We start from the raw sequence: 70754 nt of genomic DNA on the forward strand, positions 1-70754 counted from the left end.
AAGGGATAAAGATGGAAGTTATGCCGTTGATCCCAGAGGAAGCAGAGGTGGGAGAAAGGTGACATAAAGGGACAGCTCATGGAGATGCGAGGCTTCCAGCACCATCCGGTCACCACCACTGCGATCATCATCGCCAGCGTCATTATCAGCATCACCACCACCACCCTCATCTCCACCACCATCACCACCACAACCGCAATATAACGGCCACCTCCCTGCATTTGGAGCCCACGCCTCAGTTCCCACGCAGCTTTCCAAGCTTCAAAACTGAGTTATCTTGGGATGTCCCCGCTGGCTCAGTCAGGAGAGAACCCACCCGATATGTAGGAGACCGCCTGCGATGCAGGAGACCCGGGTTCAAGCCCTGGGTCGGGAAGATCCCCTGGAGAAGATAACAACCCACTCCACTATTCTTGCCTGGAGAATCCCAGGGACAGAGGAGCCTGGTGGGCTACAGTCCACGGGGTCACAACAGCTGGACATGACTTAATGACTAAACCAGCAACCATGACCCTGCCAAGAAGCCCTGTGGTTCTAGAGACCTCACGCCCAGACACTCTGATGCCCCCACCCAATTTGTGGCACTAGTCATCATTCAGAACTGCCTCTGGGTGTCAACGTCTGAGCCTGGGAGTCCTGGCTCAGTGTCTCGGGCTCCACGATGGTAGCAATTTAATAGGCTTTGCTTATTTTTTTAAAATCATTTTTAAAGACAGCATCTCAGAACTTTGGGAAGTTGATGACCTGGCAGCTTCTGAACCTTGGGGAACGCAGCAATGCCTTCACTCTTTTCATTTCAATAGAGAGAGTGTGGGTTTTGTCCTTGAGCTCAGAGCCAGGTTCCCAGGCCCTGGAAGCGGTTGCCTACGCAGGCTGGGTCAGCTTCTGCAGGACGGTCAGGAAACCGGGATGCGCGTTCGTCGCATGCCCTCTGCTGGGGAAATCCGAAGCTTCCCTCTGTTGATTTCAGCTTCCCTGAGGCTGTTGGAGGGGAGATGGCTGTAAAGATCAGGCTGCGTTCTTAAGACAGACTGGAGGAGGAAAAACCCAGGTGTGCACTGATCCTGCACCACCACCCACGGTTGGGACGCGCTGAGAAGGCAAAGAGAAAGTGTGAGGGCTGCTGGGGGCGATACTGTGACGTTACTTATCCTAAAGACCACCGAGAGAGAAGGAGTCCATTCAGGGAGAGCCTGCGGAGCTCACAGCCAACTCCGACAGACCCAGTATCCCCCAGCCCCTGGAAAGAAGTGGATGGTCATTACGTTGCTTCCAAGGGCTGCTGCAGAAACAGCTATGGGCTCCACAGGTGTCTCAGTGGTAAAGAAGGCACCTTCCTATGTGGGAGACACAGGTTCGATCCCTGGTCTGGGACGATCCCCTGGAGAAGGAAAAGGCAACCCACTCCAGTATCCTTTCCTGGAAAATCGTTGGACAGAGGAGCCTGGTGGGCTACAGTCCATGGGGTCAGAGTCAGACACGTCTGACTGACTAACAGAACACGACCTTTGGGAAGGAACCCTCCTGCCAACGCAGGAGACCTGGGTTTGAACCTTGGGTGGGGAAAATCCCCTGGAGGAGGAAATGGCTGCTCACTCCAGTATTCTTGTCTGGAGAATCCCATGGACAGGGGAGCCTGGAGGGGTACAGTCCATTGACTCACAAAGCGTAGGACATGACGTAGCAACTGAAAAACACAGCAAACAGCTGCAGACACAGTGGCTTAAACAGCACACGCATTTCTATTGCCTAAGAGATCGAGGGGTGAGAGGCGGCAAAGGGCGAAAGGCAAGGCGTGGGCAGGGCTGGTCCCTTCGGGAGTTGGACCTGTGTCCTTCCCTTCTCATCTCTTGGAGGTTTCCAGCATGCCCTGGCTTGTGGCCCGTTCCTGCATCTTCAAAGGGCATCGCTGCAGCTTGGGGCATGTCTTCACGTGGCCTGACTCTGACCCTCCGACATCCCTCATATGAGGGCTGAAATTCATGCACCCAGGATTGTCTTTTCATCTCAAGAGGTTTAATTTAATGACCTCTGCAGAGCTGCACTTCTCAGATAAGGTAACATTCACAAATTTTAGAGGTCAGGACGTGGTCACCCCTGAGGACACGACTCTATCCACACACGGGGGTCAGGACAGGGTCACCCCTGAGGAATGACTCTCCACACGGGGGTCACGACATGATCACCCCTGAGGACTTGACTCTATCCACACACAGGGGTCAGGACGGGGTCACCCCCAAGGTCATAACTCTGTCCCCACATGGGGGTCAGGACATGGTTACCCCTGAGGAATGACTCTCCACACGGGGATCAGGACGTGATCACCCCTGAGGACATGACTCTCCACACGGGGGTCAGGACAGGGTCACCCCTGAGGACAGGACTCTGTCCCCACACGGGGGTCAGGACAGGGTCACCCCTGAGGACTTGACTCTATCCACCCACGGGGGTCAGGACGTGATCACCCCTGAGGACTTGACTCTGTCCCCTGACAAGGGGTCAGGACGTGCCCGTCCCTGATGGCGTCAATTCCCTCCACCACAAACACCTCTGAACTGAACGCAGCACCTGGCCATCAAGTTAACCCGAGGAGACCTTTCCGATAACGAGGGCTCATCCTCAGGGGCCTTCAAGGTACCGCATGGTGAAGGCCAATCCACCCAAGAAAGGGCTGAACCCGAGGGTCGGTGTGCCACGAGCGGGGGTGGGAAGGGGGCTGGCATGCCCACCGGTCAGCGCCTAGGTCTCAGGTCCCACGGTAACCACAGCCAGAATCCAGAAGTTTCCAAGCTCCAATACCCTTCCGTCATCCGCTTCCATCCCCAGCTCCTCCAGTACCTATACATACAGCTATAGGGAAGTGTTACTCACTCAGTCGTGTCTGACTCTTTCTGACCCCATGGACTGCAGCCTGCCAGGTTCCTCCTTCCATGGGATTCTGCAGGCAAGAATCCCACTGAGAGGGTTGCCAAGCCCTCCTCCAGGGGATCTTCCAGACCCAGGGATAGAACCCTATCTCCTGCTTTGGCAGATGGAATCTTCACCACTGAGCCACGTGGGAAGGCCGCTGAAACAACAGGACAGCTAAATGCCTCGGAAATGCCCCCAAATTCCATCCCAAATAATCAGCAGAGGTTGTTTCCACTCTGAGCAGAAGAGCCTACTCTTGGTAGGGAGGGTTAACCCTGGAAGACCCGAGATGCCCAGGGGAAAGAAACACCCTTGTTTCCGGTTTGTATCTTGTTTATGAGTTCCAGTGGAGTGTGCTCCAGGCCGCAGGGGTGGGGCGAGAGTTACTGCTTAATTTCCTTTTTCTCTCGTGCATTTGTAATTAAAACCTCATACACCACCCCCTCCCCGTTCTCGAAGGCTCTGAGGAAGGGCGTTTTTCCCTCTTCTACGATGGATCAGGGTTAAGTGATGCCCACTTGGAACCCACGGCCTAAGGGGAGCCCGTCATCCCTGCAAGTGGAGCAGGACTTCCCAGCCTCTGACGCACACGGCGTGCACACGGGAGGCCAGCTGACACGGAGCATCTGCCTTCTGGGACCCCGTTCCCCTCTGTGGAACCACGACCATCTCCTTTGTGAGTTTGACCAATGAAAATAGAAAGAGAAAAAAAAAAAAACCGTTCTGACTTGTATTATACATCACGTAGTCTTTGTTCAGTCCCTCAGTCGTGTCCGACTCTTTGCGACCCCACGGACTGCAGCACGCCAGGCCTCCCTGTCCATCACCAGCTCCCGGAGTCCACCCAAACCCACATCCATTGAGTGGGTGATGCCATCCAACCATCTCGTACTCTGCCGTCCCCTTCTCCTCCCGCCTTCAATCCTTCCCAGCATCGGGGTCTTTTCCAACGAGTCGGTTCATCCCATCAGGTGGCCAAAGTTTCGGAGCTTCGGCTTCAGTCCTTCCAATGAATCTTCAGGGTTGACCACTGTTTGCTGCTGCTGAGTCGCTTCAGTCGTGCCTGACTCTATGGGACCCCACAGATGGCAGCCCACCAGGCTCCTCCGTCCCTGGGATTCTTCAGGCAAGAATACTGGAGTGGGTTGCCATTTCCTTCTCCAGTGCATGGAAGGGAAAAGTGAAAGGGAAGTCGCTCAGTAAGTGTCTGACTCTTCGTGACCCCATGGACTACAGCCCACTAGGCTCCTCCATCCATGGGATTTTCGAGGCAAGAGTACTGGAGTGGGGTGCCATCGCCTTCTCTGAGTCCACTGTTTAGTTTATTGCAATTTATTTTGCACAGTTCCATGAATTTGGTCTGTGGACGCACACACACACAGACACACTTTGCCCTGAGCCTTGAAGATAGTCAGCACGCTGCAGCGGAGTGGTGTTTTTACCTGGAAGTACTCAACGCTTCCACTAACCCTCGCAATCTCGGACTGCCTTTGAAGGTAATGGCAACAATTACCTGGGCTTCATAAATACGGAATTACCCTGTAATACCCCTAGTTATTAACCAGGGTATGGCTTTTAAAAAGAGACACGTGCGTCATGGAGAGCCTTCACCGGAGGAATGAAATCAGTTCCTAGAAGGTGGGAACGCAGCTTTGATGTCTCGGCTGTAGAGAACCACACGGCGGGAGAGCCGGGCCCGCCTGTTTGCGGCTGGGAAAGGTCCGGGGAGAGGCTGAGGCCCTGGGGTTCCCTGCCTGTCCTCTGCAAAGCTCCATGTCTGATGGTCGGTGGGGAAGTAAAATCTCCCCTGATGAGCTGGGAGGGGAACACAGGAATAGGGAGGGGTGTATAGATTCTTTTCCTTCGGAGGATGGGAAAAACCTGGGGACATCATGACTCAGAGACGGAATAATGTCCCCAAGGATGTCCACACCCTGGTCCCCGAGGGGTGGACAGAACAGTGTCCCCAAGGCTGTCTGTCCCCACCCCCATTTCTGGAGGCTAGAATCTGAGCTCAAGGAGTCAGCAAGGCTGGTTCCTCCCGAAACCTCTGTCTTTGGCACGTGGACGGCCGTCTCCTCCCCGAGGCCTCAGCTGGCCGTCCCTCTGTGTCTGCCTATGTCCTGACTTCTCATGAGGACCCCAGTCCTGTGGGATCAGGACCCACCGTAGTGATCTCATTCCACCTGCATCCCCTCTTTAGAGACACCCATCTCCAAATAGAGTCTGGGGTCCTGGGGGTTAGAAGTTCAACACAGCAGTTCGGGGAGGGCTCGAGTCACCCGCTAACCGTCAGCATGCGCTGCTTCTCCGTAGTTTTAACCCCGTGAATCCCTTCTTTCATCAGCACCTCTGAGCTTCCCAGGGTGCCAGCAAGCAGGCACGGCCGTCACGCCCTCGGGCACTGCAGCCGTCCCCAGCGGCCCACGCTGAGGGGACTCAGGATGGAGGGAAACAGGACACGCGCCGCAGGTAGCTGGGAACACGTCAAACGATTTCCATGAGCCCAGGCTCTTGCGGCCATCCCTGGTGGCTCAGCTGGTAAAGAATCCGCCTGCAAGGCAGGAGACCTGGGTTTGATCCGTGGGTCGGGAAGATCCCCTGAAGAAGGGAATAGCCAACCCACTCCAGTATTCTTGCCTGGAGAATCCCATGGACAGAGGAGCCTGGTGGCACATAGTCCATGGGGTCGAAAAGAGTTGGGCACGACTTAGCAACTAACACAGCTGCTTTACAAAGCTGTGTCCGTATCTGCTGTACAAGAAAGTGAGTCAGCTGTGAAGTGAAACTGTTAGCCTCTCAATCATGTGCGATCCCATGGACTGTAGCCCGCCAGGCTCCTCTGTCCATGGGGTTCTCCAGGCAAGAATCCTGGAGTGGGTTGCCGTGCCCTCCTCCAGGGGATCTTCTCAACTCGGACACCAAGCCCATTTCTCCTGCATTGGGAGACGGGTTCTTCACCACTGAGCCGCTTGGGAAGCCTTTAACACACCATATGGAAAGTGACTTCATTATTATTCCTGCTCTTCAGTCCCTAGGTCATGTCCCACCCTTGGCGACCCCGTGGACCGCAGCACGCCAGGCCTTCCTGTCCATCCCCAACCCCCGGAGCTTGCTCAAACTCATGTCCATCGAGTCGGTGCTGCCATCCAGCCATCTCATCCTCTGTCGTCGCCTTCTCCTCCTGCCCTCAGTCTTTCCCAGCATCAGGGTCTTCTCCAAGGAGTCAGCTCTTCCCATGAGGTGGACACAGCATTGGAGCTCCGGCTTCAGCGTCAGTCCTTCCAGTGAATATTCAGGGTTGATTTCCTTTAGGAGGGACGGGTTGGACTCTTGCAGACCAAGCGAGTTGCAAGAGTCTTCTCCAACACCGCAGTTCAAAAGCATCAAACGTGGAGGCTGCTAACCACCCCCTAGGGTGGAATCACTTTCATGGACAGAGGGTCCCCACGGACTACAGTCCATAGGGTCACAAAGAGTCGGGCCCGACTGAGCAACGAATGCTTTCACAAAGTGCGTCTGTTGTGCGGACTCTGACCCGCCCAATCTGTGATGAGGACACAACACGCGTGCGGAGAACGGATGGAGTGGAGTGGGGCTTTCAACGCCGCGGGGCGCCCCGTTTGGAGGCGCCCACCTCGTCTGCATCCGCTGGGGGCGAGGCCAGCCTCCCGCGCAAACGCAGCTCTCCCCGCCTGCCTTTGTGTCCCGCGGAGGTGATCTATTAGCCGGGTCCCACGCTTCCCTCTTTCAACCTCTCAAATTGGCGTTTGCTCCTAATGGGAGACAGAGGGGCCCGGCGCGTCCCCGGCGCGCGCTCGTTAGCATCTGCGGGCAGGACCGGGCATGATGAGGTGCTAATCGGATACAGCGCAGGCAGAAGAGGCCCCGACGTCTCTGCCTCACGTCTGGGTAAAATACGGCCCTGATCTGTGCAGCTTTCATGTGGCTGCAGGAATGCGGGTCTCCCCACCCCCGCCCAGACCCACTCACCCACCCCCGCCGGCCTCTCCTCCCCGCCTCCACCCCCGGCCTCACCCAACCCCTGCCGGAGCCTTTGAAAGCCTGAGCCGGGTTTCCTGAACCCGGAGCTTCTCCGGGTTGCCCGGCTCCCACGCCGGGGAAGGGATAGGCCGCCCAGGCCATGCGTGTGTGTGTGTGTGTGTGTGTGTGTGTGTGTGTGTGTGTGTGTGTGTGTGTGTGTGTGTGTGTGTGTGTGTGTGTGTGTGTGTGTGTGTGTGTGTGTGTGTGTGTGTGTGTGTGTGTGTGTGTGTGTGTGTGTGTGTGTGTGTGTGTGTGTGTGTGGTGTTTGGAGTTGTGTATCATTGGCTGGGTTATTGACAGGCTTGCATCTAAAGGGAACCTGCAGAGCTTTCTTCCCCGAGGAGCTCGGGTGTCTGGCATCCACCACCTGCCAATGTAGGAGACACGGGTTTGATCCCTGGGTCGGGAAGGTGCCCTGGAGGAGGGCATGGCGACCCACTCCAGGACTCGTGCCTGAAGAATCCCATGGACAGAGGAGTCTGGCGGGGCCGCAGAGTCAGACACGGCTGAGCGCAAGCAGAGAAGAGATAGGAGATGGATGGATAGCTAGCTAGGTAGACAGACAGACAAATGGATGGCTGATAGATGGTTCCTAGACACACAGGCACATACGTCGCTCCCAGACAGATAACGGATGAGAGATGATGTAGATAGATTCACAGACAGGCAGATAGAGAGTGGATTCACAATATCAGATAGACAGACAGCCTCCTGTGGCTTGACCAGCGGTTCTCCAGGCCAGCATCTCAATACCCGGGGCAGGACGACCCCTCTGGTCTCAGGAGTATCAGTCCTGGTCTCCCCCAACCATGGGCCAGGAGCCCCCCCTCCCCCACCACCCCTGACAATGGGAAATGTCGCCACAGGTCCCAGGCAGGGGAGTGTCGCCCTGTTTGAAAACCCCTGTTGTGGAGGCTTTTCTGCTGCGAATCTGGAAGGCCCTCCCGCACCCTCTGTGCCTCTCTGGGGCTGCAAAAATGCTTCTGAAGGAGGAAACAGACAGAACAGGCTCCGTCTTGAGAGCAGGACTCCATCTCCGGCTGGACTGTGGACTTTGAGCTCTATGCCCAATATCTATGGAAACAACACACCAACTGGAAAACCAGTTCCCCCGGAAGCAAGAGCCACAGGGTTCTCCGTCGCCTAAAAGAATACCCTAATGATCTGTGTAACCGAATGGAACCATACATTCTATTCTGCTTGTTGGGGAATGACCCCAGGCCTATTGATAACTGTCCACTGTTAACCACCTAGGCTTAAAGCATATGAATCACGGGTGAGCTTGGCTTGTATCTTTCATTTTCCTTTCTTCTGACTAGTTTCAGGCGATTTTGGGAGGTGGGTTTGGGCATGTACGCTTAGGGTATATAAGGTCTTCACAAAAAGTGGTCGGGGTCCTTGGCTAAGAGGAGACTCTGCCTTGGGCTTGCCGGTGGAGTCCGCTATCTGCATTGTCCTTCTGAGTGAGCTTCTTTCCCGGAACGCGTGGCTGCAACACTTTCCCAGGCAGGGTCAGGCTTTGCTGCCCTGAATCCCTTGCAGAATTTACAGCCCAGGAAAGGGAAAGCCTCGAGTCTCTTCCTTGCATCTGGGTCCAGAATGGAGTTTCTGCACCAAGAAAGCACGGCACTGCGGTTTGGAGTCTTAATCCCAGGGAGGCTCAGGGCACATCTGTCTCCCTAAGTCCATCTGGGAAATGATTCTCCTCGCCCCAAGGTGACCCAACATGCCCAGGGCCCATTTCCCACTTAACAGATCACCTTCAACCAGGCTTTGCAGAAAACTCTAGTCTGTCCGAAACCTTGTGAAAGAAAGCTTCCCTTTCAGTAATAGCCTCCAACTTTGTCTTTTTTTTTTTCCAAGGGGTGGGGGGGGGGGGATACAAACCATAGAACACTTCGTTTATTTATTTTCTCCACCACCCTCGCCCCCAAACAATAAACTATTTAGGCGATGCCGTCCTTGGCTTCTCACCTTGGTGGTCAAGTCATTAATTACGAAGCCTGGCCGGCTGCTAAAGGGCTCTGCTGGCCGGCTCCTGCGTGGGGTGCAGAGACAGCTAACAGTGGGGAGCTTGTCCAGCCCTGGGAGAGGGCGGGGGGCCCCCCTAAAAGGGCTACTGTGGCTGCCAGCCCGGGAGGACTGAGTTCTCTTTCTGCACCTCTGGAGGAGGGAGCCCGCGGGGCTGGCGGACAATCGGGATTTTATGCAGACTCACGTTGAACCTGATGCTGGGAAAGCTTGAGGGCGGGAGAAGGGGGTGATGGAGGATGAGATGGTGGGACGGCATCACCGACTCGATGGACGTGACTTTGAGTAAGCTCTGGGAGTTGGTGATGGACAGGGAGGCCTGGGGTGCTGCAGTCCATGGGGTCACAGAGAGTCAGACACGACTGGGCGGCTGAACTGAACTGAATGTGGAACTGGGGCTTCCCGGGTGGTGCTATTGGTGAAGAACCCGCCTCCCAGCACAGAATATATAAGAGACCTGGGTTCGTCCCTGGGTCGGAAAGATCCCCTGGAGGAGGAAATGGCAACCCACTCCACTATTCTTGCCTGGAGAATCCCACGGACAGAGGAGCCTGGCGGGCTACAGTCCACGGGGTCGCAGAGTCGGACACGACTGGGCGCCTGATCGGGCAGGCATAAGGGCTTCTTCCCTGCAGCCTGGATGCCGCCGCTGGCCAAGCTCAGGTGTCAAGGTCGCATCTTTCTCCCTCTCTTCCATCGCTGCTTCCCACCCAGGAACTCGACAACCTGCAAAACAGGACCGATGGCTGCAGACACCCCACCCCCAGGGGTGGGCCCCCGTGAGCACCCCACACGCCTCTCTCCGTGCCCTGCACCGCTCGCCACGAAGCCCTCTCAAGAAGGTGGGGGTCGCTGTATTTCTTAGGGGGCTGGTTAGCTCAGACTCGGTGGCTCAGCGGTGCCTTCGACCCTAAGGGAGGAAGTGAATCAAAAGTATTAGTCACTCTGTTGTGTCCGACTCTTTGTGACCCCCTGGACTGTAGCCCACCAGGCTCCTCTGTTCATGGGATTCTCCAGGCAAGGACACTGGAGTAGGCTGGCATTTCCTCCTCCAGAGGATCTTCCCAACCCAGGGATTGAACCCACGTCTCCTGCATTGTAGGCAGATTCCTTACCAGCTGAACCACCAGGGAAGCCCAACAAAAATAAACCAGATAATAGTCGATTATAATTATTAATCAAAAATAATCAAATTATACTATCAGATAATATCAGAGGGAATAAAATGGGAGTTTTTTTTTCCTAAGACATTCAGTGAATTCTATTGACACGAGTTTCTTCTTCATAGGGACGTTTTTAGGGCACTGAAAGCTCTCATCTTACCCTGTATGCTTCTTACTTACCCATGAAGGCCGCATTCCTCCAAGAAGCTTTCATGGACTCGGCTGTGGGTCCAGCAGATAAGAATCCATCTGCCAAGGCAAGGGACACAGTCGATCCCCAGTCCAGGAAGACCCCACAGGCCATGGCGTAACAGCCTGTGCACCCCCAACAAGAGCAGCTATGGCAATGAGAAACCCACACACACCTGGAGAGGAGCCCTGTTCGCCGAAACGAGAGAAAGCCAGTGAGCAGCAGCGACGACGCAGCGTAAGCAAAACCAAATAAGCAAATAAATCTTCTAAAAGAGAATCGTTCACGCCTATACATCGCTGTTCCTGCACTTCAGTCGCTCAGTCGTGTCCAGCTCCTTGCGACCCCACGGACTGCAGCACGCCAGGCGTCCCTGTCCATCGCCAGCTCCCGGAGTTCACCCAAACTCATGTCCGTCGAGTCGGTGATGCCATCTGAGGGTCTCATCCTCTGTCGCCCCCTTCTCCTCCCGCCCTCAGTCTTTCCCAGCATGAGGGTCTTTCCCAGTGTATACGTGGCACGTATTTTCAGCCCCACCAGAGGCTGAGATGCCATGGATGTTTTTCCTTCCTAGTTCTTCATGATTAAAAATAAAAAGAATGTGACATTTAATGGGGACAGACTCTTGGTTTCGGGTGACAAAAACGCTCTGGAGATGAATGTTTGGAATGGATGCACAGTGAAGTCAAAGTCTGTCACGGGTCACAGAACTGTGCCCTTAAGAGTGATTAAGGTGGCAGACGGTATGCCGCCCATCTCGCACCACAGCAAACGCTACACGCAGAGATCATTCTCCTGTTTCTCGTCGACCTTTCCTCGTACGTCCCGGCTGTAACGTGAATGGACGCTTCCATACGTGCTGCCCTCAGGATGTCATAGAAGTCCTACCGAAGGATAATATAAACCATCCTTTTTCCTGTGAGAATGCGGCCTCCTGAGGAACTGAGGCCGGCGTCTTCAACTCCAGTGTCGTTTAGACGGAACACCTTGACGTCTGTAAGCGAACCGTCAGGAATTCGGCGTGTTCTGGTTTGAGTTTTCACAAAGCGCTATTATGCAGTGGGGCCAGGGGGCAAAAAAAAAGCGGCCCCCACTTCCGCCGTGGGTCACCCCAACCCAAGCATGCACGGCAGGTGGCGTACCTGGTCCACACAGCCCTTTCTTCCTCCGCCAAGAAAAGAGGAGATTTTCAGAAACCAAAAAAAAAAAAAAAGTGCTGAAAGGGAAACGGGCAGAGATTAAAAATTCACTCACATCATTTTCGCCAGACCCATCCATCCCAAAAATACCAGGGGAAAATCTGTAGCATTTTAACTGGAAATAGTTTGGGCGTTAAGAAATCATATAATCATAAATCCCACCTATAGAGTTCTACCTTTAATGAGTTTCACCTGTTTGGGGAGGTGTAAGTCACGCCAGACCCCGAATTTCAGAACTTCAGGCCATGAAACCTAACACTTCACTCTGGACTGCTGGGATAAGCAGCAGAGTCACCCTTCCTCCTGTTTCTTGTTTTCAAATGGAAACAAAGAAAACCGAGGAGACTTTGAATTAGTTAAGCATGCAGAGAAGGTGATGTTTCATTTTACGTGCTTTTTAATAATATTTTTTAAATGAGGCTTAATCCAATTGCAAATTCTTCGCAAGGACCATATGCTTGGATTTTTTGAAAGCACAGAGCTGAAAGTGCAGAGTCAGGAGAGGAACAGACCCTGCTTGTGTGGCTCACGTGTGGGCTCCTACTGGCACCCGGTTCCACGTGATTCTTCCTCAGCCTCGTCCGACTCTCTGCGACCCCACGGACTGCAGCATGCCAGGCCTCCCTGTCCCTCACCACCTCCCGGAGCTTCCTCAAACTCAGGTGCATGGTGTCGGTGATGCCATCCAGCCATCTCATCCTCTGTCATCCCCTTCTCCTCCTGCCTTCAATCTTTCCTAGCATCAGGTTCTTTTCCAATGAGTCAACTCTTTGAATCAGGTGGCCAAAGGATTGGAGTTTCAGCCTCAGCATCAGTCCTTCCAATGAACATTCAGGACTCATCTCCTTTAGGATGGACTGGTTGGATCTCCTTGCAGTCCAAGGGGCTCTCAAGAGTCTTCTCCAACACCACACTTAGAAAGCATCAATTCTTCGGCGCTCAACCTTCTTTATGGTCCAACTCTCACATCCTTACATGACTGCTAGAAAAACCATAGCTTCGCCTAGATGGACCTTTGTCGGCAAAGTGATGTCTCTGCTTTAAAATAAAAAATTAAATGTCAGGGGGAAAGCAAAAGCACCTTCATCGTCCTGAAAGCAAGCTGACTCCAAGGCTGTACCACTGGTACGTACCACCCAACCAGACCCAGGTGGGTAAACTGGGAAGAGTCTGGAGCTCCTAGTAGCTGCGAAGCGTCCCCCAGCCTCATGGATTTTCCCTCTCCAGGTGCGGCCCCTCCCCGTCCCCAGCACGATTTCTCAGCTACTCATTTATTCAGTAACAGGAAGCTCCCTGGCTCTCTGCTTCTCTTCACGTTCATTCTCAGCGTGACCCGGCCCCGTTCGCCGTAGTCCAAGACATCTGAGCAAATCGCCAAATTCCAGCCGCCCGGGACCCACGGACCAACCACCGTGTTCCCCTCGGACGACGTTGAGCTGAAGCGGGATAGTCCGATGTGGACCTCCTGGCTTCCCAGGTGGCTCGGATGGTAAAGAATCCACCTGCCAATGCAGGAAACTCAGGTTCGACCCCTGGGTCGGGAAGAGCCCCAGGAGCGGGGCACGGCAACTCACTCCGGTACTCTTGCCTGGAGAACCCCATGGACACAGGAGCCTGGCGGGCTGCCGTCTATGGGGTCGGAGAGTCAGGACACGACTGAAGCGAGTGGCCGCGCAGGCGTGCACACCCGGATTCCATGTCCCTGGGCGACCCGTCCCCGGGCGCGTCACTCTCCACGTAACAAGACCGACCTTGCGGGGAAGAGCGGGCTTCTTGGGCACGACTTGCTTACTCCTGGGGTGGGGAGGTCTGTCTTTCACACCCGCTCTGGAGTTTGAGGGAACGCAGGGTGCACAGGGGGTTCTTAACAGCCCTTACGTTTAGGTTTTTTTGGGTTTGTTTTTTTTTTTTTGCTTTTTTTTAAAAAAACCAAATAAGGTCTTGTAGAGAAGCTGCAGGTATCTGCTGCCCCCTAGTGGCAGCTGCGGAGTATGGCCTATCCTCCAGCCCGTCTCCTAGGAAGGGTTCTCAGGCGGCTCAATAGCCAAGAATCCGCCTGCAGTGCAGGTTCGATCCCCGGGGCGGGAAGATCCCTTGCAGGCGGGAATGGCAACCCACTCCAGTATTCTTGCCTGGAGAAACCCATGGACAGAGGAGCCTGGGGGGGGGGGGGGGGGCTACAGTTCATGTAGAATCAAAGAGCCAGACACAGCTTAGGGGCTAAACAACAGCAAAATAGCAGAATAAAAATATCTAATTTTACGGATTGAGGCAGACGTAGATGGCAAAATGAACTGTATCTAATCTTATGCTTTTGGCTAGAAATAACTAGAATAAAGTATACGGAACCTTGCGCATTTAGGCAGAAATAAGTAGCAGAATAAACATATCTAATTTTATACATGTAGGCAGAAATAGAATAAAAGCATCCAATCGTATGCATTTATGCAGAAATTTTAGAATAAGCTATATCCGATCTTATGCATTTAGGCAGAAATAAACAGAATAACCTATATCAAAACTAATGTTTTAGGCAGAAGTAAATAGCGGAATAAACTATATATGACCTCATGCATTCATGCAGAAATAGACAGCAGAACAAACTATATCTAACGTTATACACTTAGGCAAGAATAAATAGAATAAACTACATTGAAACATCTGCATTAAGGCAGAAATAAACCGTAGAATAAACCACATGTAAACTTATGCGTTTAGGTAGAAATAACTAGTAAAATAAATTACATGTAACCTGGGCTTCCCTTGTGGCTCAGCTGCAATGAGAATCCGCCTGCAATGCGGGAGACCTCAGTTCGAACCCTGGATTGGGAAGATCCCCTGGAGAAGGGAAAGGCCAACCACTCCAGTATTCTGGCCTGGAGAATTCCATGGACTATACAGTCCATGGGGTTGCAAAGAGTCGGACACGACTGAGCGACTTTCACTCTCACTTTTATGCATTTAAGAAACAATAAAGCATAGAATAAACTATATGCGTTTAGGCAGAAATAACTAGCACAAACTACATCCAATCCTATGCATTTAGATAAAAACGTAGAGTGGACGAAATATACCTAAGCTTATGCACTGTTTTGCCTAAAGAAGAAGCTTTTTGTATACAGGAATGATAAGCAATCAGAAAGACAAACAAACAAAAAAAAAGCAAGGCTTTTACATCATATTGGACAGCTTCATTCTCATTCGAGAATCAGGCTTCCTAAGAAACGAAACTTTTGGCTCCTTATAAATAAACGGGCATCTCAAACCTCAGCTGACAGCTGTGGGTGTCCTGTGCACGAGTCCCTTCTGGGGAATGCTGCGAAATTCAGCATTTGAGATGCTGTGCTGGGTACCAGGATACGAGTGGGAGTCTTGCGCGCATTTGGATCACAGGACATCACTCTTGCAAATTCCCTTGGGTCATTTTTTTCTTCACTTTTTTTTTTCTCCTATTGGAGAGTAATTGCTTTATAATATTGTGTTGACCTCTGTCCTTGTATCGTTTTTTTAAAGTGGACAGAAAGATGAAAGAGGGGGGTGACGCCTGCTGCCGCCGTCAACAGCGTATTTTCCATCATGAAGACGTGTGATTCTCTTCCAGCAGCTCAGAGGAGGAGACTGGTCAGTGGGGGGACTTGGGCGAGTGTTCTTTCTGGTGAAGGCAGTTGCGTGCCAGGGCGTGAAAATAAAGGTGCATTGGGCCGGGAATCTTCCTTCTTTTCAGGAAAGGAAGTAACTTTTCTCTACCTTCAGGAAAGGTATTTATGCACACAATTTACAGAGCCCAGATAACACAAAGCAGAAGATTGAATTTAGGGAAATTCACCTTCTCTCCGGGAAGGAAATTTGAAAGCTGACCAGCAAGCAGGGACTGAATCAGCAGCAATACCGAAACGCCAGCTCGGCAGGGAAGAACCGGGCAGAAGGGCAATGATTGGGGGCAGGAAAGAAGTGCTTTGGGGCTGGATGCTCGGCGGGGCTGTGGGGAGGAGACGCAGGAGACAGGGGATATATGTGTAGGAATAGCGGGTTCACGTTGTTATACAGCAAATACCAATACAACACTGTAAACCTACTATGCGTGCTCGGCCACTTCCGGCGCGTCCTCGGCCACTTCCGGCGCGTCCTCGACCACTTCCGGCGCGTCCTCGGCCACTTCCGGCGCGTCCTCGACCACTTCCGGCGCGTCCGACTATGAGAAGCTATGGATGGCAGCCGTGGCCTCCTCCGAAGGCAATTAGGCGCCAGTTAAAAATAAATTTAACAAAACAGCAAATAGAGTCGATGAATTGCTAAGGCGGCTAAATTTGATAGTAAATTTGGTAAAATTGATTGCAAGTTGATTAACTACTAAGGCTGAGCACAGAGTGAGGAAAAAAAGTGAAAACATTGGTCTCTCAGCCGTGTCTGACTCTTTGCAACCGCGCGGACCGCAGCCCGCCAGGCTCCTCTGTCCGTGGGATTCTCCAGGCAAGAATACCGGAGTGGGCTGCCATTCCCTTCTCTGGGAGATCTTCCCGAATCTGGGATCCAACCCGGGTCTCCTGTATTGCAGGCAGATTTCTTTTCCGTCAGAGCCACAAGGAAGACCCAAGGGAAGGACAGAAGTAGCTTAGCAAAGTATCTTCTGTATTTCTAGCCACTGCTAATGAAAACTTAGGAAGTAAACATTTTAATTAATGTATGAAGAAGTGTAAAAAACAATTTACACGTATACCAAAAACTCCTAATATAAACAATTAAATCTAGCAAACTAAGTCCAACACTTCTTTCAGAAAGCATTCATAAAACTTAAACAGATATGATGATCGTCAGTTTTGTTTGGTGGTTAAAAACTCAATATGGTAAACACTTCGATTTCCCTGTACTGCTTGTGGATTTAAGGGAATTCTAAAAAAAAAAAATCTTTGCTGATTTTATTTTTAAAGTAGCATTAACACACATGCATTACCGTATGTAAATTAGAGAGCCAGTGGGAATTGGTTGTAAGAGCTCAAACCAGGGCCTCTGTGACAACCTAGAGGTGGGAAGGGGCGGGAGGGTCAAGAAGGAAGGGACACTCCTGTGGCTGTTTCATGGCGGTGTTAGGCGAAAACCAACACAATATTGTAAAGCTATTATCCTCCAATTAAAGACAAAGCAATTTTTTAAAAAAGAGAGAAAGAATCGCTTTGCACATATGGCGACCCGCCCAGGGGTCAGAGGGCTAAGGAAACAACGACTGTGGTCCCAGGCGCCTGCAGGTTCAGGGGTCACCGAGGAGAACTGGTACCCACAGCCACATGTGGAGGGCGGATGGAGCAACAGCGCCTCTCCTCCGAGAGGTGAGGGCTGCAGGTGGGCAGGGGGCGGGCATCTCATCTGGAAGCAGGGAAAGCGTGTCCCCCCCCCACCCCCCCGCCCCGGGGGAGAATAAATCAGAAGAGGTTAGGGGGCACGGGGCAGGTTTGAAGAACAGGCAGTCAGGATTCCACCTGCTGGACTATCACTGACTGGCTGGGCCCCCAGACCTTGGAATCTCAACACAGGGGTGACCTCGTGGGCACATTGTGTGTGGCATTGGCGAGCATGTGCTTTAAGACCAAACTCTACCTTTTCCCCTTCACCCCCAGAAGACGCGGTGTCCCAGGTGTGACCATACTCGCTAGTTCAGTTTTGTGTGGGACCATCACTTCCTGGGAAGGTGTTTCTGTGTTGACGGGAAAGGGGTGTGGTATTTGACACTGTGGCATAATTTTTTTTTTTTTTTTTAGCTAAACGCCCTTGAGTTTCTGAAATTCTGCATCAGCCTGAACGTAGAGTCTCCCCCACAACACGAGTTGCCCAAACACCCACTTCCTGGATGCAACTCTAATCTTGTTTTCTGGGCAGTGAGGATGGGACCACACCCCACACAGACGTTAATACACAAATATCGTATCTCCCATCTCTTCTACGAAGGGCACGTTTACCTTCTGTTCTCTGAAGGGCACATTTATCTTTCCAGTCATTTGCTTTTATTTCAGGGCCCTTTGTCTCCCCATTTCCAGGAAGCTGTTTCTTCTCCCAGAAATGTCCTCTTCCCCTCCTCATTCCCTGTGAACATGAAATAGAAAGCCCCCAATGATTCAGAGTTCTCTGTGAATTCCTGTGCATATATATATATATGCACCATTCAATGTTTTATTCCCTTGTTAACCCAGCTTTTATCAGTTTAATTTGCACCCCCCAAAGAAGGCACCTAAGAGGGTAGAGGAAAACTTGTTACTCCTTGACAGTATCGATGGAGGGAAAGATGATACAGAGCGGCTGGATCCAATGTTCCCCCACTTCCTCTGCTGCCCCAGAGTAACATTTCCTCTTTTTTCTTCCTTTTCCCCTCTTCAACTATCTGCCTCCCCAGATACCAATGCAAGAGACCCAGGTTTGATCCCAGGGTTGGGGACATCCCCTGGGGTAGGAAATCATAGCCCACTCCAGTATTCTTGCCTGGAGAATCCCATGGACAGAGGAGCCAGGTGAGCTACAGTTCAAGGGGTTGCAAAGAGTTGGGCACAACTGAGTGACTAACACTTTCACTTTTCAGATACCAACAAAAGGCAAGCTTTGAGCTTCCTTGAAATCATTTCTCCTGTGGCATTGAGGCTGGACCAGAGCGACAGGTTTCCCCTTTGCAATTATCTAGGAAACAGTCCCTGGGACATTGGTGATGGGCAGGACTGCAGGAAAGGATTCTCAAGGGGCCCTAACAGGAAACTTGGGGAGCCAGAGCCAGACCCTTGACCAAGGTTCTCTCAGGTCCTTCAGTGTTAGGGCCAAAGTTCTCAGGAGGCTTGGGTTATTGTACGGGCTTCTCTGCTGCCCACTGTGTGCAGGGAGAAGACTTTTCCATGCTAGGGGGCTGAGCTACTGTCTCTGTACACCAGTGGATGACCACCAGGGCATATACATCAAGCCTGTGTGAGTTGAGTTACTGTGAGTTGGGCTGTAAATTTGAAGGGGCAGTTTCACTCCTGGGGGAAGTCAAACTAAGCAGGACTAACATCCAGCGGACTTTAGTTAAAAGCGCTGTTCACTCAGTCATGTCTGAGTCTCTGCAACCCCATGGACTGTAGTCTCCCAGGCTCCTCTGTCCATGGGATTCTCCAGGGAAGAATACTGGAGCGGGTTGCCACTCCCTTCTCCAGGGGGGTTTCCGCTCCAAGGAACTGAGCCTGGGTTTCCTGCACTGCAGGCAGATCCTTTACCGTCTGAGCCACCAGAGAAGCCCATTTAGTTATAAAGAGCTGAGACAAAAGCTGTGAAATATCGTTGATAGGATAAAAAATTCAAAATGTTACTGAACATGGAATCAAGTGATGATACACCATATTTCCACATAGTACATTCTGTATTTCAAAGAGACCGCTGGTCTGCAAATTCACCTGGTGATCCCGCACAAATGCAGTCAGAATTTCTAGGGGGTTTTTTCCCCATTGTTATTTACAAGCTATTTATAAAGGGTGTGTGGAAATTTAAAGGGCTTAGAATCGCCCAACAGAAGAGGTGGAGGAGAGAGGGAGGCAGGCAGAGAGAAGAAACGAGAATCACGTTCTAGCAGACAGTCAGATGCCGCGTTTATTTGTTGCCGATGTTCAGTTGCTCAGTCGTGTTCAGCTCTTTGTGACCCCGCGGACTGCAGCACGCCAGGCTTCTCTGTCTTCACTGTCTCCTGGAATTCGCTCAAACTCCTGTCCATCGAGTCGGTGACGCCATCCAACCATCTCATCCTCTGCCGTCCCCTTCTCCTCCCGCCTTCAATCTTTCCCAGCATCAGGGTGTTTTCCAATGAGTCAGCTCTTCACATCAGGTGGCCAAAGGATTTTTGGAGTTTCAGCTTCACCATCAGTCCTTCCAGTGAACATTTAGGACTGATTTCCTTAGGATGGACTGGTTGGATCGCCTTGCAGTCCAAGGGACTCTCAAGAGTCTTCTCCAACACCACAGGTCAAAAGCATCTATTCTTTGGCACTGGCACCCCCACTCCAGTACTCTTGCCTGGAAAATCCCATGGACGGAGGAGCCTGGTGGGCTGCAGTCCATGGGGTCGATAAGAGTCAGGCACGACTGAGCGTCTTCACTTTCACTTTTCACTTTCATGCATTGGAGAAGGAAATGGCAACCCACTCCAGTGTTCTTGCCTGGAGAATCCCAGGGACGGGGGAGCCTGGTGGGCTACCATCTATGGGGCCCGCACAGAGTCGGACATGACTGAAGCAACTTAGCAGCAGCAGCAGCAGCAGCAGCCTTCTTTATGGTCCAACTCTCACATCCATCCATGACTGCTGGAAAAACCATAGCTTTGTTTATACGGACCTTTGTCAGCAAAGTAATGTCTCTGCTTTTTGATGTTAAACTGTGGGAGCACTCAGAAACTCAGACAGGAGGAGTGATGTACCATCTGGGGAAGGGGTACTTCTTTATACAAAAATGCAAAAGAACAAGATAATCGGGAAAAGACTGATCCATCCAGGCGTCTCCTCATTTCCTGCTAGAGACTTTTTCCCAAATCCCGTCCAAACACTTCTACTGCCTTTCCAACGTATTTCTTGCTTACACCGGGAACTGCACCCTCTTAGAACTCTCTGATCCCCTGGAGGCGGGCATGCCAACCCGCTCCAGTGTCCTTGCCTGGAGAATCCCATGGACAGAGGAGCCTGGCGGGCTGCAGTCCATGGGGTCGCAGAGAGTCAGACACGACTGAGCGAGTAACAACACTCGACCAGAAACCTCCAGAAGCGTGTGTGTGTTCCTTCCTCTTTCTTAGGAGCATTGTTTTATTTACTTTTTACTGCTGCCCTGTCACCGTGTTATTGGCAGATTTCTGTTTATTTGGGGAGGGCGTGGCTTTAGCACACACACACGCACACACACACACAGCCCGCCCCGTGAGCTCGTTGTCACAGAAAAGTGCTGCTTCAGACCAGAATCCTGGCTTTCCTCGGCTTCCGTCTGGCTCCGCGCTGACCCCCGGAGGCAGGAAGTCGCCACCCCGGCCCTCCCCAGGCAGCAGCTGTCAGTCTTGTGGCCTAGAAACAGGGTCGCGCAGAAAGGCTGATTTCACGCGCAAAGAGACCCCGAATCCGGGGGCATGCTGGCTGAGCCGCTCGGTGGTGTCTGACTCTGTGCCACCCCGTGGACCGTAGCCCGCCAGGCTCCTCTGTCCATGGGCTTCTCCAGGCAAGGATACTAGAGAGGGTTGCTATTTCCTCCTCCAGACCCAGGAATCGAACCCAGCAAACCACCAGGAAAGCTTGGGGAATAAGGCTGCACAAATGCCTCCTCAAGGTGGAGTTACTTCCCAAGCTCAGAATATCAGAAAATCACCTCCCTTTAAAAAAAAAAAAAAGATTAAAGAAAAAGACCCCCCGCCGCCCCCGCAATCCCTTCTCCGGCAGAACTGATATAATTGAAAGAGTCAGAAAAATTATCATACTCCTACAGACTCACGTCATGACAAAATTTCTTATCACAGTTTGTGCTCGGAAAACCCCCTCCTTTCTCCAGAAAATAACTTGTTTTCCTCGTGGTGCCTTTTGATCCAGCCAGCCTTCCACCCTCTCACCTCGTAAGATGTTACAGAAGCCCGCGAAATCCTAGCCGACCTCACGGGTGACTCAAAACACATCACGACCATCAATGCCACTTCAGCCTGTGGGATGGTTTGCACTTAAAAGTCACAGAGAGCCAGTGGACTCTGAGGAAGCTCTCCGTGTTCTGTTAAAGCACATTTCCACGTGTGATGGAAATGCTCCTTGGTAAAGCTGAATCTCTGCTTTTTAATATGCTGTCTAGGTTTGTCACGGCTTTTCTTCCAAGGAGCACGCGTCTTTTTTAAAAGCACACACATCACTTTGCCGAGAAAGATGCGTCCAGTCCAAGTTATGGTTTCTCCAGTAGTCATGTAAGGATGTGATGTTGGACCATAAAGAAGGCTGAGTGTTGAAGAATTGATGCTTTTAAGCTGTCGTGTTGGAGAAGACTCTTGAGAGTCCCTTGGACTGCAAGGAGATCCAACTGGTCCATCCTAAAGGAAATCAATCCTGAATATTCACTGGAAGGACTGGTGCTGAAGCTACAATCATTTGGCCACCTGATGCAAAAAGCTGACTCCTTGGAAAAGACCCTGATGCTGGGAAAGATTGAGGGCACGAGGAGAAGAGGGTGACAGAGGATGAGATGGTTGGATGGCATCACAGATTCGATGGACATGAGTTTGAGCAAGCTCCAGGAGATGGTGAAGGGCAGGGAAGCCTGGCGGGCGGCAGCCCATGGGGTCACAAAGAGTCGGACACGGCTGAGCGGCTGAACAAATGATGAATCTGTCTCCCATACTGGGAAAAAGAGGTCTCTCAAGAACTGTCATCAGGAAACTATTAGAAGATGGCAGAGGAATAGGATGGGGAGACCACTTTCTCCCCCCACAAATTCATCAAAAGAACATTTGAACGCCGAGTAAATTCCACGAAACAACTTCTGAATGCCGGCAGTGGACATCAGGCACCGAGAAAAGCAGCCCATTGTCTTCGAAAGGAGGACAAGACCCTTTAAAAAAAAAGTACAGCTGGGTTTGAAGCCAGTTGAGAAACCTATAATGTATATTATTGATTATTTTCATCTCTGCAAAAGCAAAGATACTAAAAATAGTGGAGTCACTTATCACAGCCTCCTCCAAGGCCCTGCGCTGAATTTCACATGTGTGCTTTCCTATTCTCGAAGAGGACTTCCCCACTGCCTCATATGCAGGCACCACAAAACTTGGATTCATTCTTGAACCTGCGAAAATCAGGCCACACCAGCCTGGGATGCAGGCATCACAAAACCTGGATTCATTCTTGAACCTGCGAAAATCAGGCCACACCAGCCTGGGAATACAGTCAGAGACAGAAAAAATGTTTTTCTAATTCTACAGCATCTTGTTACGTTTAAAATAAATTAACAGGATTTGGGGGGGGTGGGGAGAACTTTTCTCAATAGACAAAGAGGCCACTTAGGATTAGTCGTGTCCGACTCTTTGCGACCCCATGGACTGTAGTCTGTCTGTGGAATTCTCCAGGCAACAATTTGGGAGTGGGTTGCCATTTCCTTCTCCAAGGATAAACCTAGAGTCTGTCATACACTGTGAAGTAAGTCAGAAAGAGAAAAACAAATACCACATATTAATGCATATATATGGAATCCTGGAAAATGGTGCAGGTGAGCCTCTGCACAGAGAGGAAGCGGAGACGCAGACGCAGGGACCAGTCATGTGGACACAGCCCAGGAAGGAGAGGCTGGAAGGAACGGAGAGACTAGCGCTGACATACCTACACGTACTTCTAAAGGAATAATTTTTAACTTAAAAAATAATATTTTTAACATTAAAAACTAGAGAATGCAGCCACTTAAATCTGCATAAGAAATGTTAATAAATACCCTATTTCACCAGACTTTCCTAGTCAGCTCCCCATAATTTGCCTTCTCCCCAAATCTGTTTCCCTTTGATTCGCTTAAAAAGGTATGTAAGGACCCCTTTGAGTGATTGGCCTCTGGGGACTGCCAAGTGTGACTGAGATGCTGTGTTAATAAGCTTGAGTTTCTCTTCCTCTTGTTAATCTGTCTGTGGCCAACCTCAGTCATAGGGTTCCACGCAGAGAACTTAAGATGAACAGAGAGAAAATTTGTCTTTTTTTCCATATGCTCAGCACTGAATTCTGCTGGAATTATGCATATTGCATGCACAAATCAGCTCTGGCATGGTTCCCCCCCCCCCTTCTTATTAATCTTTTGTTAGTTTAATTCACAGGCCCCAGGCACAGAGCCTAAGAGGGTAGAGGGAAAATGTTTTTTCCCCTACAGTTCAAACCTCACTATGGAACTGTCCTCACAGATCAGTTCCTCTTGAGAACCACTTGCAAGCAGAGAATTCTGTAGCCATCTAGGTCTTGGGCCAAATTCTTGGGTCTTGTCCCAAATGCTTAATCTCCACCATGCACCCAGTGGGCCTGGGGTGTGATGGACATGCTAAGAATGTCCCCGATGCAGCAGGAAGGTCCATAATGGGGAAAAAACACAGGTTATCAGAGCCTATAAACATTCGGAGAAAGGGGCCTGGATTCCAGGAGGTCCTGACGTGGCCATACCTTTGTGACTTGCTCCTTTACCAGGAACCAGTGGCTGACATGGCTGGGTGGGCCTCGTGCAATCAGTTGAAAGTCTGAATAGAACAAAAGCCTGACCTCTTTTTTAATAAAACGAAAGCCTGACACCTTGCTGATTGCTTGATTTCAGTTATGGAAACAGATTCTAAGTAGAAAACCCAGCTCAGAAATGTGTATGACATACACACTATATGTTGTCAATATGGCCAAATGTGTTTGTAATAATGTGCTATGCAGCATAGCTAAATAAAACAATTTCTAACTCAGAATTTATATGCAAACCCACCTAGATGCAATACACTCAGACTTACAATTAGGGAGCTATTTTAACTTCTCAGAAAGAATAGGAAGCTTTATTTATGGCATTGGGATAGGAAATTATGTGTTTAAGCAAGACAGCAGACACCCACCCTAGACACCAAAAGTATTCTATGCATCCGAGAGGGTGAGTCCATAAAAAGATTCTGATCCATGTGAACAAGCAAAGGGTCCTCAACACAGGTCATCAGTCATCACCCTTCAGATTTTATGTTTGAGGGAATCCAGAGGAGTCTGTCTCTGGCCAGAATTCCTAAATGTGGGTGAGCCAAAGATATGTAATGACTTTCATCATATGAGAAACACCATCTTCCTAGGAGACATTTACGACTCTTTTCCTCCAAGGGGATTCAGATGCAGGAGGCAAATGACGCAGGCCTTAAACGCGTCCTTGCTTCTGCTGAAATGAGCTTCCGGAATCCCATATTTCCAGCAGAATAGGTGGGGACCACCCAGATGTGAGAGGCGGGAGGTGGGAGAGTGGAGGAAAATTGAAATATTCAGTCTTTACCAAGTTCTGGGTCTCACAGCCCAGGGAAGGTAAATAGAGAACCTGAGAAAGTAGGGTCAGCAGGCGACACGTGGAAATCACTCACTCCCTTGTTATAAAATTCAACTGCTTGCAAAATGCCCTCCACAAAAATCTGGGGGTATTAGAGTGTGAATATGTGAGTGTGTCTGTCCTAGCTTGATTTTGCATCCAGAAACTCGGTTTAAAAAAATGTGATTTTTGACTTAAGACTGGGAGCCTCTGAATTTATACAGCTCAGCAGCTCTTAAATTCATGAGGTTTTTTTGGCAGGCACACAGAGGCACGATGTGGAGGCTTCAAATATGCCTCTTAGGGGATTTTTTTTTTTAATTGAAGAAAATGTGAAAATAGAGTCAGCAGTGATGTTAACAAAACATAGACATTTTTACTACTTTTCCAGGCCTGGAAAAGGTCTGGAATTTTTTTTTTTTTTTTCCTATTAAAATCCTGTTTGCCCTGTGTGACAGAAACAAGCCCAGAGGGCATTCAGCACTTCTCACCTGGTGGGTGATATGGTACAAAACATTCTTCTGACAAACATAGGCAGAACATATTATTAAAAGGAGCACCCATTTATTTTGTGGAATTTTTTGAGCATATATTTTTTCTAGAATCCATTGTTGCGTCAGATTTCCATCAGAAAACTCCTTCTTTCTATCAGGATTCCCTCATAAATTTTATTATTTCTCTCAGAAATCACATTATTTCACCGAGGTTTCCAAGAGATTTATCCATTTATCTGTTAGGATTTCTCTCAGAAATCTACTTTCTGTCAGATATGGAGAAGTCTCCTACTTACTCTCAGGTTTCCCTCAGAAATCTTTCTTCTTCTCAGGTTTTCAGAGAAAACTTGTTTCTCTCAGGTTTTAGATTCAAACCTATCTCTTTTAGCAGAATTTCACCAAAAAAAAAAAAATTCTTCCTCAAGATTCTACCTCAAACCTCTTTCTTTTCATCAGATTATCCTTCAAATCAACATATCATCAGATTTTATTTCAAAAGTACCTTACTTATGTTAGGTATTACCTCAGAATGGTTTAGTTTCAATCAGATTTGCCTCACAACACCTAGTTCAGGTCAGATTTTAACTCAGAACCTCCTAGATTCTATCAGATTTGAACTAAGATCACCCTAGTTTCTGTCAGATTTTGCCTCAGAAGACCCTACTTTCTCAGAAACACCCTACTTTCTCAGAAGACCCTAGTTTCTATGAGATAGTAAATGAAAAACACCGGTTTCTGTAAGATTTGATCTCAGAGTTCCCTAGCTTCTGTCAGATTTTATCTCAGAACCCCTCAGTTTCTGTCACATTTTGCCTCAGAAGACCCTACTTTCTCTCAGATTTTGCTGCAGAAGATGCTTTCTTCTGTTGTGTTTGCAAAAGAAGCCCCCAAGTTCTGTCACATTTTGGCTCAGAACACCCTAAACTCTGTCAGACATGCCTCACAAGGTGCTCCTTTTGGACAGACTTTGCCTCAGAGGTACTTCTTTCTGCCAGATTTTTACTCCAGAAGGTCCTTCCTTCTGTCAGATTTTGCTTCAGAAAGACTGTCTTCTTATCAGATTCTACCTCAGAAGGTCCTTCTCTCAGATTTTACCTCAGAAGGTCTTTCTCTTAGATTTTACCTCAGAAGGTCTTTCTCTCTGTCAGATTTTACCCCAGAAGGTCCTTCTGTCTAATTTTACCTCAGAAGGTCCTTCTGTCAGACTTTACCTAATAGATTCTGTCAGATTTTAAACCTCAGAAGGTCCTTCTTCATGTCAGTTTTTACCTCAGAACCTCCTAATTTCTGTCAGATTTTACCTCAGAACTCCCTGGTTTCTGTCAGTTTTCCTCAGAACCCCCTAATTCAAGTCAAATTACACCTTAGAACTCCCTCCAGTCCGTTCAGTCGCTCAGTCATGTCCGATTCTTTGTGATCCCACAGACTGCAGCACACCAGGCCTCTCTGTCCATCACCAACTCCTGGAGTTTGCTCAAACTCATGTCCATCGAGTCGGTGATGCCATCCAACTATCTCAACCTCTGTGTCCCCTTCTCCTCCCGCCTTCACTCTTTCCCAGCACCAGGGTCTTTTCCAAGGAGTCAGCTCTTCCCATCAGGTGGCCAAAGGATTGGAGTTTCAGCTTCAGCATCAATCCTTCCAATGAATATTCAGGACTGATTTCCTTTAGGATGGACTGGTTGGATCTCCTTGCAGTCCAAGGGACTCTCAAGAGTCTTCTCCGCAACCAGGGGTCAAGCCCAGACCCCCCTGCATTGGGAATATGGCGTCCTAGCCCCTGGACCACCACAGAAGTCGCTCAGCTACTCGTGAGTAGCAGAAAACCTTTAGTAAAAGAATCGTTTGGTTGCAGGAACTTCCCCTCCACCAGAATCACATATACACGGACCCTCCCCCGACCTCTTTGGAGCAGTCTCCCAGACCTTTCTGAGGTGCTGTCTTCCGGGCTGCAGATCTCGTTCTGCCCCAGAAAGATCTTGCCTCCCGTCTCTTTCATGCTGTGCATTTTTTTTAAGGTGACTGTGGACACCTTTCCTTCATTTTTCTAGACACCGCAAGACCCCAGCCGAGGGACCCTCGTCCATCCAGGGCCTGATGCGGGGTGGGGGGGGGCGGGGGTTGGCAATACCACCAGATATGCTGGATGGCCCCAGACAAGACCACCCCGTGTCCACAGCCTAGCGCGTCCCCGAGGAAGGGCGATCACAGCCAGAACCAGGTGCAGCCTTGGACACGCGGGCGGATGACAGTGGAGACAGACACAGAGGAGCCAGGCTCCTCTCTGCCAGACAAAGGAGCCCCGAAATCCCGGGCAGGGAAGCTTGTCTCACCTGCCCTGTGCGTAAAAGCAAGAAAAGAAGCTCATGGGATCTCTCCACAGAAAGCCCCAAATTCCCACCCAGTCAGAAGTGAACACTCCTTTTTCTTTCTTGAAGCAGAGTTGATTTGCAAAGCTGTGTTAGTTTTCAGCGTGCAGCATAGCGATTCAGTAACATCTTTCAGATTCTTCTCCATCACAGTTTATGATAATGTACTGAGTAGAATCCTCTGTGCTATACAGCAGTCCTGGTGCTGAAGCTGAAACTCCAATCCTTTGGCCACCTGATGCGAAGAGCTGACTCACTGGAAAAGACCCTGATGCTGGGAAAGATGGAAAGCGGGGGAAGGGGATGAGATGGCTGGCTGCCGTCACCGACTCGATGGACACGAGTCTGCGTAAACTCCGAGAGTTAGTGATGGACAGGGAGGCCTGGCGTGTTGCAGTCCAGGGGGTCGCAAAGAGTCGGACACGACTGAGCGACTGGACTGAACTGAACTGTGGAATATCTCTTTTATACACAGCAGTGTGTATCTGGTAACCCCAAACTCCTAATATATCCCTTCACCACTTTTCCCCGTTGGTAATCCTAAATTTGTTTTCTGTGTCTGCGTGATGTGAACTGAAAGTGATGCTCACCTCTCTAACTCTCTGCGACCGCATGGAGTGTAGCCCACCAGCCTCCTCTGTCCATGGAACTCTCCAGGCAAGAATACTGGAGCGGGCTGCATTGCCAGGTGATTTTCCCGACCCAGGAACTGAACCCGGGTCTCCTGCACTGCAGGCGGATTCTTTACCGTCTGAGCCACCAGGGAAGCCCCGAGGTTCTGAGCCTCCTCCGGAGAAAATGCTCACAATGCTTCTGACACGAGCAGGCTGTTCGTGCGTGTGGTTTCCACGTGGAGAGAGTCTGCATCCTACCTGAACAGCAGGAAAAGCGTATCACCGTCCCGGGGGACCTTGGGCTCCCGAGGTCACCGCAGATCCCGCAGGGCAGAGCGTCAGCCGCACGGGGCGGCCCGGCCTCAGCCCGACGGCAGGGACTCCCAGCGGGAGGCGCGGGGCGAGGGCCCCCCCTGCTGGTCACTGCAGCACCTGCCGGAGGGCGCCGGCCGCAAGCTCTCCAAACCCCCGAGGTTCGGGTTCACGGAGGATCCCGGGGGCCTTAAGTCTCTGGGCAGGGCCCTCCTCTCCCCTCCCTGGAGGGCACGGGGTGGGGCTGAAAATTCCAAGCCTCGGAACACCGGATTGGTTTCCCTGGCAACCAGCCTCCATCCCGAAGGCTTCCAGGGGCCCCTGGAGGGTTGAAAGGGGCTTTCTATGAATAACAAAAGATGTCCTTCCCCCTACGATCCTCAGGACACGCTGGGGGTTTTTAGGAGTTCTGTGCCTGGAACCTGGACTGAGAATTATGTTAATAATGGTTAAGTCAGTCCGAAAAGATCTGTCTAGTCAAAGCAACAGTTTTCCCAGGAGTCATGTATAGGTGTGAAAGCTGGACCATAAAGAAAGCTGAGCGCTGAAGAATGGATGCTTTTGACCTGTGGTGTTGGAAAAAACTCTTGAGAGTCCCTTGGACTGCAAGGAGATCCAACCAGTCCATCCTAAAGGAAATCAGTCCTGAATATTCACTGGAAGGACTGAAGCTGAAACTCCAATCCTTTGGCCACCTGATGCAAAGAGCTGACTCCTTGGAAAAGACCCTGATGCTGGGAAAGACTGAAGGTGGGAGGAGAAGGGGACGACAGAGGAGGAGGTGGTTGGATGGCATCACCGACTCCAAGGACATGAATCTGAGCAAACTCTGGGAGACTGTGAAGGACAGAGAAGCCTGGCATGCTGCAGTCCACGGGGTTGCAAAGAGTCAGACGCGACTTAGCGATTGAAGAACAAAAGCAGGAGATATCCATCTGCAGCACAAGTCGGCAAAAATAGGTCTTGTTTGGCATGACGTTCAGTACCTGCAAACTCTCAGCTGCAACAGAACGTTTCCTTTTCTAAAAAAAAAAAAAATTGTTGTGATTGGTGTATGGTTACTTCACAATGTTGTGCTTTTCTGCTGCACAGCAGAATGAATCAATTCTATGCTTACATGTGAAAGGGAAGTAACAGTGTTGGTCATCCAGTCATATCCGACTCTCTGCGGCCCCGTGGACTGCAGCCCGCCAGGCTCCTCTGTCCATGGGACGCTCCAGGCAAGGACACTGGAGTGGGTAGCCACGCCCTCCTCCAGGGGATCTTCCCGACACAGGGATCGATCCCAGGTCTCCTGCATTGGCAGGTGAGTTCATGACCGTCTGAGCCACCAGGGAACCCCATATGTTCATAGGCATCCCCTCTATTTCAGATTTCCTTCCCGTTTAGGTCACTACAGAGCATTTTCTAAAAGACACATTGCAATATTCATAACAGCCCTACCTCTTTACAGCAGCCGAGACATCCAAGCAACCGAAGTGTCCATCAGCAGAGAAATGGGTGAGTGAGAAGTGGTACATATATCCATCCTAAAGGAAGTCAGTCCTGAGTGTTCACTGGAAGGACTGGTGCTGAAGCTGAAGCTCCAATACTCTGGCCACCTGATGCGAAGAGCCGACTCATTGGAAAAGACCCTGACGCTGGGAAAGATCGAGGGCAGGAGGAGAAGGGGGCGACAGAGGATGACATGGCTGGATGGCATCACTGACTCGATGGACCTGAGTTTGAGCAAGCTCCGTGAGTTGGTGATGGACAGGGAGGCCTGGCGTGCTGCAGTCCATGGGGCTGCAAAGAGTCGGACATGACTGAGCGACTGAACTGAACGGAACTGAACATATGTACAATGGAATATTACACAGCCATAAAAAGGAGTGAACCTGAGTCATTTGCTGGTTTTTATTTGCATTAGTAACAAATTCCAGAGGGCCAGAATATCATGCGTAAGATACATGATAGCTAGTATGCCTAACAATATGGATAACGGTATAATACATGCTCTGTTGAGTAAATCCCATGCAACAGATTCCTCTTTCATAACGTCCGCGAACCAAGCTTATTATTAACTCTATGACCTTCTGGGCGTCCCCGGCGGTTCAGCAGTAAGGAACCCACCTGCCATTGCAAGAGTGTTCGATCCCTGGGTCAGGAAGATTCCCTGGAGACGGAGATGGCAACCCACTTCAGCATTGTTGCCTGGAGAACCCCAAGGACAGAGGAGCCTGGCGGGCTACGGTCCACAGGGCCATAAAGAGTCAGAGGCAACTGAACACACACACACACACACACACACACACACACACACACACCCTGCAAACTCCTTGGGAGGAAGAGAAATACTCTCTTTTATAAAGAAGCGTGCAATCTGTTCATCTGAAAACAGATTTCTCTCTGGTAAATGGTGCAGATAAATGTTCCCCCAGGGAGAGTCTCCCACCCCCAGGAATGGAAGTGGAAGGTATGGAAATCCAAGCGGAAGAGGAGTCTAACTCCACCTCGTGAGTTTCAGAAGCTTTGCAGACCCCTGCTGCCATCTGGCCCACGGTCCACACCCCTCTGCCGGGGGACCTCTCCGCTTGGTCCATTCCTCCAGCTGCCCTGGGTGGGACTGCAGGCTTTCAGAACAGACAGGCTCAGAGAGGTCCCTACCCTGCCTGAGGTCACACGGCACAGCACCATCTGACTCCAAGCCGCTGAGTCCCCCTCTCCGAAGCTCCGGCCCCACGCAGGGCTGCGGTCCCGAGCCCTTCGGAGAGTGGACGTGTGCCCTTTGCGCAACGACGTTCCGTCCGCCTTTTCCCATCGCCTGGGACCGCCAGGCACACATGGGTGCCCGGCTGGGGTTTCCAGGGGCGTGCAGCTAAAGGCCTTGAGAGTCATTTCTGAGGTTGATCACGGTGATAACCGTGCCTCCGGGGGGCGCAGGGGAAGCACGGCGGAGCGAGAAGGGCCGGGAGAGAGGGCAGATAGCATCTCTGACTCACGGCCGTCCCCGCACAACAGCCGATGTCTCGGGGTGTGATAGGAGCTTAGCGTCAAGGACATCCCCCGTCTCAAAGTAGCAGAAACGTGAGAAGCATCGCTCAGGGCTGGGTCGGAGTGCGGGGGAACTCGGAGTAGAGGCCCTTGTCCTGACTTACGTCTTTGGAATCGATTGTCACGGAGCTCCGGCGTGGGGTGTGGTGGAGGTTCATCAGAGTTGTGTTTTTATAGCCGGTATGTATGTGCTGAATGAGGAAGAGAGACCACCCCCTCCAGAAGAGACCAGCCTTTGTTCCAGCAGAGCCTTTTGGTGACAGATGGGCAGGGCCATCTGCTGGGACCCCCAAGCCTCAGAGCCTCCCTACCCAGCCAGGGAGGGTGCTGGTGTCTTTAAGGAGCAGGAATTCTAAACCTCAGTGAGGTCCCCAACACCCCACGGCTGACCTTCTGCATGAAGACGGACACTGGAGCTCCCTGGAAAGGGGCCCGGGTCCCCTCACTGCACAGCCCACCAAGGGCAGGACCCCCAGTCCACTTCTCCAGGGTGTGAGCCACAGGCTTGGTCGTGTAAGACTGTTTCTGACCCTGTGGACTGCAGCCCGCAAGGCTCCTCTGTCCATGGGATGCTCCAGGCCAGGATACTGGAGTGGGTTGCCACGCCCTCCTCCAGGAGATTTTCCCCACCCAGGGATCGAACCTGGGTCTCCCACATTGTGGGCAAATTCTTTACCCACCGAGCCATCAGGGCCTAAACCTTAGTCCTGTAAGTTTAAGTAAGGCTTTATCTCACACCCTAAATGATAAGGTTTCTAACACAGCAGACGTCAGCCTTGAGCGTCAATCAGATCTGGTACCCCAAGTTCCCTTATGCTTCCTGGGGGGAAGGATGGGGAGTCTGGGACAGACATGTCCACACTGCCGTATTTAACATGCAGAACCAACAGGGCCCTGCTGGACAGCACAGGGACCCCCGTGTCACGGGGCAGCCCGGATGGGCGGGGAGTCTGGGGGAGCACGGGTGCACGTGTGCGCGGCTGCGGCCCTCGGCCGCCCGCCTACAACATCACAGCGCTGTTAATCGGCGGTAACTCAATACAGGAGAAAACGTTCAAACTTTGCTGTTTGACCCAGGGAACTCAAACCAGAGCTCTGTGACACCCTAGACGGGTGGGGTGGGGCGGGCGTGAGGGTGAGGCAAGAGGAAGGGGTCATACATACACCTGTAGCTAATCCCCTTAAAGAACCCGCCTGCCAAAGCAGGAGACGCGGGTTCGATCCCTGGGTGGGGAAGATCCCCTGGAGGAGGGCATGGCAACCCGCCCTAGTATCCTTGCCTGGAGCATCCCATGAACAGGGGGTCCTGGAGGGGCTGCAGTCCACGGGGTCGCAAAGAGTCGGACGCGACTGAAGCCACTTAGCCCAGCACATGGCTGATCCATGTTGAAGCAGGCCAGAGACCAACAGTGTTGTCATTATCCTTCAGTGAAACATAAACCAATTAAGAAAATAAAATAAAAAGAAGTGGTGGCGTGTTGAAACCCATCCCACGTAAGGATGGGGAGTGGGGTCCTGCCTCCCTCACTTCGCGGATGCCTGTCTGGAGACGAGGCACTGGAGACAGGGTCAAACCCAGGGCGCCGGTGAGAGCTCCGAGCAGGACTGCTAACACGCATTCACACCCTCCTTTCTCTGAACTGTTCAGGGGCCGTGGGATGCCGTGGTTTCAGAACAAAGCAGTTTTTTCTGAAACAGGATGTTCTAAACTTTCTCCCTGCTCAAAAGTCCCCCGCCCGACGCAACCGCCCAGCTTGGGATCTGTGAGCAGTGATTTCTGGGGTCCCCGCTCCCCGACTGGCCACCCTGCACAGCACCTCTGACCCGGACATGAGCCTTCCACACCAGGAGCGACCTGGTGAACGCCCGGCCTCCGGGGCAGGAGCTGGGGGCCCCTGACTGCAGCTGGAAACCTGGCCCGGAGTTGCAAAACCCACATCCCACAGATACAAGACACGTAGCCGTGTTTTCTGCAAGAGGCCCAGGGAACGGGTTGCTGAGCTGGAAAAAAAATGGGATGAGGGTCTTTCTCCGTTTGCAATACCCTGTCAAGCTGGCTTCCTGCGGTGGGTGTTGCATTCTGGTGTCAACTGAAAACTAGTGAGCAGCTGAAAGCAGAGGGTTATTTTATTCAGCGGGAGTGTGTGTAGGACTCCGAGCCAGCATCTCCGTAGCTCTGAGAACACAGCTCTGAGGAGGCCAGAGCGGGAGTCAGGCTGTATACAAGTTTGCAACAAACGGAACCGGCAGATCTGAACTCAAAGATCAGATATCAAGGGAAGGAATTTAGCATTCTATGTAAGGAAGGATGCAAGCTTGTGGGCTCACTGAATCCACTCCTTTCAAAGGCACCTCGGCTGTCTGGGGCCAAGCCTGTTTCCTCGGTCACGGATGGCTGATTCTTGCACTTTCCTCAGCCCCTCAGCCCCTTAGCTATCACCATGGGTATGGAGTGGCGGGGTCGGGGCGGGGGGCGGAGTGGATGGTGCAGTCTGAATCACAGTTTTAGGAGCTCACATTAATATTTGTCCCTTGGACTGCAAGGAGATCCAACCAATCCATCTTAAAGGAAACCAGTCCAGAATATTCACTGGAAGGACTGATGCTAAAGCTGAAACTCCAATCCTTTGGCCACCTGATGCGAGGAGCTGACTCACTGGAAAAGACCCAGATGCTGGGAAAGATTGAGGGTGGGAGAAGAGGGTGACAGAGGATGAGATGGCTGGATGGCATCACCGACTCAAATCGACATGAGTTTGAGTAAACTCCAGGAGTTGGTGACGGACAGGAGGCCTGGCGTGCTGCAGTCCATGGGGTCACAGACAGTCAGACATGATTTGGCCACTGACCAACATTCGAACTCAGAGGGGAGAAATCGCTGATGGCTGTGACACATCTCCTTTATTTGACACGGCAGGAGGTATTTTTCACTTCACACTGGCTTGCTGTTTGTTCACTGATAAAGGTGATTTCTTTCATTTGTACCTTTGTGGAGCAGTTTTCCAGAATGGGGAGACATTCTGCTAAATTAGACATCCTCGACACCAAACAGACACACACACACACACACACACACACAGACTCCAGGTATATCTGATCAAGCTTGTTTCCTGCATCCTGAAGACACAGACAAGATAAATTCAGTGCCAGCCTGAAAATTAAAAAAAAAAAACAAAACACCAGAGAAATCAATACTCTCGAAGTCTAGAAAGCTCCTGGACCTGAAGTCTAAGGGAATCCAGCTGGCATCTTCCGGTCTCCATGAACAGCAGCAAGCACTTACATTCCACCATAGTTATCCTGCTCACACTTTAAAAGAAATTTCAGTATCGAAAAAGAAACAATAACGTCTATTCAACCTGGGACGCTTTGTTCCCGCAGAGCGTCGTCACATTCAAGTATCTCTCAGGAGCAAGGTCCTGAGTCGCTGGTTAAACGGAACCCTGGTTTGCAAAAAGGCCTTGGTGATTGCCGGAAGGGGCTCTCCTGCCTGTCTGGGGCGGGAGGCGGGCGGCTGGTGCCCGTAAAGCAGGCGTTCTGCACCTCGCCTGCCGGGCACGTGTGGTGACTGGCAAATGATGCAGGAACCGGTTGCGAGTGGAAATATGGGAAGGACGGGGCGGGCGGGCATGCGCAACGCAGGCTGGTCTTGGTCGTCTATCCTTATGATTCATGTGAGCCAGGAGACAGCAAGAACCAGCCCGACCAAGCGTCTGCCACCTACAGGCAGTCCACCTTCAAGCCCTTGAACGTCGGCATGAATGGGATGCATTGGTTGGGGGTGTAGGGGTGCTGGGTGACCTCAGATGTGGGTTGGGGCTTTGGAGCACTCGGTGACCTTAGACGTCAGCATCCTTGGTTCTGGGGAGTCCCCTTTGTGGAGGTTTTTTTGGCTCCCAAGATGTTCTCCCAGGTCGTCAAGCATCAAGGTAGACTGGGATGTTGGCTTGTGAGTTTGCACCCCCTCATAACATCATGTAAGAGTTGTCATTCATCACAAACGTGAAATCCCCAAGAGAGACCACCCCGTGGCCCTGGGGCGGCTGGCAAGGGAGCTGGCCAGAGTCCCCGGTGGCCTCTTCCTCCCCCATCTGTGGGTACAGGGGGCTCGTCATCACCACGGTCTTGGGCGTCTCAGCCTCGGCCGGCTGGACCACCACGGCGTCTTCAGGGGCACACTCCAGCTCCCCGTCTTCCATTTTGTTCAAGGGCGCCACGTTCTGCGTGTCCTTGATCCACTCCTGCAAAGAGGAAACGTCTGTGATAACCTTATGGTCACCAGGGGGAAGGATGGGGGAGGGACAGTCAGGGAGTCTGGGATGGACATGGACACCCTGCTGGATTTAACATGGAGAACCAGCAAGGACCTGCTGGACAGCACAGGGAACTCTGCTCAATACTCTGTAATAACCTTATGGTTCCCGGGGAAAGGATGGGGGAAGGGATAGTTAGGGAGTCTGGGATGGACATGGACACGCTGCTGCATTTAACATGGAGAACCAGCAAGGACCTCCTGGACAGCACAGGGGACTCTGCTCAATACTCTGTAATAACCTTATGGTTGCCGGGGGAAGGATGGGAAAGGGATAGTCAGGGAGTCTGGGATGGACATGGACACACTGCTGCATTTAACATGGGGAACCAGCAAGGACCTGCTGGACAGCACAGGGAACTCTGCTCCATGTCAGGTGGCAGCCTGGATGTGAGGGGAGGTTGGAGGAGAGTGGGTACATGTATATGGATGGCTGAGTCCCCACTTGCTGTTCACACTGTTAATCATCTGTACCCCAATACAAAACGTTTTTGGTGTTAAAAAAATTAAAATTAAAAAAGTTACTGTGGCTCAGACTCTGTGTCGGAAAGCCCTGCCTTCGGACCTGGTGCGTCTTCACACATGTGCTTGGCGCGGACACTTTCCCCGGCTGGGACAAAAAAGGCTCTCCTGTCTAGCACCCTGGTCCGGAATCCTGTGGTTTTCACACCTGCCTTCTGTCATCAGCCTCAAAGCGCCGGCCTGTGGTCGCTCCAGACACACAAGGGCGCCTGAACATCTTTTCAGAAACCCAGATCCGTTGTTCACTCCCATGTATGCTGTTTGAGATGGGAGTGATGAGGTGTCAGAAGGAGGACCTTCCGTCAGCAGTCAGCAGGTCTGATGGGGTGGACGCTGAATTTCTAACAGGTGACCCAAGATTTCCTGAGGTTGGGAGCTCCATGGGACTGCCCTCCTCAAGGGGACTCCTCTCTCCCTTCTAACATCCCTCCCCGGCTCCTTCTTCTAGCCCCAGTTTTGGGGGAAAAAATTGAGGTTCCCTGTCCTAAATTCTGTCGTAATCCCCTTTCCTCTCCCTTGAGAGGGACCGGGACACAACTCCCCAGTATGCCCCTTTGACGTGCGGAGGATGCTGACCCGCAGGCGGCTAAGTATCAAGAGTTGCAGAGCCTGTTCTCTGCTCTCCACGTATCTGCCCTAAAATCGATGTCAATATTAATTAATGACCCTTTGGGAAAGTACATGTACACTTGGAAGAGTCCCCCAGTCCCTTCCAACTCCAGAGACAATGCTTGTCACCTGAGAGAGCTTGAGTCTGCACAAAATCTCACTAAACGACCTTCATTTCTGAAGCGATTCCTAGTCACCTCGTCTCATCGCGCCTGCCACTCACAGATCCCCAAGCCCTTTCCCTTTACCTAGTCTCTTCCGAACAGTCCATCATCCTTTGTTAAAACGGCAAATCAGGGCCACGGTTTACCTACCTCCCGGGCGTGTTCACGTCTCTCTCTTTAATCTTTCTGGTCTGTTTAATTTGCAGGGCCTCAGGGACCGCACTTAAGAGGTTAGAAGAAAAAAAATTTTTTTTTTTTCTTTTCATCTCCTACAACTAATTAGTTTTCAATTCAGTTAAGCTTAATGGACTTCCCAGGTGGTACTAGTAGTGAAAAAAAAAAAGCAAAAATGAAACAACAACAAAAAACCGCCTGCCAACGCAAAGGACCTAAGAGATAGCAGTTTGATCCCTGAATCAGGAAGATCCCCGGGAGAAGGAAATGGCAAGCCACTTCAGGATTCTTGCCTGGAGAATTCCACGGACAGAGGAGCCTTGGGGGCTGCAGTCCATGGGGTCACAAAGAGTTGGCTACAACTGAAGCAATTGAGAAAAAAAAAAAAAAGAAGGAACTGAACACTAAACTCTCTTCCTAAAATAACGATATACCCACGCGCTACCCCTCAGAACGTGGGAACAGGACTTAATTTGGAAACAAGGTCTTTTCTTTGCAGAGGTGATGGAGTGAAGGGTCTGAGATGAGGTTCCTCCTGGCTGGGGGTGGGCCTAAACCCCATGGCAGGGTCCTTATAAGACACAGAAGAGGGGAGACAGGGATGCAGAGGAGAAGCCACGTGGAGACGTGGAGACGGGGGCAGAGACTGGAGGGAGGCGGCCACCAGCCCAGGGACGGCCGCCCGGAGCCCCCGGAAGCTGGAAGAGGCGGGGAGGACCCTCCCCTGGAGCCTCTGCAGGGAGCCCAGCCCTGGGACATCCTGACCTCAGACGTGTGGTCCCCAGGACCGGGCAGAGGATGAGTGTGTGATGCTTTGCACCCCCAGGTCTGTGGCAGCCCCAGGGAATGCACGGTGCTCTGATCCCGGCGTGCTATCAAATCCACACCGGGTGATGCGAGGAGCCGGACCCCCCGCCTCGCTCCGTCTGCCCCAGTTCCTCCTCGGCCCCCTCCCTGTAAGCGCTTATCAGGGGAACGAAGTTTAACGACCATCAACGTTGAAAAGCGGAAATGCAGGTTTCGCTGTCGGCCCCCGCGCAAGTGGGAACAGAGTAAGAACGGAACCTCCTGATAAGATCAGGAGGCGTGGAGGCTGGAAAATCCCATGGGCCTGCGGCGGCGGGATGTCAAGAGGTTTATTTCAAGAGAAGCCGCCCTCGGAGACCCTTGGATCCACTTTCTCTGACCAAAAGAGAAAAACAGGAAACCGCTGCTTTCGGATTCGAAGAGGCTTGCAGGCGTTTGAAGAGTAATAAAAGCCTTTTGTTGTTGTTGTTGTTGTTTTCTTTTTCTTTTTCATTAATGATGAATCAGCCCCACTGTTCATTGCAACTCTTTACAATGGCCCAGACCCAGATGCGGCCTTAGTGTCCATCCACACAGTAATTAATGAGCAGACATTTCCTCCTCCAGGGGGATCTTCCCCATCCAGGCATCGAACCCACGCCTCCTGCTTTGCAGGCGTATTCGTTACCATCTGAGCCACCGGGAAAACCCCCGATAAAGGACATGTGACGTATATATACACACCCTGGAATGTTGCTTACTCATAACAAGGATGAAATAAATGCCATCTGCAGCGACAGAGATGGACCTAGAGATTGTCACACCAAGTCAAGTAAGTCACACAGAGAAGGAGAAATATCCTATGTCAGCCCTTTCATGCAGACACTAAAGAGAAACGTTACAAGTGAACTTAGGTACAAGACAGGAACAGGCTCACAGGCTCCGAGAATGAACTTATGGTTCCCGGGGGAAGGGTGGGGGAAGGGACAGTCAGGGAGTCTGGGATGGACATGGACACACTGCTGTGTTTCACATGGAGAACCAGCAAGGGCCTGCTGGACACCACAGGGAAGTCTGCTCAATACTCTGTAATAACCTTATATTCCCAGGGGGAAGGATGGGGGAAGGGATAGTCAGGGAGTGTGGGATGGACATGGACAAACTGGTGTATTTAACATGGAGAACCAGCAAGGAGCTGCTGTCCAGCACAGGGAAGTCTGCTCAATACTCTGTAATAACCTTATGGTCACCAGGGGGAAGGATGGGGGAAGGGACAGTCAGGGAGTCTGGGATGGACATGGACACACTGCTGTGTTTAACATGGAGAACCAGCAAGGGCCTGCTGGACAGCACAGGGAACTCTGCTCAGTGTCACATGGCAGCCTGGATGGGAGGGGAGTTTGGGGGAGAATGGATACGTGTACATGGATGGCTGAGTCTCTTTGCTGTCCAGCTGAAACTGTCATTAATTGGCTGTACCCCAATGCAAAATAAAAAGTTGATTTTAAAAAATGCCTCTAGGCAGAAACAAATAAAACATGGAAGAGGGGTGATATGAGGCCTTCCCCAGAGCAAGCCTGTACAAGGAGATGCTGCTTACCTGGAAGTTGCCTTGGTGGGACTCAAAGAGCCCCAAGAAGGAGAACCTGGGATCAGGAACGCTGGGCATGAGAACCTTCTTGATCCTGAAACGGACATGGACGGTCTGGTCAGATGGGCTGGCAGCCCTGAGCGGGGCATCCACGGGGAAAGACCCCCACCAGGGGCCTAGGACAGCAGCATGTGGATGTCGGAGACACAGGACCTTGGCGGAGCTGCGTCCGCTTGAGAAAAAGCAGAGCCAGGGGATGCCCTCTGCCTGAAACGAGAGCATCCCAGTGTGGGCAGGGCTGATTAAAAAATCTGCCTAAAAGGAGAGCATCAATTTCCCTCCTGATTAAAAAAAAAAAAAAAGCAATAATCCCATTCATAAAAGCATGCCCTCCTGTAGCAGGAAATGGAGAATGAGGCATTATCAGCAAGATGGTGTCAGGATGATTCCATTCAGACAACCTTCATCTGCCTACAGTTTGGATCACACATCTCTTAATCACCTCCCCACAATTTACACCCATCCAGACTCCCTCTTCCCTTGTCTGGTGACTTCTCCACAGATTACTGCCCTTTGTTAAAATGCTATAAAAGTCCCCAGATGAACTGCCTGGTTAGCTGTTCACTTGCTTCCTGTGAATGACTTGGGCACTTAAAAATATTACATCCAAAAAGAAATATAGGCATACTCTTCTGTTACTGTCTTTGGTTGGCCAATTTAATTTGCAGGCCCCTAGGGACAGAACATAAGAGAGGTTCCCATCTGATAGGATGCTAATCCTACGGGAGTGGGACCCTTATAATAAGAGGTGGTCAGCACACAGACACACACAGAGAGAGGGAGGACCATGTGAGGACCCGGAGGAGACGGCCGTCTGCACGCCCAGCAGAGGGGTCTCAGGAGGAGCCAGCCCTGCCCGCGCCGGGACCTCAGGCTCCAGCCTCCAGGACTGGGAGAAATCAATGTTGTTTGAACCCCCAGTCTCTGGCGCTCTGTTACGGCAGCTCTGGGAAAATAATACAGTTGATTAGACCACTCATTGTAACAGAAGCTTTCTTAAAGACAGGAGGAGTGTTTCCACCCCCCGCCCCCTCAAGAAGTGTATCCTTCAGACTCCCTTAGGAGTGGTTTCAGTTTTGAATTAAAAAACACCGCAGCAAAACAAAACAAGAGCAAAAAAAAAAAAAATCAGACCTGTCACTCGTCAACACCCCTATCTGACAGCGGCATCTCCTCCCCGCTCCCTACTTCCTCTGTTCCCAAGCAGAGAATGACGAAGGTGGCATCTGTCTGAGCTGGGGAGAGCGGGAAATCTCGACTGGAGAATTAATAGGCAATGTGCAAGAATTCGGAGAATTACCCCCATGCTGTCTGCAACCATGAAGGAAGGGCCTTGAAACTGTCTGACTCAGCCTGGCTCAGACCCAGCGTGAGTGGTCCAGAATGCGCCCCATCTGTCTCTATACATCACTCCCGTTGTTGCTATGGAAATGGCAACCTGAGAAATAAAGATGGCGCCCACAGTCCTGGGCATCAGTCCCTTGAAACATCACCAACAGTCAAATGCCTGGGCACAACTAAGCTCGAATAAGGCTGGAAATGGCAGCAGTTAAATTATTGCCTGGAAGGATAACAGAGAGAAGTATTTAACGTCACATTTTTTAAAAGTTTTCTATGGTTTCAGAGAATCATGTTTGGCTATATCTGTAACTGGATTCACAAGCTTTTCTTGTCCAATTCTCCTCACATCACTCACCACGTTGCCCAGTTTAATAAATATGAATAAAAATTAAAACATGTTGTACACGCTTGCCATTCTAACATGATAGGAGGACAGAGCTCAGTGCGGTGTGCGTTTGAAGAACGTTCACTACAATAAACTTAGAACAATTATTAAAAAGCTGAGACATCACTTTGCTGACAAAGGTTGGTACAGTCACGGCTATGTTTTTTTTCCAGTAAGTCATGTACAGATGTGAGAGCTGGACAGGAAAGAAGGCTGAGCGCCGAAGAACTGATGCTTTCACACTGTGGTGCTGGAGAAGACTTTTGAGAATCCTTGGACAGAAAGGAGATCAAACGAATGCTAAAGGAAATGAGTCCTGAATATTCATTGGAAGGACTGATGCTGAAGCTGAAACTCCAATACTTTGACCACCCGATGTGAAGAACTGACTCACTGGAAAAGACCCTGATGCTGGGAAATATGGAGGGCAGGAGGACAAGGGGACGACAGAGGGTGAGATGGTTGGATGGCATCAGTGACTCGATGGACATGAGTTTGAGCAAACTCCGGGAGTTGGTGATGGACAGGGAGGCCTGGCGTGCTGCGGTCCACGGAGTCAGACACAACTTAGTGACTAAACAGCAGTACCGCTCATACGTATGAACATTGCTGCCTCTTATGGTCTTCATGAGAATACTTCTCAAATTCTGCAGGGATCTCCACACCTTTGCACTATTCACCTCTGTTTTCTTGTCATGTACCATGTGCATTAGAGAGAAAGTGAAATTCAGCTAAATAACCACATCACACAATTATTCCCCCCCCCCCCAACTCACTACATATGGGAACCAAAGCCCATGTGTGTGAGGAGTCTGGCGGGGGTGGCCTTACCTGTGTAGTTTCCACAGAGACAGAAGCAGAAGGAAGACTGTCAGGAAGGAGACCATGCCAGCAATTAAAATAAACTTGGGGAAAAGGTTGTTTTCCCAGCACGAATCTAAAGGGAAATGGAACGAGGCCTGTGAAGTTTTCATCATGATACGGTCACACTCTAATCACCCCCCACCCCAGCCACGGCCGTTTTTCCTTCCCTCGAGAATTGTCAGCGTCAGCAGATGTTGCTTTTGGTGTGAAATATCCTGGTAAGGAGAGGTGGGTACTCTGGAGAGGGAGATGCTGGGCAGAAGGAAGCACAGACTCACCTTATTCCTAGGGGTGTTTGAGGGTATCAGGGCTTGATTTGGTGTGTCTATCTGTCCAGCTGTCTATCTGTGTCTCTATCCATCTGTCTGTCTGTCTATCTGTCCAGCTGTCTATCTATCTGTGCGTCTATCCATCTGTCTGTCTCTCCATCTATCTATCTTCCCCGCTGGGTCAGCAGTAGAGAATCTGCCTGCAATGCAGGAGACCCGGGTTCGATCCCTGGGTCGGGAAGATCGCCTGGAGGAGGAAATGGCAATGCACTCCAGTATTCTTTCCTGGAGACTCCCACGGATGGAGGAGCCTGGTGGGCTGCAGTCTATGGGGTCACAGAGCCGAGCGAATGAGCAGGCATCCGCGCAGCTGTCTGCCATCTACCCGTCTATTATCCACCTACTTGTCTACCTCCGGTCACGCCTCTCTGTCGAGCTATACGTCGCATCTATCTGTCTCTGCCGTGTACCCATCATCAACTTACCTACACCCGCTCCCTAGGTCACTTCAGTCGTGTCTGACTCTCTGCGACCCCGTGGACTGTAGCCCATCAGGCGCCTCTGTCCGTGGGCTTCTCCAGGCAAGATTACTGGGGTGGGTGGCCATGCCCTCCTCCAGGGCATCTTCCTGATCCAGGGATCGAACCCCCGTCTCCTGTTCTCCTGCACTGCAGGCAGACTCTTTACCACTAAGCCATCTGGGAAGCCTCTCCTTATCTACGTCTGTAATCTACCGTCATCTATCCATTAAGCATCTATTATCTACTATTTATCTTCTATGTATCGATACATCTATCTATGTCTCTATACATATATCCACAGAACAACATTCAGTCGTGTCCGACTCTTTGCGACCCCATGGACTATACCGCGCATGGGATTCTTCAGGCCAGAATACTGGAGTGGGTAGACTTTCCCTTCTCCAGGGAATCTTTTCAACCCAGGGCTTGAACCCAGGTCTCCTGCATTGTAGGCAGATTCTTTACAAGCGGAGCCAGCAGGGAAGCCCAACAACATTCAGAAATAACACTTTTTATTCTTGCTGGGCCAATAGACATGAAAGTGAAGCTTAGTGCGATGATAACGGCCACAGGAAGAGCCATTGCTTCCGCAGTGACCTCTGCAGAAGGCCTTGGGGTCATCCCCAAGGCGCCCCATTCCGCCCTCCCCGCACAGAGCCCGCTGGCCCGTACTGGGCAGCGATGCTGCGTGACAAGCATTACCTCGCAGCTCACCCCTCTGCTGGTGCGTCACCTCTGACCAGTCACTGGGGTACGTTTCTGAGCCGTAGGCAAACTCCAGGGCTTTCACCCTGGCCCGGAAGAAATAACACTTCTCAGGATCCAGACCGTCGACGGTGATGTTGCAGGTCTCAGCCTCTGTGGACTGGAGCAGACAAATCACGCACGGTGAGCCCTGACTGCCGCGTTCTTCTTGTCCCACAGATTTGCATGAGGTTCCTGCTTCCAGGACTTCCTTCTCCTGTTTCACTTCTCTCTGGACAGATGTTTATCCTCAAAACAACAGCAGGAAAAAAAAAAAAAAAGCCCTTCTCTCCAAAAAGGAAATAAATCCGTCATAACGAACATGATGAAAGATGCTTCTGAAGACTTTCTAAGGTCTTCCTTTTTACAAAAGTAATTTGAAAAATGTATTTATTTATTTGGCTACATCAGGGCTCAACTGCAATACGTGGGATCTTCGTCACAGAACACCAGCTCAGTCATTGCCTCACAGGCTGAGCTTCCCTGACGCACATGGAATCCTGGGTTCCCGGACCAGGGATGGAACCCACCCACGTGGCCTGCTTTGCAAGGCGGATTCCTAACCACTGGACCGCCAGGGAAAGTGAAAAGGAAAGTGCCAGCCGCTCAGTCGTGCCCGACTCTCTGCGACCCCGTGGACTGTAGCCCGCCAGGCTCCTCTGTCCATGGGATTCTCCAGCAAGAATACTGGAGTGGGTTGCCATTTCCTCCTCCAGGGGATCTTCCCCACCCAGGGATCGAACCCGGGTCTCCAGCATCGCAGGCGGATTCTTTAGCGTCTGAGCCGCCAGGGAAGCCGATAATCGCGTGAGCAAATGCATAAAGCCAGTCTGGATGTCTGTGTCTCTCTGCCTCCCCATCCTGGGGGTGCCTACTCACACCCGACCCGGGACGACGAAACCTCACCTGCCACACAGCGTCAAAGACGGTCTTGTGTTGGATTTCATACTGGAGGTCGTTGTATCCCAGGTTGGAGCAGGTCACCGTCACGGCCTCCTGGCGCCACTGGAAGCTCAGGTCGCCGGGGGATCTGGGTTTCACTGAGAATGAGAAACAGCGCGGTGAGCAGCACCGCCGAGAAGGTAAACACGGCCCGTCTCTGAGCTCACAGCGGCCCCTGGGCTTCGGTCCCCTTTCCTCTCTGCCTGCTGCCCATCCTCTCCCGAATACTGCATGGGACGTGAGGCTTCCTTGTCTTTAGTGCATGGGCAGTTAGAAGGGCTAGCCAGCTCTCCAAGCACCCGTGAGGGTCTCGTGGAAAGGCGCTCCCCTGAAACTGGGGGAGAAAGATTTCAGGATGTGTCATGGAACAAATCCTGTTCCCACCAGTCGCCTTGAGCTGCTGGCCCCTAGCCCTTCACCATCTCCGGAAAGAGGATCATTACAGAGGTCTAACGTAAGATGAGGTCGTAGAGACCGTGGGATTGAACAGTCAGACAGAGAAGGAAAAACATCCTGTGACATCCGTTATATGCAGAGTCTAAAAAGATAGGACACAGTGAATGTAGTTACAAAACAGAAAGAGACAGACCTAGAGAGCAAACTTACCACCACCAGGGGGAGAGGACGGGGGAAGGGATAGTCAGGGAATCTGGGATGGACAGGGACACACTGCTGCATTTAACATGGAGAACCAGCAAGGACCTGCTGGACAGCACAGGGAACTCTGATCAAAACTTTGTAATAACCTTATGGTTCCCAGGGGGAAGGATGGGGAAGGGATAGTCAGGGAGTCTGGGACGGACATGGACACACTGCTGTGTTTAACATGGAGAACCAGCCAGGTCCTGCTGTCCAGCACAGGGAACTCTGCTCAACACTCTGTAATAACCTTATGGTCACCAGGGGGAAGGATGGAGGAAGGGATAGTCAGGGAGTCTGGGATGGACATGGACACACTGCTGTGTTTAACACGGAGAACCAGCAAGGACCTGCTGGACAGCACAGGGAACTCTGCTGAGTGTCACGTGGCAGCCTGGATGGGAGGGGAGTTTGGGGGAGAGTGGATACATGTGTATGTGTGACTGGGTCCCTTAGCTGCCCAGCTGGTGTCACCACAGCTTTTTTAATCGGCTACGTTGTTTAGTCGGAAATCATGTGTGACTCTTGCAACCCTGTGGACGGTAGCCCCACCAGGCTCCTCTGTCCGTGGGATTCTCCAGGCACCCATACTGGAGTGGGTTGCCATTTCCTTCTCCAGGGGAATCGTCCCCACCCAAGGGTCAAACCTCCCAGCGGATTCTAAGATGGACCTCTGACATTCCAACCGTCAATGAAAAAGAAAGAAAGAAAGGGCCGTTACATCACAGAAACGTAGATCCAAACAGCACGCTTTGGAGAGACTGGTTCACTCCATTGTGTATGGCGGCTCCTAACCCGAGACGCATAGTCACCCCTCAAGGTACTTAACACGTACGGTAAGCGCTGATCGCTAGGTTCTTGGTGAGAAGAGGCTGTGTTCCATTCCGGATGGAAAAATACAGAGGCCCATCTCTTTGCACCTCCAGCAGGCACCCGGCGCTGCAACCGTGTTGAAGGATATAGCTGGAGCATGGTCTGTATTCCTCCCTTTTATCGAATCTGGAATTTTAAAAAGAGAATCACTCAGTCGTGTCGCGTCCTCGAAAATAACATCTTGGGGGCTTCCCTGGTGGCTCAGCGGAGGAAACAATCCGCCTGCCGATGCAGGAGATTCGCATTCGATCCCTGCGCCGGGAAGGTCCCACACGCTACGGAGCAAGCAAGCCCGTGAACCGTACCGACGGACTCTACTCTCATCTGCTTCGATGACCTCCCTCCCCTTACGACTACAGCAAGACCTGTCAAAACAGAAAAGGACCCCCTCTCTCTCAAATGTTGACGGCCCTTCGATGGATCCCGTAGGGGCTGAACGCTGGCGCTGCAAACGGCCTGCCTACCCGCTAACCCGGAACCTGTGAACAAGACCTTATTAAGAAGCAGGGTCTCTGCAGCTGTGATGGAGTGAAGGGTCTGAGATGAGGTCCGCCTGAGTGGGGGTGGCCCTAAACGCCACCACAGGGTCCTTATAAGACACGGAAGAGGAGAGACACGGACGCAGCGGAGAAGCCACGTGGAGACGGAGGCGGAGACGGGAGGGAGGCGGCCACCAGCCCAGGGACGGACGCCCAGAGGCCCCAGGAGCTGGAAGAGGAGGGGAGGACCCTCCCCTGGAGCCTCTGCAGGAAGCCCAGCCCGGGAACACCCTGACTTCAGACGTCTGGTTCTCAGGACTAGGGGAGGATACATTTTGGTTTTTTCCGTTGTTCCAAGTTACCCAGCTTGTTGTAGTTTGTTGAGACCATCTAAGATTCTATTAATGGTATCAATAATAATAATTGCTGTCACATAGCAATACCATGAGCAATCAATAAATTGGTATCAATAAATAACTGACCTCCAGAGCAACCAAGCCCTTGATTCAAGGATGCACTTTTAACAGGGATGTGCCAAAAGTGGGTAAAGCTTTCAGACTCTGCTGCAGTGTTAACAGGAAGCCTAGAGACAGGTTTACGCTCCATCCTTAAGACTCAACCCCAATCTGTGATGAGATCAAGAATTATCTCCTATATGACAGAAAAAATCGCTGCTCAGGAAGAAAAAAAAATGACACGAGCTATCTGTGAGCCCACCTATACCATCCGGCACTTAATTTTTTGCCCCATGAGTCTTATTTTCCCAACAAATTCATCTTAAAAATTTCCCTCTTCTGTTTGCCTTCCCGCCTATCTCGTGTTTTATCAGATGGCAACGACTCAAGCCCTCACCGAACACCCCCCTACTCTTTACAAAAGTGAGACCAAATTCATTGGGAAAAAAAAAAAAAAAAAACCCTGGCTCCCACGTGGCCGCTCAGGTCGTTGAGTCAAGCGAGGCAAAGCGCCCCGTGAAAGGGGGAAATGGGTGTTTCTTGGAAGGCGGCCCCTGGAGAGCAGGGAATATAGTTGAAGGCAACAGAGTTGAAGGCGGGCAAAGAGTTGCCGGCACGTTGCAGGGGGCCCCGTGGAGTCAGACCGCTCTGCACCTCCTGCGAGAATCCTGGCGGTTTCCAGCGAGACTCAGGCATCCTCGGTTAGAAGGCCTGGGAGCTGTGGTTACTGGTGGTGGGGTGGGGGGGGGGGGGGTCTCCAGAGGGCACATTCGCACAGTCACACTCGAACTTAACAGTTCTTCACTTCCTGGCTGCCCCCATCGGTGCCGTATTCCGAGGAAAAACGCTTTAGCCAAAGGCATGGTTTTCCAGGGTCGTGGGGGAGGGGGGGGCGGCGCCTTACTTGCAGACGGACGTGAAATTAATCCCAGTGACGGCACTTACTTGTAAACGAACGTGAAATTAATCCCGGCGTATGCACTTGTGTTCCAGGTAATCTGCACGGTTTCAAAATTAAAGTTGATCACCTGAAGCTGCAATGCGCTTCCTGTGCAGAAAAAAAAAAAAATTTTTTTTTTAAGATAAGCAGAGAGGACTCTGAGGCGACGCTGGAAAGGCTTTGACATTTATAAAATGATGTCAGCACTCGTAAGAATGATGCGGTGCTTTAAAAAAAAAAATTGTTGATGCATCTTATTTAGCCCGGCGTAATCAGAGTATTGGCCTGCCATGATGCCTCAGTGGGTAAAGAAGCCATCGGCAGAGCGGAAGTCACCGGAAATGCGGGTTGGATTCCAGGGCGGGGAAGATCCCCCTGGAGGAGGAAACGGCAACCCACTCCAGTGTGCTTGCCTGGAGGATCCCATGGACAGAGGAGCCTGGCGGGCTACAGTCCCCAGGGTCGCAAAGAGTGGGACACGATCAAGTCACTAGGCATGCATGCAACGAGAATATTATCAGGTCAGCATTTAGCCATCGTCATCATTAGATCATCGAGTTATTATCCATCCGTTCTCGGTGTTTATGTATCTATCAATAACGATCACCTGCGTCATCTATCTAGGTGACCATCTATGTGACGATGTACAGATATCTGTCTCGTTAGCTGTAATTATCAACACATTTTACAGTTTTACTATGTGTCCAGAGTCTGGTGTGTTTGGCCCTTATAATACAAGAATGATACAGTTCTTCAAAGGCAGTATAGAAACCATTTTACAGTAACTGTAAAGGGGTCATCGCTTTTCACAGACAAGAAGCACTGTGCTGTGCACCTGTAACTTATATTAATGTTTGATGCATCGGCTGCGCGAGCGAGCCTGCGCGCTCCGTGGTGTCCGACTCTTTGCGACCCTGTGGACCGCAGCCCGCCGGGCTCCTCTGTCCAAGGGATGCCCCACGCAAGAATCCTGGAGTCGGTTGCTATGCCCTCCTCCAGGGGAATCTTCCCCACTGAGAAATCGAACCCGAGTTTTCCGTGGCTACTGCTCTGCAGGCGGAATCTGGACCGCTGAGCCACCGGGGAAGCTCATGCATCAGCTCTGTGTCAACTAAACCATCTATAAATCAATTATCCTTCTGTTAAAAAAGAAAGAATGTTTTGTTTTTTTAAAGAATTGAGTTGTGTGCTTAAAGAGCTGAATCACCTGGCGAGTGAATTAACTAAGCTGTTAACCAGAGCATTACCACCCCCGCCCCCCATCCACCTTTTTTGCCTAATTTCGTTTCCTCCAGATCCTCCTCACGTCTGACACTTACTTTGTCGTCTAACACCGGTGAACAGGGAACCCCACGGAGAGGGTCTTGAAAACGGGAGCCTCCTATCTCACAGATCCAGATGGTCCTGAAAGGTCTGGGCGCTTTTGTAAACATGACTTCGTTTCTGTTAATTTCTTCTTCTTTTTTTTTTTTTTTTAACTTTTTCTCAGAAAACCAACCAACGTCATGAGCAATCTGGACGTGAACAAACGTACCAGCTGCGGGCCTCCGACAGGCAGACGCGTCGTGTAAATACCAAGAACTCCCCGCACCCACCCCCCCCTCCCCAGAGGTAGAACCAGCTTCCCAATTTGGAGAGCGCATAGAAAAACGTGCGGATGAATCGGGGGCGTTTGTTCCAGCGAGATCGGGCGTTCAGAGGGACTTGGAGCCCAGCCCTGCTGGGTATTTCCGAGGGGGTGTGACTAAGGTCATCCGGGGCGGCAGATCGTGGGGGCAATCGGCACATCATCCGTTACATCGTCGGAGATAGAGTCTTAGGGCCTTTTTCCATCCGGGAAGGCTGAGGCAGTTCAAGCAGCCTTGGCTGTTATGGATACCACACGGGTTTTACATTTATACACGCTGCTGCTGCTGCTAAGCCGCTTTGATCGGTCCGACTCTGTGCGACCCCATAGACGGCAGCCCAGCAGGCTCCACTGTCCCTGAGATTCTCCAGACAAGAACACTGGAGTGGGCTGCCATTGCCTTCTCCACATCTCCAGCTATGTCTGTATCTACATCTGACTTCCCTGGTGGCTCAGATGGTAAAGCGTCTTGCTTACAATGCAGGAGGCCCGGGCTCGATCCCTGGGTCTACATATAATATCTCTGTAGTCATATCTACGGAATCTCATCCCACTAGCTTCCCAGGTGGCGCTAGAGGTGAAGAATCCACCTACCAACACTGGAGACGCACGAGATATAGGTTCGACCTCCGGGTCGGGAAGATCCCCTGGAGGTGGGCATGACAACCCACTCCAGTGTTCTCGCCTGGAGAATCCCGTGGACAGAGGAGCCTGACGGGCTACAGTCCACGGGGTCGCACAGAGTCGGACATGACTTGCTCACACACACTCCGTCTCTTGCCCACACCGCCTTCTTACTTCTAGAGCAGCTCGTGAACTCAAGGGCACAGCAGCGAAGACCCAGCAACAGCCAAAAGCAAAGACATAGATTTAAAAAAATAGCATCTCGAGAGCCGTTGCTTCGTCCCGCGTCTCTGCTACAGACTCAGATTGGGTACCAGGTCGTCTGCTTCGACGACCTCCCTCCCCTTACGACTACAGCAAGACCTGTCGAAACAGAAAAGGACCCCCGTCTCTCTCAAATGTTAGCACCCCTTGAATAGGCCCTGTAGGGCTTGAACTGCGGCGCTGCAGATGGCACACCTACGTGCTAACCCCAGAACCTGGGAACAGGACCTCATTAAGAAACGGGGTCTTTGCAGGTGTGATGGAGTGAAGGGTCTGAGATGAGGTTCCTCCTGGGTGGGGGGTGGCCCTAAACCCCATGACAGGGTCCTCATAAGACACAGAAGAGGGGAGACACAGACAGAGAGGAGAAGCCACGTGGAGACGGAGGCAGAGACGGCAGGGAGGCGGCCACCAGCCCAGGGACGGACGCCTGGAGCCCCCAGAAGCCAGAAGAGGCGGGGAGGACCCTCCCCTGGAGCCTCTGCAGGAAGCTCAGCCCTGGGACACCTTGACCTCAGACGTCTGGTCCCCAGCCCTGGGGGTGTGTGCGTTTTCCTTGTAAGTTCAAGGGCATTTTTGAGGGGGGCAAAGGTGCCTCATCAGCAGCCCAGGAGCCCTGCCATCGAAGCATGATGGCCTCAGGCGGAAATACTGATAGTCCACTGCAGCCGTGAAGTCTGACTCTGCTCATTAAAAATGGATCAACTGAGTGGAAATGGCCCCTGAGGGAGTCTCTCGACACAACTCTGGGACCTTGGGTGGGAAGAGGGGCTGCTTTATTAAGGCCATGCCCAGTGGGTTCTTAGGGTCTTATACCCGTAATGACCTCAGGCAAACAAAGGCCATTATAAAGTGAGCCCTGCATTTTCCAGGAAGTTCCTACAAAGGATCTGACTGAGCCCAGCTTCACAGGGGGATGAGCCCTCAGCCCTTCCAAGCTCTCTCCCATGTCCTTGAAAGAAAAGCTACGATAAACCTACACAGTGTATTAAAAACCAGAGACATCACTTTGCCAACAAAGGTCCGTCTAGTCAAAGCTATGATTTTCCCAGTGGTCAGGTACGGACGAGAGTTGGATCCTAAAGAAGGCTGAGCACCCAAGAATGGATGCCTTTGAACTGTGGTGTTGGAGAAGACTCTTGAGAGTCCCTTGGACTGCAAGGAGATCCAACCAGTCCATCCTAAAGGAGATCAGCCCTGGGTGTTCATTGGAAGGACTGATGCTGAAGCTGAAGCTCCAATCCTTTGGCCCCCTGCTGCAAAGAACTGACTCATTTGAAAAGACCCCGATGCTGGGAAAGTTGAAGGCAGGAGGAGAAGTGGATGACAGAGGATGAGATGGTTGGATGACATCACTGATTTGATGGACATGAGTTTGAGTAAGCTCCGGGAGTTGGTGATGGACAGGGAGGCCTGGTATGCTACGGTCCATGGGGTCAGAAAGAGTCGGACACGACTGAGCAACTGAACAACAAAATCTTACTATTGTATTTGTGCTTAAGTGGTTCAGATTCCAGAGCTGGTCTAAACTGCACTTTTCCATCCAAACTCCGGATGCAGGACTGGCAGTCAGGAGGAAGCTACAGCTCTCAAGGAGTCTGTGGCCGTGGGCACGCCAGGCCTAGCCGGGTCTTCCTCTCTTACTTCTGTTGCTGGAAGACGGGAGGCCAGATCTGGACTCCGATCTGCACACAGCTTGGGAAATTACGTGAGTGTCAGGCCTGGGGACACCCCATATCCAGGCTCCCTCCCCCTCCCCCCCTGCTGGAAGCACAGTTCTCCTCCCCACACACACACAGGGCTTCAGCCCAGAAGGTCCCTGAGAACCCGTCCAAACCAGCTGGGCAAGAGGCCATCTCCAACAGGGATGGTCTAGCGTGGGGTGATGCCCGCGGACAGTTCAGAAAAAGAACGTCAGGAACGTGCCATCGTCAGCTCCCACCTGGGCCACCCTCAGCGTGAAAGCATTAGTCACTCAGTCATGTCAGACTCTTTGCAACCCCGTGGACCGTGGCCCACCAGGCTCCTCTGTCCATGGGGATTCTCCAGGCCGGAATACTGAAGTGGGTAGCCATTCCCGTCTTCAGGGCATCTTCCCGACCCAGAGATCGAATCTGGGTCTCCTACATTGCCAGGTGGGTCCTTTACTGTCTGAACCATCAGGGAAACCCCACCACAGAAAGGTAAGTATTCATTTAAGCAAAAGGCTTGCAACCTCTTTGCAGGCAGGCAGCACAGTGAAACCACCCAGATTTTCAGTTTTCTAGACGCGGGCTCTCGTATTTCTTTCTTTTTTTTTTTTTTTTTCCCATCTGAACCTAGTCTTGAAGGCAATGAAGAGGAGGGTCCTTTACAACAGGCAGACTCGGGTTTGTAGAGACTTCAGTCGTAACTGATTCTTTGAGACCCCCATGGACTGTAGCCCTTCAGGCTCCTCTGTCCACGGGGATTCTCCAGGCAAGAAGACTGGAGTGGACTGCTATGCCCTCCTCCAGGAGATCTTGCCGACTAAAGGAGGGGAACCTGTGAAAGCTCTGGTCAGCTTCACAAAGAAAACCGTGAGTTTGCAAAAGACACGTAAAAAGAAAATTTTTTAAAAAAGCAGAGATGTTGAAAGCAAGGGCATTTCAGGCAGACAGGCGGCTACAGCTGCGAGCAGGACTTACCCGGTTTGGTTTTCCCTGAAGCATTCGCGTGTCCCAGCAAGAAGACAGCAGCGGCCGCCCAGGGCAGAAAGACACGCCTCATGGTGGAGGCAGGAGGTGGAGGCATCGAGCAGAAAGTCGACTCCTCCAAGGGGACTTGGGCTCATGACTAACGTATGAAGGTCACCCCTTTTTTAAAAAGGTGGAAAGGAAACTGAGGAAATGACTACAGGAAACACACATGCTTTTATTTTAAAAGATGACTCTGGTCAGAAAGGAAAAAAAAAAAATGCAGAATCATTGTTTCAGCCTCGCCGATCATTTGCGCAGCCCCGCCGGATACAACTGTCTAGAGAGGCTGATCAGATAATGGATGTTGCCAGCCAGGGTTCTCAGCCTCTGGTGGGTCTTGAAAGTCCTGTGTTTGGAGACGGAGGCCCAGACAGGTCTCATCTAGCTGATGCTTTCTGGCTGCTCATCCAGGGTTAGGGAGATTTGGTCCAGCTCCCGATGGCATCAGAGGAAGCATGATGTCTGTGTAAGGGACAAAGTTGGCTGGACCGCAGGGTCTCAATGGAGAATCACTTCCCAGAGGTTGTCAGGGAGATTTGTCAGTGGGCTTTTTCCTGACAGTGGGCTTTGTCCTGACAGTGGGCTTTGTCCTGACAGTGGGCTTTGTCCTGTCGGTGGGCTTTGTCCTGTCTGTGGGCTTTGTCCTGACGGTGGGCTTTGTCCTGTCAGTGGGCTTTGTCCTGACAGTGGGCTTTGTCCTGACAGTGGGCTTTGTCCTGCAGGACAAAGCCTGGGTTGACCATCAGGAGCCAACTTCCTCCCATCCCTTCAGGTCATAAAAGCAGTCCATCCTTAAGAAAATCAAGCCTGAATATTCATCAGAAGGACTGATACTGAAGCTCCAATACTTTGACCACCTGATGCGAATAACTGACTCATTGGAAAAGACCCTGATGCTGGGAAAGACTGAGGGCAGGAGGAGAAGGGGATGACAGAGGAGGAGATGGTTGGATGGCATCACTGACTCGATGGGCATGAGTTTGAGCGAGCTCCAGGTGTTGGTGAAGGACAGGGAGGCCTCATGTGCGGCAGACCGTGGGGTCACAGAGTCAGACACGACTGAGCGATTGAACACCAACTCACGCTTGCATCCGAAAGCGCTCCTGGGAGTCAGTGTTGTCGTTCGGTCCACAAGTCGTGTCTGACTCTCTTCGACTCCTACTAAAAATAACACCCAGCGTGATAACCATCCTTGTAAAATCATGTTTGAAAAACTACGAAGCTCTAGGACCTCCCTGCAGTCCAGGGGTTAAGAATCCACCTTCCTTCCAATGCAGGGGACCTGGGTTCAATCCCTGGTTGGGGAACAAAGCTCCCACATGCCTCGGGGCAAGTAAACCAGTGTACCACGGATAAAGGCGCTGTGGGCCACGGTGAAAGATCCCACATGTTGAAACAGATCAGAAATCGCCAAAGAAATGAATTTAAGACAAATTAAAAACACACACGCACACACACACCAAAAAAAAAAAACCTTCCAACACCTTTTACAGATATTCGCTGATGGAATCTGTGAGCCGTGGAGAAAGTGAGCATAAATTGCCCCACTTTAGAGTCGGAACCTGAGTTTTCCAGAAGCTGACAGTGGTTGCGTGCGTGCTAAGTCACTCCAGTCGTGTCCAACTCTTTTGCAAACCCATAGACTGTAGCCCGCCAGGCTCCTCTGTCCAAGGGATTCTCCAGGCAGGAATAGTGGAGTGGGCTGCCATGCCCTCCTCCGGGAGGTCTTCCCGACCCAGGGATCGAGCCCTGGCTGATGGACCTCCAATTGTTCATTGCGGTGCGGGGTGAGATTCAGGTCTTCCTGGCCCAAGACTAGGGGTGCTTTGGCCAAGACCATCCTTCTGGAGGTCAGAGGCTCAATGCTGTGGTCTCTGGGTTAAAATCCAGGTGCAGAGTGAGTACATAGATAGGCAAATAGAATAAGCATTTGGATAAACAGAATAAGTAACTAGATAGAAAAGCAGGCAGACAGGATGAGCAGAGACAAAGAACACGTAGACAGAGAGGCCAAGTATGAGAAGTACTAAGCAGATAAACAGAATAAGAAGGCAGGTATTAGAAGAAGACAGTCAGAATAAGGAGATAGAGAGAGCGCACGAGTAGATGGATGATTACAGCGTCCTCACGCAGGTCGGGATTTCCCAGCCTCACTCTCACGGACACCTGGATGGACGGATGCGCTCATGCATGGGCAGAGAGGATAAATACGTGATTAGACAGTGACGCCAGTCCAGGGTTTCTCAGCCTCGGCACTGCCGATGCCTGGGTCTGGACGGCTCTCTGAGGCGGGGCGTCCCGGGTCCCGGGCCCTGCGGGGTGTGGAGCAGCGTCCCTGGGGTCACCCCACCGCACGCCGGGAGCAAGCCCTCCACCACCAGCCGCGACACCGAAACGTGCCTGGATGTCTCTGCCCATCGCCCCGCAGCCCACCTCCCTCCTCCCTGCCCCATGCCTCCTCCAGAGAAGCTGGAGCTTTGAGCCCTTGTTTGTCCTTTGAGGGAACGCAAGGGGCATCAAAGGAAGGTCGAAATTCACCATGTCCTCCGGCGTCTCCTGGGAAACCGAGAGAGAGACAGCATGCTGGACATGTTACCAGCTCCGAGAAGGAGTACCTGCTGGGCTTCTGCAGTCTTGGGGGACTACCCGGGGAGCTCTTAGGTTCCCCCAGTCTTGCCCTTCAAGGGGACATACAGCTGGAGAAGACGGGGGCGGAAAATAAGCAAGCAAACCTCCCCAGTCCCAGCCCCAAACTCCCCCAGCTGCCTTCCAGATTCCAGGATGGAAACACTCGCTCCACGCGAATCCCAAAGACTAGTGGCGCCACCTCTCATGTGGATGACACACCGCCCCTCCCAGAAACCTCCTTCCCCATGGCCCGAGGGTGTGTGCAAAACCACAAGCTGATTCCCTACCGTGTGTTTCTTCCCACCCTGTCAGGCACCGGGTCTGAGTCAGCAAGCCAAGAAAGGCAACAGGGGCGGAGGTGGGAACACGTGGTTGTGCCAGCGGAGCTAGAAACGTCAGCCGTTCTGTCTTGCGGGCGTGGCTGCCCTCCTGCACACGTGGGGGTGACTTGGGTGGGCTACGGCTGTGTCTTGTGATGCCATGACGCTTGGAGGCATCCGTGAGCAGCGGAGGGACGTGTCTCCTGATTGACAGCGTTGGTGCGCCTGGGAAGTTCTGCTCAGGGTTGAGTGGGACCACTCTCAACAGGAGGCTTGAGTGCGGGGGAATGTGTGAGCATCTTCACACACACACACACACACACACACACACACCCACACACGGCCGCTGGGCTTGGAAAGTAACCCAACAGCTTGAGCGTTCGCTTCCCTGGCTGGGAGACTTGGTCTGACAGTCACCCTTCCCAAGGGTCTGGTCACTTCGGCTATCGTCCGCTGGCCAGAGCCAGTCAGGAGCCAGCCCAGACTCGAGAGACACTGAGTGTCCTTGAGAGGAGCTGTGAAGAATTCACCACTGGTCCAGTGGCTGAGAATCTGCCTTCTTGGGGGAGGCAATGGCAACCCACTCCGGTATTCTTGCCTGGAGAATCCCGTGGACAGAGGAGCCTGGCGGGGCTACCATCCACGGGGTCGCAAAGAACCAGATGCAACTGAGCGACTTTCACTTTCTTCCCCTGGTGGCACAGTGGTTAAAAAAATCCACCTGGCGATGCAGGGGACATGCGTTTGGTCCGTTCTCCGGGGAGACTCTTCCTGCAGCTACTGAGCCTGTATCCCACAGGGACTGAAGCCCACACACCCTAGACCCCGTGTTTGCAAACAAGAGAAGCTGCCGCCGTGAGAAGCCCTCTCACCACTGCTAGAGAGTAGCCCCCCCACCCCTTTCCATGCAACTAGAGAAACCCGACAAGCAGCAACGAAGGCCCAGTGCAGTCAAAAAAAAAAAAAAAAAAGAAGAAGCACATTAAAATAAAAAGAAGAATCCACACCCATACGGATGTCTGTTTGATAAGACTCAGCGAGCCGTCCAAAAAAAAGACACTCGAGTTTTGCATGAATTCAAGATAAGATGGGCTCACGGCGAGGACGCTGATGGCAAGGACGGTTCCACTGCCTTACAGGCCACAGCCTCCCACCCTGGCATAGCTCTGTTGGAACGTGCGAGCGTGCGGCGTGACATGACCTCTTATCTCTCCTCCAGCTGGCCAGGTTGCCAAGGCCAACTGTCACAGAACAGTCCCACGGCTGCGAGCCCCCCCCCCCCCACCCTGGGGTGGTTTGCTATCAGATCCATCTGTCGGGTTTGACACTCCGGTGAGAGCTGTTACATAACAGAAGGGTTTCCCCCGCCCCAGCAGCGAGCAGAGGACGTCTGTAGGGTACAGAGACTGTGGGAAGCTCTCTGCTGGTTCATCTGTTTGGAGAGAGATTTGAAGACGGGCAAGGGGATGATCGAGGACCTTGGGCAAGGAGGGATTGGCTGCAGGCGGCGCGAGAGTGGGACTCGGGGGTCACAGGGCGTCTGCTCCACGCAGACCATGGTTGTTGCCGTGTCTGACTCTGTGCGACCCCGTGGACCGCAGCACGCCAGGCCTCCCTGTCCATCACCGACTCCCAGGGTTTACTCAAACTCACGTCCATTGAGTCGGTGATGCCATCCAGCCATCTCCTCCTCTGTCGCCCCCTTCTCCTCCTGCCTTCAATCTTTCCCAGCACCAGGGTCTTTTCCGATGAGTCAGCTCCTCATATCAGGTGGCCAGAGTATTGGAGTTTGAGTTTCAGCTTCAGTCCTTCCAGTGAGTATTCAGAGTTGATTTCTTTTAGGAGTGACGGGTAGAGCATCCTTCATTTGTGTCAAACTCTCTTGCGACCCCCTGGACTGTAGCCCACCAGGCTCCTCTGTCCATGGGATTCTCCAGGCAAGAAGACTGGAGGGGGTAGCCTTTCCCTTCTCCAGGGGATATTCCCAACCCAGGGATCGAACTTGGACCGGTGCACAATGCCTACATCTCAAGGCAGAGAAAAGACAACCTCTTCACTGTCTTGGCCAGACAGCTGCAATGTTGAGCACCGAGGCCTCCCTCCGCCGAGTACACAACCTCTTAAGTGCATGGAACCCACCCTGCTGACGCTTTGATTTCGCACTGCTGGCTCCCTGAACTGCCAGACGATATATTTCTGCTGTTTTCAGCCACCCTGGCTGCGGTGCTGCGTTACGACCAAGCCCGGAAACTCACACAGGTGTCACCCTAAGTATGGTAGGGGCAGTAAGCTTGGGCCTTCCATTTGGTGTCCAAACGGCTGCGGTGGACAGAAAGCCCACCTGTTACCCCCAACCTGGCCTGTACTCTGACCACACGGAAAAACCCATCTCCGTGGGAGCCCTGTTCAGATAGCTGAGGATGGCACATGCTACCTTGATTTCCAGGCCAAACGAGCCTCCTTCTCTGATGAGCTCCAAGACTCTTCAGTATCCTGATATCATGTCAGATTCAAGATGCTGAGCGACCTTCCATGGACTTCCACCAGGTGCCCAAACCGTAATGACAGAAAGGGTCCAAGTGCGTCAGTTTCAGAGATGGAAACCTCCAGGAAGGGGAAGGAAGGGAAAAAAGAAACAAAAATATATTTTCCCTCTATCCTCTTAGGTTCTGTCTCTGTGCCCCTGCAAATTAAATTAACAGACGATCAGTTCGTAGGAAAGAAGAAAGCAGACTTTCCATGTTCAGCAAACAAGGGGGAGAAACTCAGTGATGAGGAATTCCAAGGAACGGTTGGAGTTTGGGGTTTATATACCTGACTTGAGCTGCCCCGGTGGCTCAGTGGCGAAGAACCCGCCTGCCAACGCAGGACATGCAGGTTTGACCCCTGGGTCGGGAAGATCCCCTGGAGAAGGAAATGCCAACCCACTCCAGTATTCTTGGCTGAGAAATCCCACGGACGGAGGAGCCTGGTGGGCTGCAGTCCATTGGGTCGCAAAACAGTCAGACACCATTGAGCAACTAAAGGACAACATGCCTAACTCAGGAGGTGATGGGGGGATGGATAAAGCACACTTCAGTTCACTTCAGTTGCTCAGTCGTGTCCGACTCTTTGCAACCCCATGAATCGCAGCACGCCAGGCCTCCCGTCCATCACCTACTCCCGGAGTTCACTCAGACTCATGTCCATCGAGTCGGTGATGCCATCCAGCCATCTCATCCTCTGTCGTCCCCTTCTCCTCCTGCCCCCAATCCTTCCCAGCATCAGAGTCTTTTCCAATGAGTCAACTCTTCGCATGAGGTGTCCAAGGTACTGGAGTTTCAGCTTTAGCATCATTCCTTCCAAAGAAACCCCAGGGCTGATTTCCTTCAGAATGGACTGGTTGGATCTCCTTGCAGTCCAAGGGACTCTCCAGAGTCCTCTCCAACACCACAGTTGAAAAGCATCAATTCTTCAGCACTCAGCTTTCTTCACAGTCCAACTCTCACATCCGAAAGCAACAGGCTTTGAGATACATACGTGGGTTTTTCAGGAGAACAAACAGGAGTTGAGAGAGTGGGACAGTGTTTACACAGATAACAGTGAATTTTCCACCTCCTTCACGGCTGCATAACTGCCTTGGAGATGGAATTTGCGGGGTGGGGGTGGGGTTTTTTTTACTGTCTTCTCCCACCTGGGAGAAGATACACCCCGGAGGAAAGGTATTTATGGAGCCCTATTTCTCAGAAATTGCTGCTTTTGATCAGATAGGGAAGCTCCAAGAAGGCTTTTTTCCCCCCCTGTATCTGTTGCTGTTCAAAGGTCTTCAGCTTAAAACAATATTGACACCAAAAAAATGTCAACTTTTGGGTGTGGTGTATTCAGATCCCACAGGTGCAGAGCCCCTTTTGCCTGGAGGAAGCCAAGTACTTCATGAGGCTTCGAAGAAGCAGGTGGAAGGAGAGCAACGGATACCCAGCAAGACAGAAGACTCACACCAGCTCCTGGGGGCACCAACCCACTGAGCAGCCCTGGAGAGGGCTTGACCGAGCGGCACTTTTCGACGAGAGCACCCCGAAAGGGGATCTGTTGTTTTCTGCCACCCCCTGCCCCAAGAAATCTGTATACTGGAGTTTCCCTGGTGGCCCGGAAAACCCGCTTTGCATGGGAAGCAGCTCACTTTCCCGGTCCCCCAGAGCTGGGCGGGGTTGCAGCTGCGGGTGTGAGTCTCACTCCCGGCTAACTCCATCCCTGGGCGGGAAACTCGGCTCCCACGTGCTGGAGCAAGACAGCCTGCACACCGTGACAGCGAACTCCACTCGTACCGGAGTGAAGAGCGTCAGTGCCGAAACTGAGCTCCAACGCAGACAAGTAAATAGAGGCCTTTTTTTTTTTTTTTAAATTGAAGATTAACTGCTTTGGGCTTCCCTGGTGGCTCAGCTGGTAAAGAATCCCCCTGCCAACTGGAGACCTGGGTTCCATCCCTGAGTTGGGAAGATTCCCCTGGAGAAGGGAATGGCTACCCACTCCAGTATTCTGGCCTGGAGAATCCCATGGAGTTCATAGAGTCAGACACGACTGAGCGACTTTCATTTCACTTTTAACTGCTTTACACAATTGTGTTGCTTTCTGTCAAACATCAACAATAAACAAATACTAAAAAAAAAAGAAAAAGAAAAAAATCTAGCTGTATTAAGCATGATCTTTAGAGTCTGGGTTTCCCTGGTGGCTCAGATGGTTGTCTGCCTGCCACGCGGGAGACCCAGGTTCGACCCCCTGGAGGAGGAAGATCCCCTGGAGGAGGGCATGGCAACCCACTCCAGTATTCTTGCCTGGAGAATCCCACGGACGGAGGAGCCTGCTGGGCTACAGTCCACGGGGTTGCAAAGAGTCGGACACGAGGGAGGGACTTCACTCACTTTCAGAGTTCCGGGTTAGCCAAGAGGAAACCTGGCAAAGAGAAAGAGAGGTTCCAGGTGTGGCGGGGTGGCTGACACGATGCAGGGGCTGTTTTTTTCTGCGATGCTATCTGGATGTGGCATCCTAAGTCACCTCACGCCGCCTCAAAGTTGGGCTCCTTCATGTGGGCTGCAAGGAGATCCAACCAGTCCGTCCTAAAGGAGATCAGTCCTGGGTGTTCATTGGAAGGACTGATGCTGAAGCTGAAACTCCAATACTTTGGCCATCTTTGGTGAAGAGCTGACTCACTGGAAAAGGCCCTGATGCTGGGAAAGATTGGGGGCAGGAGGAGAAGGGGACGACAGAGGATGAGAGGGCTGGATGGCATCACCGACTCGATGGACGTGAGTTTGGGTGGACTCCGGGAGTTGGTGATGGCCAGGGAGGCCTGGTGCGCTGCGATTCATGGGGTCGCAGAGGGTGAGATGGGACTTGGTGACTCAACAGCAAAAACAACAGATGTTCTTCCTCTGGAGGGAACCAGGCTGGTAGCCCTGCCGTCTCTCCCCGCCCCGTGCGGTAACACGGAGGAGGAACACTTACGCATTCTCTGGACACGCTGCGGACAGCGGCACACCAGATCCACGGTCACAAGGGGAAGAGGGTGGGGGGAAGCCCCAGAGGCGGTGACTTTCTCTTCAGTAGAGACTTTATTTTCAGAGCATTTTACGTTTGCAACCAACCTGAGAAGGAAGTACAGGCTTTTCCCATATGCATCCTGTCTCCCACACAGAGAGTTCCCCTGGTGTCAGCAGCCACCCTCAGCTGGGTGTACCACGTCTGTTAGATCAATATGGATACGTGGTCACTGACACATTGATTGCTATCAGCGTGTGAGGAGAGTGATGCTGCGAACACACGGGTCCATTTGAGCCTGACGTGATTAACCTTGTTGTTGAGTCTCTAAGTCGTGTCCGACTCTGGGCAACCCCCTGGACTGTAGCCCGCCGGGCTCCCCTGTCCGTGGGATGCTCCAGGCACGAACACTGGAGTGGGTTGCCGCGCCGTCTTCCAGGGGATCTTCCCCACCCAGGGATGGAACCCGCGTCTTCCGCGTTGGGAGGCGGGGATCTTTACTGCTGAGCCCCCTGCTAAGTCCCTGTTTCAGGCAAAGGACCCAAAAGCGGAAGGAAAGGACCACCAGTAGGAAAAGCCAGCAACTCTGACGTCTCCATAGTTTATAAAACAGCAGAAGGGCCGCCTTACATGGCGTGCTGTGCGAAACCTGGTCCTTTTTTTTTTGTTTTTTTGGCATTGAGCTTACTTGGGATTCCCAGGAGGCGCTCGTGGTAAAGAACCCGCCTGCTGATACACACACACAGGAGACGCGGGTTCGATCCTTGGGTCGGGAAGATCCCCTGGAGGAGGGCACGGCAACCCGCTCCAGTATCCTTGCCTGGAGCATCCGGCGGGCTGCAGTCCACAGGGTCGCAGAGAAGCGGACACGCCTGAAGTGACTCAGCACGCACATGGCCTGCGTCAGCCACGGGGTCTTTCCAGCTCACTGCCGGTGGCCCCTGGTTCCCCTTTGCGGCAGATACGCCTCTGAGGACCGGCCACGGGGCGCCAGGCGGGGGTGTGGCTGTGCAAATCTGTGGGTGTGATGGCTGCTCTGGACTCACGGCCACGTGCAGCTCCACGGTTACTGACCATCCCCAGCCCTGTGTTTTTGTACAAATATCCCCTGCCACCCACGGTCCTGATTCATGGGCTCATGACGGGGGGTGGGGGGTGCTGGGGGCGCCGGGGGGCAGGGCATTGCGCCAGGAGGCTGCGTCAGGTTGTGGAGACAGGAGCCCAAAGCTGGTCGGTCAGGGGGAAGACGCAGGAGTCAAACGCAGCAGCCTGTCTGGCAGAGCTTGAGACCGCGTTCCCGGGCCGTGGGGTATCTGGGAGCCCAAAACGTGCCCCTGGTTGCTGCTCTGTTTCAAGCTCATGCTTGTTGACTTTTCCTGCATGGCATCCACTGCTTTCCTGAAAGATATCACCTCCTCGGGAGACAGGAGAGGAGAGTGTTGGCAGTTTGGGGTGGGCAGCTGCAAACCTGGGCTTCCCTGGTGGCTTAGGCGGTAAAGAATCCACCTGCAATGCGGGAGACCTGGGTTCCATCCCTGGGTCGTGAAGATGCCCTGGAGAAGGTCGGAATATTATATAAATATATATACGTATCTATATATATATGATGGATAAACAGCGAGGTCTTACTGCAGAGCGCAGGGACCTATATTTGACAGTCTATGATAAGCCACAAAGGAAAAGAATATGAAAAGCACATATATGTATATATGAATCACTCTGTCATACAGCAGACATTAACTCAACGCTGTAAATCAACTCTGTTCTTGCCGTTCAGTAGCTCACTCGTGTCCGACTCTTTGCGACCCCATGGACTGCAGCACGCCAGGCCTCCCTATTCATCACCGACTCCCAGAGCTTGCTCAAACTCATGTCCATCAGGTCGGTGACGCCATCCAACCATCCCATCCTCTGTCGTCCCCTTCTCCTCCCACCCCTCAATCCCTCCCAGCATCAGGCTCTTTTCCAGTGAGTCAGGTCTTCCCATCAGGTGGCCAGAGTATTGGAGTTTCAGCCTCAGCATCAGTCCTTCCCGTGAATATTCAGGGTTGACTTCCTTCAGCACTACACGGTCTGATCTCCTTGCAGTCCAAAGGGACTCTCGACTACAATTTAAAGAAAAAAAAAAAAAAGACAGCCGTTACCAAATTGTTGACACAAAGTCGGGCCTGCTGCCACAAGTGAAAAATCTGATGGTCTAAACTGCCCGAAAATTTCTCTCTCCTTTTCCCAGAAAGTCACTCTTTTTTTCCTTTGCTCTTGCTGTGATCGCGATGTATGTCTTTCCTCCTCCCTGAGCTGGCGGCTGGGACCCCCACAATATTCCTCCAAGAGCACGAAGCACGTTCCTAGCAGCTCCAGAGCCCAGTTGCCCTCTGGCTTCCTGCTTACTTCATTAGCATTATAAGTGGGGACCAAAATAAATTAATAAATAAGCCCTTCTTCACTAGACGTATACTGCGGAATACATTTCCATTTTCTTGAGTATCAGTGATTGAAATTCCAGCCGGCGATCAGGAACTATAAAATAAGCACCCGCCTCCTGACCCCGAATTTTTTTCTTTACCCTGAAAGTGGATATTTTACCCCAGGAAACAGCCCTCCAGGGAATCACCCCTGACTGAGGCTGACTTTTAGGGAAACTGGCTTTTGTAATCTTTAAAAGTACTCAGAGAGAGGGTTTTCAGGAATTCCCTGGGTGATCCTTCGAACTTTTGCACTCCAGGCTTTAAAAAAAAAAAAAAATTGGGTGATTGTGTCCTTCCCTTCCCCCCAAAACTCCATCACCTGCTCCCCGCCCTGCGGCCCCCACCCCACCCCCAACCTACACGCAGCTCTGTCTGGCTTGGTCCTGGGACTCTGCACGGCTAGTTAGCTGACAGCCCCTTTCAAGCTCCCTGCAGAGGACGGTAAGTAGAAGCGAGGCGCTAAATGCCTTGATTATTCACGGGAGTGAAGTGCCTAAAACAGGGGCTTCCCCGGTGACTCAGACCGTAAAGAATCTGCCTGCAATGCAAGAAACCTGGGCTCAATTCCTGGGTCTGGAAGATGCCCTGGAGGAGGGCATGGCAACCCACTTTGGTATCCTTGCCTGGAGAATCCCATGGACCGGGAAGCCTGGCAGGGCTACCGTCCATGGGGTCGCACAAGAGTGAGACACGTCTTAGCTGCTAAACAGCAAAAACGTGTCCAAATTCACCTTCGGATCAAGAGATTCCATCACACAGGCCCTCTACGACGTGTGTGTGTGTGGTTACCCGCTCAGTCGTGTCCAACTCCTTGCGTCCCGTGGATGGTAGCCCGCCAGGCTCATCTACAAACCCTGGGGGTGTTTAGTGAAGCCCTGAGCTGCAGGCAGGTTGCTCCTGCAGACGCTGAGTGGCTGACACGGAACCCCTCCCCTGTCTCTGCCATCCTGGGACTCGTCATCGAGGCTTGGGGACTATGTCTGAGGGGTGCAAAAATCGGGGGTGATTCTGGGGTCTCTGGGTGGTTGATAGAAATCAGGGATGGTCTTTCTGCCATCTTTGGGCAGAGTGGGGAAAAATCTGGGGTTATCTTAAGGGTCTTGAGGGATGAGGGATGGAAATTTGGGGTGACTGAGGGAGGGTCTCTGGGGGTGATGGAGGGAAATTTAGGGCCAACGGGGAGGGGTGAGTCTCTGCAGTGAATGATGGACATTCGGAGTGAGTACAGGGTGTCTGGATGAGGCTCCTCCATCCATGGGATTCTCCAGGCAAGAGTACTGGAGTGGGCTGCCGTTGAATGGAGAAGGGCATGGCACCCCACTCCACTATCCTTGCCTGGAGAATCCCATGGACAGAGGAGCCTGGCGGGCTGCACTCCACGGGGTCGCAGAGAGTCGGACCCGCCTGAGCGATTACAGAGTGAGTGGGGTTACTCCCGGGGTGATAGATACCAATGCGGGGTGAATGGGGATCTTTAGGGTAAGTGGTGGAAAGCTGGGGTGAGTGAGGATCTCTAGGGTGGTATGAAAATCTGGGGCGAACAGGGCTGTCTGAGGTGATTGGTGGACATGTGTGGAGAGCCCAAAGGTCTCTGGGATCAGAGATAGAAGTCTGAAGGGAGGGGGAGTCTCTGGGGGTGAGTGTAGACAGTCTTGGGTGACTAGACGGTCTTTGGGGTGAGAGATGGGAAGCTGGGGTGGGTGGGAGGGGGTTGTCTCGGGAGTGAGCCTGGACGTCGTCAGAAATCCCGTAACCCTAAACCTGCCAGAGATAAAGCCAGGGCCGTGGGGGTCACGCAGACCCCAGGCACAGCCAGGTGCTTTCAGAAGCCCTCTCACCTCCAAGCGGCAGAGAGCAACGCCCCCGCCCCGAGCCCCCGTGTCCCCGTCTCTCCTGCATCTAACCTCTCCCCATCAATTACCTTTTTAAACATTTTTTTTTTCCAGGAACAGACGCTCCCCTCTGAGTACAGCCCTGGGGGCTGGGAGGGGGTTTCCGAAACTGCAGCAACAATAGAGATAAGCCCAGCAGATAAGCCCCAGCAGATAAGCAAGCTAATCTCCTGTTTAAATTTAAAAAAAAAAAAAATGTGAGCGAGCTGGTTCTGCAACCACCTAGGAGAAAAGAAAAAAAAAAAAATCTGCAGTTATTTCTGCCTTCAGTGTGGATGGGCCAGCGTGGACCTCTGGGGAAGAGTTGCCTGGTGTGGAAGAAAAAAAACCTGACTAGAGGCAGGAAGGGACATAGGGACACCTACGGCTGATTCGTGTTGATGCTTGACAGAAAACAGCAAAATTCTGTAATGCTATTATCCTTCAATTAAAAAAAAAATAATAAATATATATATATATATATTTTTTTTTTTTTAAAGAAGGAGGCTTCCTTGGGGCCAGGCGGGTCGGGGTTGGGGGTGGGGTTGCACAGTGGGTGTCCCAGGCTCCAGATCTGGGCGGGAGTTCTTTGTGATTGACTTCGGGCTTTCCTGGTGGCTCAGGGGGAAATCCACCTACATTGCAGGAGATGCGAGTTCCATCTCTCGGTCTGGAAGATTCCCTGGAGGAGGGCATGGCAACCCACTGCAGCGTTCTTGCCTGGAGAATCCCGTGGACAGAGGAGCCTGGGGGGCCACAGTCCACGGGGTCGCAGAGAGTCAGACAGGACCGCCGTACTGACACTTTCATCATCTGGGCCCTCAGGTGGTCTCACACCGGTCCCTGGGGGCTGGGGGATGGTCTCTGGCTGACTTTGGAAACCCTGGGACCCAACAGCCAACGGTTTGTCTCCTGAGTTTGAATCACAGTCCATCCCGGGGAAGAATCACTCAGTTCAGTCGCTCACACGTGTCCGATTATTTGCGACCCTGTGGACTGCAGCACGCCAGGCCTCCCTGTCCGTCACCAACTCCCGAAGCTTTCTCAAAGCAGGGAAGAATAGCTTTTGCATTCGAAGGAGAATTTGGGGTGGGGGCCTTTGAGAACCACCCCCCCTATTCCAGCATGACCCGTGTGCCCAGTGGCACCTCTCATACAAGCCGGGTGGGGGGGGGGCGGTATTCTTTATTCATGTCTGACTCTTTGCGACCCCATGGACTGTAGCCCCGCTAGGCTCCTCTGTCCCTGGAATTCTCTAGCCAAGAATCCTGGAGCGGGTTGCCGTGCCCTCCTCCCGGGGATCTTCCCCACCCAGGGATCGAACCCGCGCCTCCTGCATTGACAGGCTGGGTCTTTACGGACTGAGCAGGGTGAGTGGGCTCATAGAAACCCCACGCTTTTTCCGCCCAGCCATAACGACACTTCTGCTTGGCCAAAGATGCGTTCCTGATAATCAGTGCCGATGGGAGGCCCCTTGCAAGGGCAGCAAGGCTCCTTGGACGCCAGCTGGCCTGGATCGGGCTTGCAGAGAACGCTACCGACCCCTAGTGACGAAGACTTCCAAACTGCGCCAAGACCACCCGCACTTCCAACCACCCCCCATCGCCCGCTCACCCAGCAGCTTAAAGAGCCCGGGGTGGGGACAGACCGCGCCCAGCTCCACCCGGCGGGACCGGAGGGCACAGGCTTTCGGGGCAGCTCAGGGCTTGCTAAGTCAGAAGGCGGAGGGTGGTTTAGTCAGTGTGGGTAGAAATGTTTCTGTTCAGCCGCTCAGTCGTGTCCCGCTCTCTGCGACCCCATGGACTGCAGCACGCCAGGCCTCCCTGTCCATCACCAGCTCCGGAGCTTGCTCAAACTCATGTCCATCGAGTTGGTGATGCCATCCAACCATCTCATCCTCTGTCGACCCCTTTTCCTCCTGCCTTCAATCTTTCCCAGCATCAGGGTCTTTTCCAATGAGTCAGCTCTTCGCATCAGGGGGCCAGGGTATTGGAGCTTCAGCTTCAGCACCAGTCCTTCCAATGAGAGCTGTTGCCAGGGCGGAATCTGGAAGTTTCGGTCACTAGGGGTCAGCAGCGCTCCTTGCAAACCCCGCGCAGGCGCGCAGGCGTGCTCCGTCGCGTCCGGGTCTTTGTGACCCCCCTACCCGGGCAGACTGCACCCCGCCGGGCTCCTCTGGCCGTGGGGGCGGTTCCAGGCGGGCATACTGGGTCTTGGAGCCACTGCCTCCTCCAGGAGAGCTGGACTCCACAGACAGAAAGTGAAAGTGGAGCTGGGCCCCGTGGGTGCGGGGCGCTGGGGAAACAGAGGGCGCAGAGATGCGAGCCTGGGGGGCGGGGGGCGCGCACCGCGGTCTAACGCCCGGGAGACGCCGGGGTGCCGAGATGCTGGGCCAGGAATGTCTCCCGGGGGTGCAGCTCAGAGGTGGCCCACGAGGCTCCCGTGGAGTGCTCGTCCCGCACGAGACTAAGGCCTGGCCTCTGCGTCTCCAGGAGCTGCAGGTAAGGAGGTCGCATAGTGCGTTTAATCATTTTACATCTGTGCGTATGTTTGGCTAAGGCTGGGTCTTCCTTGCTGCACGCCGGCTTTTCTGTAGTTGAGGCGAGCAGGGTCGGGTGGTTGGAGGGGGGCGTGCAACCTCTTTGTTGCGATGCGCGGGCTTCGTTGGGGTTCACGGAATGACGATTTTTTTTTTTCTTGTTTTTTCCTGAACCAGGGAGTGAATCAATCGGTGTCTCCTGCATCGGCAGGCGGATTCTTAACCACTGAGGCACCAGGGAAGCCCCAAGGAGGTCATGTTTTCCATTGGCTATCATTGAAGGTGCGGGTCCCAGGGGGCTTTTGTTTGGAGATTGCTTTTTGTCTTTTTTTTTTTGGCCACTTTGCAGCCAGTGGGATCTTAGTTCCCCGACCACGGGTTGAAGCTGTGCCCCCAACTGCAGTGGAAGCACAGGAGTCGTAAGCCCTGGGCCACCAGGGACCTGCCGTTGTTTGGGGATTTCTGACTGTGCGTCCGGAGGGTTCTCAGCACAAGCTGGGCAGGGACGCCGTTCTGTGCATCCTTCCGTGTCCTCCCTCTGCCCAGCGTTTGCTGCAGGTGATGTTTGACTGTGTCCTCCTCTGGGGGTGGCTTGCTGTGTTTTCTGTAGTCTTTCCGTCATCTTTAATGTCTGTGGAGGCTTTTCTGTTTTTTCTGCAAACTAGGGCAGGAGGAAGCAGGAGTCTTACCTATTTTTTATTTTTGCAGTATTTGTTCATTTGGCCATGCCAAGCCTTTGGCTGTGGCAGGCAGGCTCTTTGGTCTTTAGTTGCTACATGTGGGGTCTAGTCCCCTGAACCAGGGATCGAACCCAGGCCCTCTGCTCTGGGAGCTCAGCGTTTTAGCCTCTGGACAAGCAGGGGAGTCCCCACTCTTTCCTTTCTAAGAATGCTTCTTGCTTATCTACTGACCACCTACTTTCTACAGACAATGTATTTTTTTTTCAAATTGTTTTCCATTATAGGTTATGACAAGATGTGTCCGTATTTCCCTGTGTTATAGGGTAAATCCTTGCTTTCACATATTTAATGTAAGATACTTCTGCTTCCCTCGTAGTTCAGTCGGTAAGGAATCTGCCTGCAATGCAGGAGACCTGGTTTGATCCCTGGGTGGGGAAGATGCCCTGGAGAAGGGAGAGGCTGCCCACTCCAGTGTTCTTGCCTGGAGAATCCCACGGACAGAGGAGCCTGGCAGGCGGCTACAGTCCACGGGGTCGCAGAGAGTCGGACACGACTGAGAGGCTAGACAGCCGCCGCCATAGGAGGTATTGAATAGAAGTCCCCAGCCGTACAGTGGGCCCGTGTTGGTTATCTGTTTTAGGTATAGCACTGCGTGTATGTCCATCCCAATCTCATTTACCCCACCCCCCGCTTGCAACTGCAAATCTGTGCGTCCGTGAGTCTGTTTCAGAGACAAGTTCGTTTGAGTCATATTTTAGCTTTCACATCCAAGCGATATGACGGGATGTTTGTGTGACTCACTTCCCTTAGCGTGATTTCCTCTGGGTCCAACTCTGTAGCTACAAAGGGCCTTATTTCATTCTTTTTCGTGGCTGAGTAATATTCCGCTGCACGTATGGACCGCATGAGTACTATTCCGCTGCGTGTATGGCCCACGTCTCATTTAACCCATTCCTCCACTGATGAACGCTGAGGTTGCTTCCGAGGGTGGGTTTTTTTTTTAATTAATTAGTTTACTGTTCTGACCGCCCTGGGCCTGTGTTGCTGTGTGCAGTTTCTCTCCGGGTGCGGGGCCCAGGCTGTAGAGTGCCCTTCAGTACTTGGGGCTTATGTGCTTAGTTGCTCTGTGGGATGTAGGGTCTTCCCTGACCACGGATGGAACCCGTGCTCCCTGCTTTGGAAGGCGGTGTCTTTACCACTGAGCCACCAGGGAAGGCCTGGGTGTTCGTTTTTTAAGAGTAGATCTTACTTGTGTCTTCTGACTTTAAATATTGTATCTATGCATATATATCCATGTATATATAAACATTCCAGATTATTTCCCGTTATAGGCCTCGCTGGCGGCTCACTCTGTAAAGAGTCTGCCTGCAAGGTAGGAGACCCGGGTTCGATCCCTGGGTTGGGGAGATCCCCTGGAAAAGGCAATGGCAACCCACTCCAGTAGTCTTGCCTAGAG

General features: G+C 52.0%; 2 protein-coding genes across 4 annotated transcripts in view; one reads left to right on the plus strand and one right to left on the minus strand.

The window, feature by feature from the left end:
* Window positions 1-33485: 33485 nt before the first annotated feature.
* LOC138929839 (cytokine receptor-like factor 2) lies at window positions 33486-53368 on the minus strand. Its single transcript, XM_070289526.1, has 8 exons — window positions 53228-53368; window positions 48052-48154; window positions 46135-46298; window positions 44625-44758; window positions 43677-43839; window positions 42152-42257; window positions 39544-39628; window positions 33486-35617 (listed from the first exon to the last, which is right to left on the minus strand). Exons 1-8 carry the CDS (start codon window positions 53331-53333, stop codon window positions 35342-35344), a joined length of 1137 nt encoding a protein of 378 aa, XP_070145627.1. The 5' UTR covers window positions 53334-53368; the 3' UTR covers window positions 33486-35341.
* A 14808-nt stretch (window positions 53369-68176) lies between these two features.
* Window positions 68177-70754, plus strand: part of LOC138431359 (granulocyte-macrophage colony-stimulating factor receptor subunit alpha) — a 36377-nt gene continuing 33799 nt past the window's right edge. For all 3 annotated transcript variants that reach the window (XM_069573452.2, XM_069573459.2, XM_069573451.2), the window contains exons 1-2: window positions 68177-68580; window positions 68796-68900. The gene's annotated coding sequence lies outside the window, so the exon portion shown is untranslated. The remainder of the gene's footprint in view (window positions 68581-68795; window positions 68901-70754) is intronic.

Source organism: Ovis canadensis, chromosome Y (assembly GCF_042477335.2).
Source record: "Ovis canadensis isolate MfBH-ARS-UI-01 breed Bighorn chromosome Y, ARS-UI_OviCan_v2, whole genome shotgun sequence".
Classification (NCBI taxonomy): domain Eukaryota; kingdom Metazoa; phylum Chordata; class Mammalia; order Artiodactyla; family Bovidae; genus Ovis; species Ovis canadensis.

Excerpts from the sequence above, each read along its gene's own strand:
- LOC138929839 (XM_070289526.1), bottom strand. The coding sequence starts at position 53,333 with ATGCCTCCACCTCCTGCCTCCACCATGAGGCGTGTCTTTCTGCCCTGG. Across the intron at positions 44,759-46,134 it reads CCTAGCGATCAGCGCTTACC|TGAAACCCAGATCCCCCGGC; the intron begins GTACGTGTTAAG and ends TCTCATTCTCAG. Across the intron at positions 35,618-39,543 it reads CCCACCAAGGCAACTTCCAG|GAGTGGATCAAGGACACGCA; the intron begins GTAAGCAGCATC and ends TCCTCTTTGCAG.